The sequence below is a fragment of the Sinohyriopsis cumingii genome, chromosome 18 (assembly GCF_028554795.1).
Source record: "Sinohyriopsis cumingii isolate HCF-2022 chromosome 18, ASM2855479v2, whole genome shotgun sequence".
In the NCBI taxonomy this organism is placed as follows: domain Eukaryota; kingdom Metazoa; phylum Mollusca; class Bivalvia; order Unionida; family Unionidae; genus Sinohyriopsis; species Sinohyriopsis cumingii.
In genome coordinates, this window is record NC_142978.1 from 33,430,153 (window position 1) to 33,502,241 (window position 72,089).

A 72,089-nucleotide genomic window follows, 5' to 3' on the forward strand; every position below is an offset into this window, starting at 1 on the left:
AACGGTAGGTCACCCATCACAGGACTATGCAACTCTTATTAAATGGCGATACTGGTATATAGTATATACTATTCTATCTTGACCTTACCATGTGAGATAATTTTGATACATCTGATACAGTGAGCCTCATAATAAAGAAAATTACAAAACATGATCAAAGTTATATCATTAGTAGCTAACATATGTATCTACTCTTCCCTAAGCCATTACCTTTGTTTATGAGATTAGCTATGAAACACTTGTATTCTAGTGTTATCAATAATATATTTGTAGCATCAAACTACTCTCTCTGTATTCCTAGGATAAAAGTAATTGCATGTTCTATGTTGTGTGTGTGTGTGTGTGTGTGTGTGTGTGTGTGTGTTTTGGACTTTTAACATTACTTCCACAATGTTTCAGTCATATCGCTACGATATCTGCAATGTGGCAGTTTATAGTGATGTCCAGTACTGTGGTATCACGCCGCAGACATGTGACACCCAGTCACCTTATCCGGACAGCAGTCCCACCAGTTCTAACACTAACCTCTTAATGCTAAGCGCCAAGAGGTTCGGCCGTGAGTACCATTTTAAACGTATTTGTTATGACCTCCCTCATCCGAGGCTGACGCTCTAACCACTAGGCCACCTGAGTGGTCTTCTCAATTGTCATCGTCCATAAAAAAATCAACGCATTTCTTCGAACAAACAAAGGTGCAAGCTAAAGTAGAGGGACTTACTGAGGTATCGAATTTGTTTAGTATATCTGACAAGCAACTTGTACTTAAAGGTAGACGTATCACAAACAGCAACTACAATTTTGATTGTGATGCCAATTTAGAAGAATAACATCTTATTACAATGCTTTTGAGGCATTTTCAACATGGAGACTCATACAGGGAAATGTGTGTTTTTATTTCAAATTTTTGCAACTGTACAAGAATAAAATAAAGAGAAAGAAACAAAAATAGAACAATATTGCAAAATTGTTTCCAGTTATCATGCTAAACTAAAGCCAAATGAATATTATAAATCTAGTCCTCATGTCAGAAAGAGGCCGAATCTTTTGATTTCTTAAACAATGTATGCTTAAATTATGACTTTAAGTTAGATGCAATAATAATTGATTGTATTAAATCATAAAAACAGAGAGTTTGAATGTACTGTAAATAAATGAAATTTATGAATAAATTTGAACGTAATTGATAAATGTTAGCCTGTGAAATTTAACCTAAAATTTGCTTGGAAGCTGAGTTTCTACTCAGTAACTAGAGGGTAAGAAAACGTTTCACCTAATGGTTTAAACCTATGTTCCACTTTAGAAGTCAGGCAAACGATCCACTTTCCCTTGGCTACAGGTCAAATTCTTTGATATGTCAATTATAACAGTTTCAATACTTCAAAGCTAAAGAGAGTATACATATATATATATATATATATATATATATATATATATATATATATATATATATATATATAATATAATATATATATATATATATATATATATATATATATATATATATATATATATATATATATATATATCCCTCAGTAAAAGAATTGGTATATATAAAGGGGATATGTAACTCTTAGAAACCACATAAGGGTTTTGTTCCGATTCCGGGGAAATAACTCGTTTGATACGACTTTCGAACATACGTCTCAACCGGACGGCCTCGACATTTCTTAGCCTGAAACTGATTGATTTCCCCGCCCACTTGGAACAATTTATATGGTATTATTATTATTATTATTATTATTATTAAGGAGTACGTGTTAGTAATTCACATTTTCCCCATGATGACATTGGTACGATAAAAAAAAAACATTTATAAGAACTCACGATGGATGAATGATAGGTTAACACTTAAAAAATCGTTCTTTAGAAATTGAACTTGTTTCTATCACATATGACAGAAAGTATTCACATACGCGTAAATGAGCTGAACTGCAGTTGTGACTATCCTTTGAACTGCACGTGAAACATCAGTCGAGAAGACTCATTAAAAAATTATATTTTATTTTATCTCATGACGATTTCGTTTTATTTTTCATATTCCTCGTTTTGATAAACCAATGTGTCACTTTGCTGATATGACCTGTCCCAATTAACCTGACTAAACCTATTATACATGATGTGACAAAATGTATGTATAGACCAAAGAATTGTCGTTCACACGTACTAGACAGCGTTCTTTTATTCAGACCTATCCAAAATTTAGTCTTATTTAGTCCTTGAATGAATGGATTAGAAGCACACATTTATTGTTCTTTTTTATTTATGCTTTATGCTTGCCAGTCTATTTGATCCATCTTTCTTCCTTTAGTGGTATTTGTTATTATTTACATGCTCTTAAATATAGTTTCTTGTAGTATGTCACGGATTGCTGAATCGTTGCAATTGAAACTTATTCTATTGCTTTCAACTAATCTGTCTCCTTTGCGACCATAAATGTTTTATTTATTGATTTATGTATACAGTGACAACACTTGTGGATAGGGATAGGAGTTTGAGGTGACGTGTTTTAAACATACTGGGCAAAAGTTTGACAAATCACATTAACTGTAGACGTTTGCACATTTTTCCATAGTCAACTGGGTATTTCCCAGTAATGTCTGGAGATTCATTTAAAAAAGATCAAGGTTATATAAGGTAACATTCAATGTTTTTTGTCCAGTCTCTCTTACGGTCAAAATTAGTACATGCAGGAAAATACATTTTTACATAAAATGAGACTACATCTATATTTTATTTGATATGTGTTAGCCAACCATGAAAAGAATATTGTTTCAGTAAGTTTCTTATTTTGTCCGGAACGGTTGTTTTAACTGTATCTTCTAATATCATTTCAGTTGTTCCATTTTTACACTCGGTCCTCTTTTCAACTGTGATGTTCCTACACTTTAGATTTTGAAGGATGCTTTTTAGCATAGTAACCGAGAAAACTCTCCGTGGCCGTTCGTCCTTGCTGAAATGTGCAAACAAAGTAAAATTGGTCAGGATGGGAGTGTCTGATATCATTGGATGTTCAGAAAAATAATAAAATCTCTCTTCTTTCGATGAAGTTTTTGATAACAATAACCGAAAACTGTTGTGATTAGATGAATTAGGTTCGTCAAACAAATGAATAATATAAAAATAAAGAAATGATTGATTTTTATTCGCCATAATTAATGTTACGCAAACATTACACTAAGGCTGGATGGCGTCATATTTCTTGCTTAGCTACAATACCAATGCCAAATCCGACAATGATCCTGATGCTTTTCCTGTTCTTACTGGCAGACAAATACTTTCGTATCTATATATACTCTGAAACTTACTTCTTGCAAATTCAATGGCTTATAAATTGAATGAATTACCTGAACGACAAATTCACGATCTTCACTTTCAAGGACAAAGTCAGTCGTATCCACATGACCTGTGTTGATCCCCACAGTTCTATCAACATCCTTATCCTGGTGAAAGACAGTTTTAAATTGCTGTTACAGAAGAAGCAATATTATCTATTTGCTATCATTTCAAGCAGTGCAATCATAGTAGTATCACCCCAGTTTGATATTCCCAAAGTCTCTTGTTCGCTCCATGTCTGTATGCCATGTGCCCAGATCGGTAGTCTTCTCTCTGTGTTCAATCGTTTGTACAACCTCCAATTACTATGCTAATATGGCAAACTATATTTGTAAACAACCAGATGAACAACAGTTATATAGTTAACAAGTTCACATATATTGTTTGATACAGTTGTAGTAAGATGTAGTGGTGTAGGGAACGTTAACAATTGGAAGAAAATGGAAATAACACGAAGCCTTCATTTTGAACTGTGATTTCCTGGTGACAAGAGTAACTTAAAATTAAAGCCTTTTTCTTGACCATTTAACTTGGGGGACAATTGGAAAAACGTTGCGATATCCATTTTGAAATATGTATCGGGATAATGGAAGATGCAATGGTAAAGTTAGAAGCAATTACTAACGCGTATTGTTACACAAAAGCACATATATCTACTGACCTACACCCACTGACCAAAACACATACTGAGATGATAAGGACAAGGATGTATAATAAGGAGGTGAAATAAAAACCAATCCTGTTATTAACAAAACTAAAATATCATCATACTAACCCCATAACCTTATAACTAAAACTTTCCCTACAAATCTATGAGTGGCGTCTAAGGAGAGAAAATGGTAGGACTTTTCACACTCAAGCATACCCTTATAAGATATAGTATCGCACAAAGGTAAAGGGTAGCGGGTTGGGAGGTTTAAATTGTAGTTGCAGAAGAGTAAACACAGACCAGAAATATTTGGAAATACATTTAATACTATCTATGATTATGTGACATCCGTATTGTCACGAAGCGGGTCATTTAGAAGATGCGGGTGTTAACAATGTTCTTCAACACAAGTGGCATTCATAACACCGTTTCGCATTTCTTTGCAGGCAACTTATCCGCGCTTCAGATCTATAAAGCCATTCTCCCCAGGGTCACCTATATCTTTTAGTGTACACTCTTGTTTTCCATTCCATTCCTCAGTGTCTGTGGTAATGGTGTGCGTTCACTTCACATACACGAGGTAGGCAACATTACTATCACGTTGAAATGATAAGTGATGACTCCATGTTGACTTGTCTTGATAACAGATGACACAAAGGGCGAATATATATATATATATATATATATATATATATATATATATATATATATATATATATATATATATATATATATATATATATATATGTATGTATGTATGTATATATAAAGTCTAGAACCGTATAGTAACTTATTTAGTTCCAAAATCAAACAAATAAATAACAAATAAAATCCCTTAACACCAATGTCTGTAAATATATATTCAATAGAAAAATAAATTAAGACGTTTATTTTCATACATTCTCATGAATTCGAATCACTATGAGATCTCAGACAAATTGCAAGTTTCCATTTCTTTCTTACTGTCTTGTTTGAACACCCTTCCTAGATGGGCTATTAGATTGTTCCTTCTGCTAGCCTTGCTTTCAATGTCTTCAGTGTAATGTGTCGTCTGCTTTTGGAAGCTCTTCCTTTTCTTCTCTTGTTTCACTTGTTGGTCCACTCTGAAGACCAATATCCTAAACCTTGATAATGATAACAGGCATCTTTCACGTTTGTCTCTAGATTTTGTTTCCACGGTATTTGAGGTTCCTTTTCATTGATGTTGCTGAAATCATGTAGGTCAATATTCTTTCTCTTGACAAAAAGGAGTAGTCTGGCATCTCTTCGGAAGTCTTGTTGGAAGTGTATTTTAGAATGGCTCTCTATAAATTTCTCACCAGAAGTGTGAACTGCTGTCGGGCCTCCATCTTCAGAAGTTGTATGGAGAAGTAAATGATAATGTTCTCTTATGTTCTGGGACTGTTTTTGTAGAGAAACAGAGATGTGCACCTGTTCCAATCAAATGTGAATCGCTCACCGTCTTGAAACGACCATTTCATGTCAAGGAGAAGCCAGACACGAAATGATGACAATGTTTCTGTGCCATCTCATACCATCTTCTCAGACGTTAATCATAGCGATTTTGAAGATTTTAAAAATCAAATGATTGATCCATATTCAACACCCTCCAACTCCTTTTCCTCCCAAGGACCTAGAAAATCAACATCGGTACAGAAAGGAAGTCGTTCAGAATCACCCGAAGCTTATTGTTACATTGAACTTACAAAATGATGGCATATACTTATAATGTCAAATTTAAATAGTATATGACTAACGCCCCGGCAGAAATAAAAGCTGTCTTTATTACCGACGTATTGGTGCTTATGTTAGGGGACTGAAATAGTGCTTGCTGAGAACATAAACATTGCGTCAAAGTATTTTTTCCGTAAGTACGGAGCTGTCCAGTACATTTCCTCTCAGTTTGGCTGCTCTTATATTAGACATCGTCCTCATTGCTACCGTAGAAACTAACGAAAACAGCAGATTTTTCAAGCATATTTGATACACCATTGAACCGTACAACAGATATAATTTGATGGTCGTGTACTCTAATATAGCGGAATACAGTATGGCGAGCGACAGATCCACATCGTTGGTGAGAGCTATTCCTAACAAAGTGAATTTGGCCACTTCTAGTGGCAATGACCAGAAATAAGGAACACCTATCACGTTTACAGACAATGTGTGCATGTAAATCATGGTTTGTTAGTAAGGCGTATTTTGACAGTGTCAAGATAACAGAGAAGGAGAGCTTTGACCAATACTATATTCTCCATAGGAAAAGGTACCTTGAAAATATCCCCTACGACCAAAGGAATTAAAAGGTTTCACCACTGCGTCCGGACTACTATCAAAAATAGTAGATTATGTCTTCTAGTATCAACTTTCATCAACACTGACGATATTTGTCACCTAAATACTGCATGCATTTTCTTCGTCAAAGAAGTCGTGGATACCATTTCGAATATTCACTCATTTGTTTCTGAATGAGATATCTCTAGAAATAACACACACACACACACACACACACACACACACACACAGTGTTCATAAATGTCAAACTGACACTGTCTTATTCACGAAAGTCTTGTGTTACTCCTGAACAATGACAACCTTGTAAACACATTCAAGTTTAACATTATGCATTTGTTAGTTTTGCACGAAGATGATAGACTACCAGAATCTTCACGAGTCATTTTCTTGTTCGTGATCGACTGTTATTTATAACTAGTTCAAGTTAGAATGACATCAGGTATCAAATATTCTAGTCGTCTACAACCTATACATATATTATACGTTGTAGCTATACAAAATAGGTACGCAAAACAGGGATTGATCACATTTGACAAAAGGTATACCACTGGTATAAATATTTAACTTGTTGCTTTTGTACAACAGACAATTACACTAAACTGTGACTTACAGATGAACAATTTATTACAATTTTGCTGCATGCAAGATTGAGACACAGCAATAAATAGTTCTGAAGAGTTATGTGACTCCCCCTTCACCGCTTTCCACATTCAGCAAACAAAAAACAAATGCGAACGTCTTAAGGCCAAAGTTTCAAAGAAATATGATCTTTTAATTTCAAATGTATCAATGTTCTTGATTCTTCGAAACATGACATTTGATAGTCACTTGAATTCTGAGACATGTTAAGGATTCCTGTTTTGTTTTCAATGAAGAAATTGTATTCGTTGGGGTTTTCAAACGGTAGTTTGTAGCAGCCACGAACTCATCGGAAACAGAGAATTAACAGTATTTTCTGTTTTTCACTAATGCTACAAAATTAAATGAAATATGACAGTATTGAAACCGTCACACCATGCGTGAACTTGTAGTGATCCTAGTAGTCATTATACAATCTGTCAGACAAGGTGTGAACTTGTAGTGATCCTATTGATCATTTTCCAATCCCTCGCTCCATGCGTCAAATTGTAGTGATCCTATTGATCATTTTCCAATCCCTCGCTCCAGGCGTCAAATTGTAGTGATCCTAGTAGTCATTATACAATCTGTCAGACAAGGTGTGAACTTGTAGTGATCCTATTGATCGTTTTCCAATCCCTCGCTCCAGGCGTCAAATTGTAGTGATTCTAAAAGACATTATTCAATCCCTCACACCGGGCCTCAAATTGTAGTCATAACTGTAAAAAATGCAGTTAAGTAAACATTGAAACGTGCCTATAATTGGGCAATGGTTCAATGTAATGTGTGTTATGTGATTGTTGATTTTCATGCCCTACGCCTATCAGAGGTGAATCAATTGATCAGAAATTATTCTCGATTTTTCAATTCTTACCTCCACTATGCTTCTTTTAACATTGAGCACTAGAGTCGATTGTATTGTGTCGAAGAAAGAGAAGACACCATCAATCTCCTTCCTCTGATATCCGACGAAACGTCTTTGTAGAGATATTCCCGTTCTCTCGACAAATTGGATCAGCTCTTGGTAGTTGATCTGGTACAAAAAGACAAATGTTAAACATCTCTTCGTATCGCTTAGGGAGATGTGACAAAGTTTCCATTCACGTGTCTATATGTAAATATAATTACATCCATATAAAGATTTCATTACCGTATACACATAATATAGTATATTCTAACCATTGTATATTCTAACAAACATATAATAATATCAATGCCGTACAGCCCACTCAATGCAATAGTGTGGTTGTTATGTTCAATAATAATCTAGAGACAGTCTGTTTCATGATTATTATTATTATTATTATTATTATTATTATTATTATGTTGTTGTTGTTGTTGTTGTTTTTGTTATCATTAATTGTGTTCTCTATAATTCGCTTCACTATTACTGTCGTCGAGGATGTCATTATTATCAGCATTATGGTCCTCAGCTCTGTCAACGTCTTCGTCATTACATATATATAGGCTTATAGCTTTACCTTTCCGTCCTTGTTTTCATCCAGGATATCAAATACATCTTTCACTGTGATCTCACTTCCGAAAAGTCTTTCCATGTGTTCTTTAGGAAACGATTCCTCCTTTAAGAAAAATGGTCTTTATTTGGCCTCAAACATACAAACATGGACATCTGTATTATATTTTTAATTAATATTAGGACTAATTTCGCACACCCGTTTGTAGAATATATTTTTCCCTCAATAAATGGTCTAAATTGGAATGAAATTACTTAGGTCCAAAAACATAATTACTGATCTGCGAGTTAAATTGTGATGTTTCAGTTAGACAAGTCATCCAACTTGTTGTACGAAACAGCTTTTGTTGAATATGACACTGGTAAAATGAAATTGTGTACAGTTGTGCGTTGGTTCGGTTCTGATGTTGAACAGTACGGATCGTCCTACGAATATCTCTATCGAGTTCATACGGAAAACGTTCCAGGAAGCATCACGGAAAACTTTGTTCCCTCTTTACCGCTTATTCAACCGAAATGCTACAATACAAGCTCTGAAGTAATGAAATAATCTGTTAGATCTTAGTTCAGATTTATTTTGACACAACATAACTAAACACATGTAACTATGCCGAATATTGAACTTTACTGGAACAACAGATGGGGAAGTCATTACTAAACACAACGTGCCGTTATCAAATATATAAAGTGATAATGATCCATGTGTACAACGCTTTCTTTGCAGCATCATCAGGTCAAGAGATTAAACTGTTACAGCACTTCCTCGATCACTGGAGCAAGCTCTGGCATTATTCGAGTCTTGCTGAAGACCCCAAAATACATGGCAAATTGATAACAGCCGTCATTGTCTTTGCTCAAAAGACACGGAAAGGAAAATACCAGCAAAAATAAAACTATAAGGATTATCTTCAACTTGCCCTCATCTTTCTCAGAGAAATTTCCCATGGATGAGTTCCGTGAGCACTCAGTCTAGCTCACCTGATGGTAAAGGTTATCTATGTAATACATTTCTCCATCGTTCACAAACAATTTGAAATGACCCCATGTGAACAAAAGAACCTGTCATGTTTGCAGTCTTTGCAGTTCTAATTAACATGGAACGATGGTTCATGTCACCACGGTCTTCGTGATCGAGAAATTTTAATATTTCAGTTGGATCATTCACAAATCGCATAAGAAACACTGGGAGTGTAGAAGAATAAATAAATACAAAATTAAGACTAACTATTACAAGAACCTTCTAAAAAAATGTTCAACTATTACACTTGATTACTTACATCTCCTAAGGCTTCTTGTAGTTCGTTTCTGTTAATAAACTCATCCATATCTTTATTGTGTTTCTGCAAAACCTAGAAAAGCGATAATTGTAATAGATAAGAGAATATGTTGACTCATTGACTGTAATGTTTTTCGCTAGATGCGTTGTCACGATTTGACCAAACATATACATTCTAGTCTGCGTGTCATGATTGAAAATACATTATTCTTTCTTCGAGCAAAAACAAATTTACTTTCATAATGATAAAATTTTATACAAGCAAAAACATCTGTAATTTTACTTCAAAATCAAACAAACAACCCGTTGAAGAATTTATTGTATTATTTATTAGAGAATTTTCCTGTCTGCGACATGTTTCTGACACTTTTGTCAGAGCGATTTGGGTAGTACCAGCAAACATCATCTGATATATGCATATGGGATAGAAAAATATCACTTAAAGAACATAATAACAATGCCACGTTACTGAGTTGCAAAACTTTCAAAGAAAAGTGGAGATACAAAATGTATTCGGAAGAATGCATTTGTACAAAAAAAGAGGGAGAGTTTTATTTTGCATATTAAATGCAATAGATAATGACAGAGAGACAGCATTGACTGACGGTATTTTAATTGTCTTATTGACAGCGAGACAGCATTGACTGATGGTATTTTAATTGTCGTATTGACTGCCAAATAAACATAAGGCAGTGATTATTACATTTTTCATACTCATGAGGTCTTTTGTACACCACATTTTGAAAAACCCGGGTAACATATTATGGATGTGACATCTTGGTCTCCTTCATTGAACTAAAGAAACTGTAAAAGAGGACTAGACAGAATTATATGGTACACTTGCCATGGTTGCTATGTAAACTTTCAAATGAAGACCAGTCCCAAATTTAAAACTTACACAACTGCTGACATTATTACACAAGTTGTGTAGTGAAGTATGTCAAATGTGGTTGAGTATTAAAAATTGAATGAACTTTTCGGCTCTTTTACAATTCCAGGTATCGATGAACAATTTTTTTCTCAACTTGAATGCAACTGGGATATTGCGGGAGTCTTGCAGCTCCTGTGATCGGTGAAATTTTTATTAAAAAAAATTATGCACAAAATTGGGACATAATGAGAGCCTATCCTGGAAGAGAAAATGGTGAGATCTTGGAAAGAAGAAATATCAGTGTGTCATAGAATGGGGGAGGGGGGACTCTTATGAGGGTGTATAATTATCACTGTAGCTGTGATGAAGAGTGGAGTAAAAAAAACACGACTACATTAAATGCTCTGGGAGAATGATGTGTAATATTTTGTACAAAAACAAAATCTTCCTGTATTTAGGAGTACACAAGACATATTGCTAAATATGCATTCAAGCTGAACGAAAACATTGGCTACAATCAGAAAACACGCCTGCTTTGTAAACGTGTATCATTCATATTGGAATGATTCCAAAATGGCCGAGTCAGTTTATGTCTTGAAATGCTGGAAGATCATTCCTCCGTCTACACCCAAATAAGAGAGAGAGAGAGAGAGAGAGAGAGAGAGAGAGAGCTTTTGTCAGATCCACATGCGATAAACTAGAATGTGCCAACAATGCACGTAGAACCAACTTTGAGAGCCTGGTAAAGGACATACCGTAGTATAAAGGGATGCAAAGATATGTAAGGTGAACTTTGTACTAGTGGGAGAAACTGTTCGATTACAGTACAAATGATAAGCAATGATAAAAGCACCCGTCCCCAGTTATAATGTAGTCATTTCCGGAGGGAGAAACCAGACCAAGCGAAGTATAATGCGTGTTTATTCGTGCCGGTACCCACAATCGAACCCAAGATTATAAAGGTGTGAAGTGATTGTGTTTTCACTAAATTTTTCAGGTAAAGAAATATAGGTTCTTATGAATGAACAAGGTTTCCTGTTATTTCAAAATGAATTCCAAAACTGCCGTACTCTATCAGACCACATGATAGTGCTCTTCTATGAACACTTTTTGCATTCTAGTCCCGTTGAAGTTATTTAAAGTTCAAACACGGTTAAACATCATAACAAATGACACCATTGTCCACCTTACCTGAAATTTACTTTGTATGTCTGAGTCTTTCAACCTATCGCACGTGCTTATTGCTACATTTACTTTTAAGACCAAAACATGCAAGGTGAACGATTTTAGTCCCATTTTGGCTTCGTGTTTAGATATGGTGAATAGAAACGTATAATAGTATGCATTATCACTCTGCCTAGATGCCTGCCCAAGGCAAAACTCTTAAATGGGGACAGTAGGTATTTATTTTAAAAAGATGATCTGGCACAATATGAGGGGAAAATCCGTGTTTGTGAAACACGTGACTTCATGCTCACCTGACTTTATTCTTGTCTTCAAGATTCAAACTCTTGCCAAAGTACCAGATGTTAACATTAGTGCCAATGATAACCATGCGTTGTGTATATAAATCGTCTTTAATGCTTAGTCAATGCATATATGATTATAGAACAAGTCACATATATTATGTATGCGCATTTACTCATTTTAAATTAAATATAAATTGTTTTATCAAACTTTAACACTGATTTTCTGTAACCAAAGGCTATTCAATCCTGATTTTTGAATGCTTTGCACCTTAACCGTCACCAAGAAACATCCAGACAAAAATTATATATCACTATGGACTTTCACAAATGTGACCATGTACTAAAGTTCGGTCAACATAAGAACGCGTCTAGTAGAATCGTCGCAATCGATGGTATTACGAATTTGTTTATCAACATGCCTAGCTTTCATTGTGATATCACAGCGAGCGACATTCAATCCGGATTGTACTGGACCACACCGTTAGGTTCGTTTCGTCCAAAAATGTCTTCATACCTTAACATTGATTTTACCGTATGCACCTATCGTGGCGTCTAAATTATGACCTTCCAAAGGAATATGGATGTATACGAATCCAAATGAAGTAAATACTTGCCACTTAAAGGTATGTACGTTAAGGGTAGAGTATATCGACTTACCGCAAAGACAATTGTTATTTGCATGTTGCAATTCTACTTTTCGTGCAGGATCCTAACGTACAATTTTTAACGTCTCCGCCCACTAATCATATACTAACAGAGCATAAGGACGATGAATTATGATGCGAAACTAAGTTGTCCCCTTTGTTAAATCGTATTAAACGGACACAAACGTTTCATCCATTTGTTCAGTACAAGAATACTATCGACACCTACCTGTACTGAATTCATCACTAAAATAGCCCGTAAGTGTCTATTAAGGACAAATCAAAACACGTTTTCAATCACTCTTGCCAAAAGGGAAACACACACTTTATAAATCTAGATTATTTTTTTATATACAGAAAAGACACGTTGAATATAAATATATACATGTATGATTATTGAAATGCAGGGTTCTTAAATGAAACAAGTAAAATATACCAGTCTTGGGAAAATAATTAATATTTAAATCAATGTAGTTACCATTAGTAAAGCAAAGTCTACGCCCATGATTCAATATCAAGTAAGTTTACGTTTAATTTTTACCTTAAAGAACGCACTGACGGCATCCAAGGTGCAGTGATGCTGGAACTTGGCTTTTTCCATCATCTTTTTCTTCTTCAACTTCTCTCTAGACAAAATATTTTAATGTAAAGACACAAATGGAGGTTTTGAAAATCGGATTATTTTCTAAGTTCATGTGGAGTAAACAATATTTGAGTTAGACAAACGGAGCCCAAAAAGTAAACCTAATCAAAAATAAATTGAAAGGTTTATTGTAACAGTATTTCATTGCAGTAAAGGACATATAATAAAATGAAAATATAGAATTACCAAAGTTGGGGTAGGTGAAAGAAAGAAAGAAAGAAAGAAAGAAAGAAAGAAACAAGAGCATGTGATGATCCAAATCATGAAAGAAAATGGCGTTGGAATAGTGCATGCTTTGTGGAAACTATCGATCAACATCTAAAGAACCATAAAGGAATATGAAAAGTAACATCAGTGTCTGCATTTCAGAAACTGTTTGAACAAGAAAAGAAAGCTTGATTTTATAATCCACAATATAACTTTGTCTTTGCGATTGACTTTGCTGCATTACGAGTAAAATGAGCTCTCCAAAGTCTTCATGTCTCACAACAATGATAATCCAAACGTCATACACTTTTTGACACAAATGTGACACCACCAATACTTACATAAATAGGTCTATCAAGAAAGTACAATAACTTGTAAGTTTGGTTAAAAAGCAAGAACGTTGAACATTCGGGTTTCCTTTAGCTACTCTATTTGCAAAATGGATTTCAATGATTTGCTGATACTAGACGTATTTCAGTTTGAATTTCGTGGTCAAGAAAGAATTATAGAATATGGGACCAGAACTGATGGTGGAAAATGTGTTTGTGGTGATCATCATATAGTTTAATGGATGAGAGTGGAAATTTCACATGCTCTGCTTATATATTGTTAGAAGTTAAGTTCCATTAGAATATGATCAGTATTTGCTAATATTTCGCATACTATTCTGATTTATACCTCTACTTACCTGCAGCGAGGTTGCAGATGGCATGAGACAACTACAAATGAATCCAATTAGTCCAATGAATGAATGAATGAATTTATTTATTTTTAATCTTTGTCTAATGAATGAATTAATTAACCTGATTAGTCTAATTGTTATGGGGAACCAGTGTTAGTAGCTACATATTTATGTTGGCTTGATTAGTTAAAATAGATAGTTTGTAAGTTTGAATTTGGTTCAAATATCAATTTCTCCTCTCCATGGAATGACACACTTATTGTAACTCTCCTCTCCATGGAATGACACACTTATTGTAATTCTCCTCTCCATGCAATGACACACTGTAATTCTCCTCTCCATGGAATGACACACTTATTGTAACTCTCCTCTCCATGGAATGACACACTTATTGTAATTCTCCTCTCCATGCAATGACACACTGTAATTCTCCTCTCCATGGAATGACACACTTATTGTAACTCTCCTCTCCATGGAATGACACACTTATTGTAATTCTCCTCTCCATGGAATGACACACTGTAATTCTCCTCTCCATGGAATGACACACTGTAATTCTCCTCTCCATGGAATGACACACTTACTGCAATTCTCCTCTCCATGGAAAGACACTCTTAGTGTAATGTGCAAAGTGCTAATTGTAGAGTGTAAGCTAAAAGGTCTGACATTATTCCGAATGTTCTATGGCTATTTATTGCTAAATTACTGATAGTCTGAATCAGATATATTGTACTGAATTTAAGTGCCTATTGACCTTGCATTTGTTATTTTTCAAAATAATGGTACCTTATAAAGCTTATGTTTGGAAAAGGGAAAATGACACCTTGTGCTTTATCTACACTGTTTACATGAGAAGCGACTTTGTAAAAAGCAAATGAGATAAGGTAAAGTATGTTTGTTGTTTGCACGCCAGGGTAACACTCATTTATCTCACTGGATAATTAGCCGTTAATTACCCTCGCTGTCAGAATGCATCATCAAAATGGTCAAGGAGTTGTTTCGTATTCAATTAATTTTTGTCATGTGACTTAAGAAAACCAATCAAACGACTATAGCAAAATATGAGATAACAATGTTAAATATTACACAAATCAAAAGATATCGCTGTAAACAGGATTTCAACTGAAAAGCTAATTCTAACCAGTGAATGTGATTACATTTAATAAAGTCGGATTATTGATTATTGACTGAATGCTTAAGCATGCGAAATTCTGTCGCGCTTAAAAATATTTACCTGTACACCAACATTTGCACAATCCTACAAAAAGTATCGGATCTATAACAGGTTTAAAAAGTATATTTATTTCAAATAAAATTATTTATGACACACCTTCCTAGTTTTGTTTGTGGAAATGGTGGCGTTTTATTCCCTTGTCGCTGTTCAAGTCTATCTCTCAATACGTCTCGCTCTGAGTCAGCATACTGAAATAGAAAATGAACCTATATGTGTAATGGTGTCCGAAAAGGACAGTACATGATATTGCAAGCTTTTGACAATCTGGTCAAATGATAAAAGGTGCGTCTATCGTAATCAAAATGTGGTCCCAATACCACAATAGTTTTAGCTACAAATGATATGTGAATACACTGTTTTGAGGTAAAGTAAAATGATGTGTTTCTGCCCTTGATTACATGGACTTTATACTCAACATACATATCTAAATTTGTCTTAACTATGTTCACAAATCTTGTATGACCAAGTGGTTTCAGTATAACAAAAGGTTAGTTTTTTATGGACACATTGAAATAAACGAGATTTCGCCGTCAAATGGTTTCCTTTTACCTTACATGAATGATTAGCCAAACGTGATATCTGAAGATTATGGTCTAAAAGTATCTTTTTAAGAGAGTTTTGTCCTTCTGAAAAGCTCCATATATACGTTAAAGAGTAATCACGTGATTTTAACACATTTGCTGATTGACTAATTCATTATATATTTCTTCCTAGCTAGTCACACGATATCATCTTGCTTTAATCAAACTGTCTTACGACTAAGGAAACAATTTATATATTTCTGTCGTCTCCTTTTTACCTAAAGGAGCTTAAAAAAGGCATTAAAGGATGGAAAACATAGTGTCTGTCAGCCTCTTACCAACAGGAATCCAAGAGTTTTTTCATTGAATGTCCCAAAACGAACCTTTCTGTCAAACATCTCTGGGTAGTTCTCTAATGGGTACAGCTTGTTTAGAAAGCTGTCATTCCTGTCCATAGACAACCACCAACCTTGTAAAATAATTGAATTAGCTTAATCTAGTATCAATACGCATACATGGTCACACATTTCTGAGGTGTAGACTAAATGAGATTGCTCAAATAAGCCCCAGTAGGCATGGGTTCACAACATTTGCTGATCCAGATTTTCCAGCACATTTCCATAATAATTTGAAAAAGGCATAGTAGAACGTAGTGAACTAATATCAGTACCCTTATATCCTTCGTAGGTTGATAAGAAGGACGGCCATCTATTTCGTCATCTATTTTAAATAATAATTCAACTAGCATAATGGTTAACCGGGCTGCTTGGCAAAGATACACCTTCTGTATAAAAGATCGGAATGTATATCATTTTGTTTTTGTTTTATATCGCTGAGTTTTATTTTTGCTGGATGCATGGTTTAATTTGGTCACATCAATATATAAAGGTTATATCATCACCTGCAATGAGTGATTTACACCACATCAAGACATATAGTTCATATCATGACATGCAATTAGTGTTTTACAACACAGAAAACCATATAGGTCATATCATAAGAGTCGATTCGTGTTTTAAAGCAGATAATGGTCATATCATGAGTGTTTTACAGCAAGTCAATACATATAGGTCATTTCATGACAGACAGTTAGTGTTTTACAGCACATCAGTACATATTTGTCATGCCATGATAGGCAATTAATGTTTAAAAAGCACATAAATATATAACGGTTATATGATGACAGGCAGCTAGTGTTGTAATGCACATCATTACATATAGGCCAAATCATGACCGGCAATTAGTGTTTTACAACACAGCAAACCGAATAAGTCATATCATGACAGTCAATTAGTGTTTTACAACACAGCAAACCGAATAAGTCATATCACGACAGTCAATTAGTGTTTTACAACACAGCAAACCGTATAAGTCATATCATGACAGTCAATTCGTGTTTTACAGCACATGAGTACATAAAGGTCATATCATGAATATGCATTTAGTGTTTTACAGACATAAACCAAGTTTTCCTACTCGGATTGATTGGATCCTAGGTTTCGAACCTGTAGTTGCTGTTCCCAAATATCCTTCAAGCGAACGGCTTGACCACCACGACTCTATGTTAGGGTTCAGATATATAATTTTACAGACTGCGAGAGAAATATGAACAGGGAATAGCTGCAAGTAATAATGCCTTTAGGCTTACAAACTGTACAGCCTCAATGTGGTTCGATTATTTAGTGGGAAAAAAACAATGCATAAGTTAAGAGATCTTAAGCCAGACTTGTGCTATGTTATGTGTACTGTAACGCTGGGTGCTTGAATCGCGACGCGTTTAATAGCGAAGGGCAATTGGATCTCATTTTCAAACGAGACGTGACACATGGATCCGGATTATGTCACTCCCCTGATTAAGGGTGTGTGTGTGTGTGTTTGCACTGACCAATTGTTTTTATGGTAAATTTACCAGTTCTTGTTTTATAGGGTTGTTGTTGCTGTTCTTTTACTCCGACTCAATCCATACACATACATCTGGACTCCGTTTTTAGGTGACGTCATCCCTGGAATCTAACTCTGTATCACATATACATCTTAGGCAAGGTCTAAGATCAGCCTTGTGACAAGCGGCCTTTACCATGAGTTGCATAATGATGAATGCATAATTCGACATAAAGGTATAAATAACTCGAATTCGTAAATACATAACACCAACATACAAGTATCAAAGATAAAGCTACAATCATAGAACACAACGATACAAGTATATAAAACACAAAGATACATATATCTAACATAAAGATACACGTATCTAAGATAAAGATATAAGTATAAAACTGTGATACTAATATTTAACACAAAGAGACAAGTTTAAAACACATATATACAGGTGTAAAATACACAAGTACAAGTATATAACACCATGATTCAAGTATAGAACACAAAGATACAATTATATAACAGGAACATGCAGGTATATTACATAAAGATACAAGGTACCAAACACAAAGATACAAGTATGGAAAGCCAAGATACAAGTATAGAACACCAATATACAAATATAACACAGAAAATTACAATACCAAGATACAAGGTAACAAATAAAGTAATGAGAAACGTCTATAGCAAACATTTACTCGTTACACAATTATAACTTTAGATCGATCTCATGTTTACCATCGAAACAATTGATTGGATAATTGTTCAACACTCCTCCGTCGACATACCAGTTGCTTTGACCAAACGCCTTAAAGTTTATGGCTTGGAAAAGACCTGAAAAATATAAAAATTAATATTTGACATAACTCCTTTCAGAAAAAATCGTTCTCAAACACAGATTCAAAGTTTCGAGTTATTAATCTTTGATTATTTTACTACCATCTTGGCATAAAAACGTTCGCTTAAAAGTTGGTCTATGCAGGCTGTACCATTTCCAATAATGCTTAAAATCACTGATTTATTTAAAAGAGGCGATTGAATGAAATATCTTTCCGTGAAAGAAGGACTAAATATGACAGTAAATGAAACCTGAAATGTTGATAGAAAATGTTTAACCCCAACTGCTGATAAAAATGTTCAATTAAGAAAAATCAAAACTGTGTAGAAGACAGAAAAACGGATATGACGGCATGAATTAAATTATTTGCTGATCCATTCAAAGCTGTCTATTATATTTAAATTCCATACTTCTGGCGGATGCTGCCAAATTATTATATTACATAGTCACGCAAAAGAGGAACAACAAAACAACTTTTCAATGTTGAAGTCTTGAGAAAATATGCTCATGTTATTAACATATGAAAACATAATATAACTTCTATATTTGAATTGTGTATCTCCCGGTGTTTTTCCTTGAGAAATTGGCATAATGACCTAAATATCTTTAAAAGGATGCTATACATTGAAATAAATGTAAGTTCCAAATAATAATCGTGTTTCTCTCGTGGCATTTAATTAATCGTACTACTAGGTTTGTGTCAAAACATCGTAAATGTTCAAAAACTCGTTTCAAAGCAGAGTTATATAAATTGTTGCAACAGCCTACAAATCCAGCCACTTCATTAACTGATGACTGTAATAAATTGCTTAAATTAACAGGGCTATAATTTTAAAACGTTTACTTCTGTCGCATTCAAGCTGACTCGGTATACATGTACGGACTTTCAGACATGCCAAAGTCAGGAATGACATTAGGAAATCAATATGCTATTTCTACCGCTGTAGGGGTGATCGGCATGCACAATATCCTTTTAGGTACTCGCCAAATTCTGATATTTCATACCCATTTCAAATAATTTCGGATTTTTTTTAAAAATTTGCTATCATAAATACATAACATTGAAAAATTATAGTTCCAGAAAAGAGATTAATTTTTTAAAATTTCCCCAACATTTCTTAAGTGTCAATTAATCATTTTGTTTTCATATCTACAAATTATGCTAAAATATTATAACAGGTAACACGTCTGCTTAGGAAAAAGCTTGATATTAAATCATCATTGATTCTTAAGATTAGCCATTATAATCTTTAAGCATCGTGTGTTTTAACTGAGAAATGTGGTACCTGGTATTGCCATGGACATTCTGACAGCTATTCGGATCGGCAAGTCCGGTGAGGTTTTCGGATGGCAATATTCCGCATCCATCATATTCAAGTTCGTTACTACAATGCACAGCTCTTTCCCTGTGGTCTTGTACAGCTATTAGAAGAGAAAACAAGTCGATGACAAATTAGTTTTTTAAAACAAATAAGTAATTGGAAAAATTGTTCTTTGACACAAATAACTCAAAATACCTATTTAGTTAATTTCATTCATTTCTAATGACGATTTAGCAAGAATAAAAATGATCATTTAACCAAAACTCTGAGACAATATTGAAGACATACTAGCTATATATAATTAGGGACAGACCATTTAATTTTATGGATTTGGAGGGAAGGCCTGAGATTTTCTTTCGAGTCGGGTTTTTTAATAAGAATGTTAAAATTATTTACCTATCATAGTAGATATAATAGAATTTATTTCAACATATATTGGAGTAAAACTATCTGTTTTTATTTTGTTTGTTTATTATTACTTGTTTTAAGCTATTGTCAGGCCAAAGTATTTAAAATCCCTGGCTGTCCGTCCCCAACATGAAAATTCAATGGTCAGTTTCTTATATACTGACACAAATTCGATCATAAAAATCTCGTTTTCTTGACTTTTGAAAAAATATTCTGTTCTAAACTAAATTTATTGCCAAATGTGTAGCTTCTAGTATCATTATTATATGCCCTACAGTGCTGTGGATTCGAAAGTCTGATAGAGTTTGTTGAGCCTTTCAACGCCCAATTACTCGTGGAAGATAACGCTGTGCCATCAATTCAGCTATATGCCTTCTTCAATTTTTCATGCCTGAAAATGTTTAACAGACAGCCATTCCATCGTCATGGAAATATCATGTTACAATACTGCTGAATGCAAATGTTAAATTAGCAGAGCTGAGTTAATATATATGAAGATGGAATATTTCAAAACCTGAAACAGCCGGTAAAGTTTGAGGCAACTAAACTGCCTTTTTTCATATGATTGTATTACTAGCAAGCGTAAATCCACACAATAAAATGAAGATCAGCTTGCATTCTTCTGGGAGCTATTTATTTTCAAATGATTCGGTAAGCATTTACCAAGACATTTATTTTACGATAAATCTCTATGCTTTTATGAAAACGTCACATTGATCTAACATGTAAGTATTACAAGTTAAAGTTAAAACAGGTCTATATGTCCATTATCCCAGAGTGTTTACTTCAAGGCTTATGTATCTAAATTAACAATAACAGAACTGGATATAGACTAAAGATATAAAACGACTTAGGCATTGATAACTCTTGAAATAAAATTACGATGTCAATAGTCGGAACCGCTCCGGTGGCCTAGTGGTTAGAGAGTCCGCCTCGGATGCGGGAGGTCTTGGGTTTTATCACGGGCCGAGATATATAATTAGATATATAATTCTTCACTTAATTTATTTGGTTTATTTATATTCAAATGCTCTATCTTATTAAAATGAGTTTTGTTGCTAACTGTTTTGTTATTTGCAGTTCATGAACCCGTTTAGGATATTTTGTGATAAATCAAACGAAATATTTCGAGTAAAACGAAATAGAATAAATCAACATTGGAGTAAGGTTGTTAAAAAAATACAAAAACAAATATGATATGAAAGGAAAATAAATATTGACGTATAAATAATAAGTGACCAGAAAATAATAGGAATTATTTCCTACCTCGTAAAATGTGATGTCCGGATTTCCGGTCTTTTTGGCAAGATTTTCCCCAAACCACTGAAATATTCTTGTTCCAGGATTCCAACCATATCCGGATAATAAATTCGGAAGTAAACTGAGGAAGCCATAAGAGTGATCTATAATAATAATAATAATAATAATAATAATAATCATAATAAGAATGTGTGGGACCAGCATCGTGGTCATCAACATTGCACCAACATTTAGTATCTACATTAGTCTCACAAATGGAAACAAACTTGCTTTTGGCCAAATAATATACAAATAAAAACTATCTAGCTTCTGTCCAAACCATGTATATTTCTTATGTACGGAAACTTCAGGCTATTCTAAATATGCTGACTCCGCATTCTGAAAAATCATTAGGAATCGAGGGGTGATAAATCAATACGTAAGGTATTTCATTAAAAATATTTACATAAGATGGTCGGGGTATATTTCACGTAATGTTTCACCAGAGCGTGGAAATTCATAATATGGAATCTTCTCGTCATGCAAGATATGTTGTGTTCTTATAAACTGATAACAGGTGATGTATTTTGGGGAGTACTTTTGGTAGGTTACGGCCTTCTATTCCTATCATTTTGCCTTAGATAACAATAAATCACACGCGCATGTATGTGAAGTCGCGAATGCAAATGCATGAAAGGAACGAGATGTCATCATTCAATGAAGAAGATGAAAACATTGGGTATATAATGCGGTGACTTATATTAGAAGCCAACAAAACCCCATTTCACCATTTCACCAGTACTAGATGATACACGTTTATGAGATTATGACTTGACAAACACAAGGCTTGTTGTCTTTTTTTTTATAAAGGAAATTACTCGACCTTTACTGTTTGTATATCCGCTACTCCATTTTCTTATCTGTGCCAGGAATTATTGGTAATTTTCTATTTCCATCACAAGTGCAAAATTCGACCTTGCCACTCATTTTATCTTCGATAGTCACAGAGTACAGTTTCCTATAGTTTTAGGATAAATTCCCGTTTGTTTGTACCCCCTACCGATTTCAGTAAAGAAAATCTTTAATGTCATAAACTGGCACCGAACATTGCTTTTGATCCATTTATTTATAATTTTAATCCTGACTGTGACCATGATGGCCCTAACAGGGTCATCGTCTACACATTTCAAGCTTAATGAAGTTTTCATACTAACAAGACGCCATATTGCGTACACAATAGAAGAGTCTATTTTCCTCATACGATAGAGTGACGTAGTTCATCTTATTTGGTAACTGCCAGATACCTCCATAAATTACCATACGTTTGAGAGTTGAAAGTTATATCCGGTTGTACGCATGTACAAAGAAAGTACAATGCTTGTTAAATCGACGAGAATGGCAAATTTGTAGTTGTCATTCATTTCGTTTGCTTGATTAGACATTGTAAATATTGGAAGCATTCGACGTAGTATTTACTTTCTGTGTATATACATCTGTGGTCGAGCATCAACCCCTTCGCTAAAAATGTATTTGTCCAGGAACTGGAAATGACCGGCGAGCAGGGTCGTCTTTTACAATCAAAACTTCCGTTTGATATTAAACGTACAGACAATAACAGTACCAATGCCCACCTGCTCATAATCAGGTTTGAAATCATAAATCAATGCATAAACTAAGTTCCATGAGTTATTTTTTAATCTCATTTATGCTTTTTGGTTTGTTTTGGGGGGGGAATTTTTTTAAAAATCGGTAAGGGTGTACAAAGAAACGGGGAGGCATATTCTGACTATAATAGCATTGATTCTACCTTGAGCTGCCTCGAAAATGACTGAATCAGCATGTATTTCTAAATGTAACCGTATCGGAATTAGTTAGCTAGCACTACTAGAGACACCAGTTACTATTGATATAGCCACAACAATAATCCTGATTGGCACACAAATAATGGTTGTCGTTGTTATAAATAAACGCACACCCAGATCAATTGATGTTGCCGCGGCAAGCCAACAAAATCACATCTAAGAACACACACACAAATTTGTATTTCACGATAGACACGGTTCTCTTGGTAATTTCATTTTACAGCTGTTGCTCGCTTCGAATATTTTTCTTCTAGTCGTTTACATTGAGGATCCATCATAGCTCTTTAATAATGTAATCACTTAATTCAGTTGCTCAATGAACCGACCTTGATCAGGTGCAACACGCGCAACAACTGCTAACCAATTACCCTTTTCTACTGGGATAACTGTCATATCATCATAGAAAATATATATTTGGGGAATATTTAAATTTCCAGCAACTATGCTTTCTGGGTCATATTACCATCTTTAATTAGAAATATAATGTCTACACTATTTATTGAACAATGTTTTGAAATGTTTGTTCTCATAATCGTCCATGACCTGTTTCACTTACAAGTCCATCCCTGCTGACGAACAGACGAGATCTTTTCTTGCTTAGTTGAGGGATTGCTGATGTACCATATTCACTGGTGGATTCAACGGTGAATTCCATTTCTTTCTCGTATAAACAATGCCTGAATGTTTCTTCATCTGGTGGTACAGTAACGATTAGGCTTTAGCACGTACGATGATATCAAGCTAGCCTCGAGTTGGTTGTGGTGCATCACGATGGTTGCAACGGTCTATTTCTATTTGGTTCTTGACAATATTAAAGTTGCGTTTCTACGAGAGTTTGTTACCACCATTTTGAAGCAGATATTCGTGGACAAGTGAACAGAAATTAATATCAATCTTTGGCATTCTTTGTTGGTTTGTCAATAACCTCTTTTTATGTTACGCAACATCGTCACCGAGATCAGAATCCATTAATTCTATGTAATGATAAATCTAATCTCAATCTCAAACACCAAAGACTGCTAAGAACTTGTCCCGATACATTCTGAATCCTTCAAACTGAATTTCATCTCCATTGACCAATGACACCGATATTATATATGTGGGGGCCCCGAGTGGCAGAGTGGTCTAAAGCGCTCACCGTTACGGATCACTGCCATCTCACCTCTGTCTGCGTGGGTTCGAGTCCGATGCTCGGCTAGCATGGATACGTGGGAAAGCCTGCCAGTAGCTTCTCGTGGGTCGGTGGTTCTTCCCTGTGTTTTCCAGGGTCCTTCCTCCACCAGTTATACTGGCCATCATGTATAGCCTATCTTGTGCTGAAAAATGGCGTTCAACCCTCGAACGACAACAACAACAACAATTATATATGTGAACAATTCTTGAACGGTATTGTCTTTAGCGCTACACGTTACTGATAGCCCAACACTATGGACATTATTTATCATTATTATCATTCGACTCCATTGCCACTAAAATAGGCAACGATGAATAAATATGAATCCGGACTTGTGCTCATTTAAGATATGTAGTTTGGTTGTATGAAATCATCTCTGAGAGTACGAAAGAGTCAATTACACTGGTCAACAGTGAAATCATTACTGACTTGAAAAGGCCCTAATCTGTAGTATTTTGGTGTGCCGAACACGAATATAACCGTGACAAATTTGTATTGGCTCTCGTTTTGAAGATATTCATATACCTCATTTTCTATGTTTCACTGTGTAAATTTCTCCAGTAGGACTGCAGCAACATCCGGAATAATAATGTAACATTGCATAATACCATCATGCTCACATCATCCACAGTTGATTGCATCATTTTCTGATGCAATGCAATACTAATGCCATGCGGCTGCTGAAGTAAGTTGACGTCAGCAGTGTACTATACATGTGTAGGCCTATTATACTAATGCCAGGCGGCTGCTGAAGCTGACGTAAGCAGTGTACTATATAAAGCCCAATCAGATAGGTTCAGCATTTAAAATATTTTAGACGTTGTGCGAGACAGTTCAAGCTACTGTTACATAAAACTTATTATTTTATCCATTTACGTACAATAAAGAACAGTAATGCCTCGAAAGTGTGTTAATACCGCGGACAATTTTTGCTATATTTGTGGGGAAGTGACATTTGCCAACCAGAAGAAAAGTATCAATTCTCAAGTGAAGAAGGCATATCATCTTTACTTCGGATGCAAGGTTGGTGACCAAGACAAGCCTTGGGCTCCGCATATATGCTGTGCTACATGTACAACACAGCTTTCACAGTGGTTGAATTGCAAAAGGTCATCAATGCCGTTTGCAGTCCCAATGGTGTGGAGAGAGCCAAGCAACCACCTAAATGACTGTTACTTCTGCTTGGTTCCTCCTCTTTCCGGCGGAATAACGAAGCGAAAGAAGTCGAGAATAGTCTACCCAAACATTCCGTCTGCATTGAGACCAGTTCCACATGGTGAGGGACTTCCTATTCCAGAACCTCCAGCAGAATATTCTCTTGATTCATCTGACGAAGACAAAGGTGAGTCGACCTGTTCTTCTCCTGGTCCATCAGCATGCAGTGATCCAGATTTTCACTGTGGTGCATCATCAACCCCACACAGAATAACACAGGAAGAACTAAATGACCTGATTCGTGATTTGGACTTATCAAAGAACAAGGCAGAATTGCTAGGATCAAGACTCCAACAATGGAATCTTCTAGAAGAAGATGTCACAATTACTGCATATCGAAAGCGCCACCAGCAATTGGAGCCTTTCTTCAGAAAGGAAAGTAATCTGATATTCTGTTCCGATTTTGAGGGCCTCATGAATGCTTTAAAAATCACTCATGACCCACAAGAATGGAGACTATTTGTGGACTCTTCGAAACTGAGTCTCAAGGCTGTGCTTTTGCACAATGGAAACATTCTTCCATCTATTCCAGTAGCGTATGCTGTCCACATGAAAGAGACATACGATAACTTAAGGCAGCTACTGAATTCCATTGAGTATAACAAGTACAGCTGGCACCTCTGTGGTGATTTGAAGGTAGTTCTCCTTTTAATGGGACTGCAGCAAGGATATACAAAATACATGTGTTTCTTATGCGAGTGGGATAGCCGAGCAAGGGAAATGCACTACATGAGGAAGGAATGGACTCACAGGCAGAATGTAGCCATTGGAGAGAAGAATATCCAACACCCAGCTCTGGTTGAGGCTCAGAAAATCTTGCTACCACCCCTTCACATCAAACTAGGTTTGACCGGACTTTGCCAGCATTCCGATACCTGCATGAAAAATTCCCTCGACTCAGCGAAGCAAAGATTAAAGAGGGAGTTTTTGTGGGTCCTCAGATTCGAGAGCTTTTCAAAGATGACCGGTTCAACAACTTGCTGGAAGGTGACGCGAAACAAGCATGGAATGCTTTTCGCCTAGTTTCTACAAACTTCCTCGGAAATGTTAGGGCAGAAAACTATAAGGAACTAGTAGAAGACATGTTGATGAAGTATAAGAAACTTGGCTGCAATATGTCTCTAAAGATTCACTTCCTTCATTCCCATTTGGATTTCTTTCCTAGCAACTGTGGTATTGTTAGTGATGAACACGGCGAACGTTTTCATCAAGATATCGCAACAATGGAACAAAGATACCAGGGAAAATGGTCCACTACAATGCTGGCTGACTACTGCTGGACACTCCTCAGAGATGCTCCCGAACAGCTGTACAAGAGACAGGCGAAGAAATCTAAGATGTAGTCAATGACTTGATTTTTTATAGGTAGGCTATTTACAGTTGACCTTTTCTATTGGAATGCATTTCGTTATGTAAACATTAATTTCTTGCAGATTACAAAAAAACTAGAGCCAATTTTGCAATTTGACTGTCATATTCGTGTTCAGCACATAAAAATTGATAAGAATTGACTAATTTTATTTCAGTAACATGACTTTTGTAAAAATTTGTTGTCCAGCGTTATTTAAAATGTTAATATTTTCTTCCTTACCTTCACTGATTATTTTGTTAATGAATATGCCCCCTTAAATTAGTAATTTTGGTGGTTCGCGATATATTAATCAGTCTAATGTTGTGTTGCAACATTATCATTATCAACATAATATTTGATAAACGCATCGGAGACAACAGTGACTTTGTTTCCTCGGACATCACTGATCACGGCCCGATTCTTTGCAACATCACCTCTCGGCCTGACAACAATATATTAAATATTTACGTTAGATTTTCGTAATTTTGCAACTTCGATCTTTAAAAATTACAATCCCACCCGGCCGACGTCAGTAACAACCCCAATGTTAACTCATATAAATCCACTTCAGTGGCACACCTGCTCAGATCCATGTTAACTCCGCGTCGGGCTGAGTAACGTCCGTAAATTTTAATAGACATTTTGTATCATTTTAAGTATACTTTATTATATAATGAACACATGTTTGCAGGGTTGATGAACGCTTGTGTGCACGCAAGGCTTTAACAACAAGATGACATCATATTGACCCGTCCAACCGAGTTTCCACTGATAGAGTTTAATATAATAACGGTAGATGACTTTTTACGCCATGAGACACACTGCCCCTTGTTCAATAATCAACAACTTCACGGGTTATGATCATCTTGGTGGTTGCATAGAACTGTTGTCATATCTATATGGCTGTAACGTCAAACGCTTTAAGACAAACTTCAAACGAATCCGTGCAACGATACAACGCTGGTGCCTTAATTCGTTCTTCGCATCTGACAACAGTATAAAGGACTTGTTCAGCAACTTATATTGCATTTAATGAATCTATTTGGTCCTGGTCACTCAAAAGCGCGTTTGAAAAATAGGTATGACGCATTCAAATGAAACAGTACTTTAATATCCTCTCTAACAGTATACACTCCACTGATCTGATAAACTAGTACCAACATTAGATATAAAAAATTCAAAATAATATACTTATTTCTCAGCAAATTTTCGCCGTTACCATGGGAATTGTTTTAAATATTCTCTACCAGCATCACGTATTATCCTCTTACTTTAAATATTTCACTGTAATGGCGATCAACAGTCCTATTTCTGTGGCTTTACAGAACTTTGTAGTATGGCTACAATCAATTAAACAGGTTAATACAGGTCTGGCTGAAAACTTTACCAGACAGATCATTATCTTAATCACCAGTCGTGTTTACCATGAGTAGTGTATTGAGATGGGATTTGTCTGTTATTAATATAGGTTACTACATTCCATATCCCATGATTTTATCGCCTTGTATGGTCGCATACAGGTAATCTTTGTATATTACAATGCACGAGTTCACATGCATGTTCACGTTTATTATAATAAATATGTCAGAGAAATAGAAGATAGAAGGCTGTAACCTATATTAGGATCACAGATATAAAACGCTCATTACCACTGTACTGTTCTGGATATATACATTGGCCAACCAACACGTGTGTTTCTTTCGGAGTGTGCAGAAAGGATGAGCTTGAAACGGTGTAGCAATTGGTCGATTCTGAACAAAATACTTTTGCTGTTTTGTATTTATTGTCTATTTTTATTCTTTTCACTCATTCTTTTCGATTTAAAAAAAAATGAGTTCGGCATCTGGCTTTTTGTCAAAGATATTGTAAAACTCTCGGGAAAATCCTCATTTTTATAACCGGGGCTATGCTTAGATATATAATGTATGACACTGTATTGGTCTGTCTGCATTACAGATATGTATTTCCGCTTCAGCTTTGAAGTTTTAAAAAATGAAGTATGGGACATATAAAACGGATTGAATCTGCAGTCACCAGAAAATTGAGTTTTCCCCTTACTTCTCAAGAGGAACACAGGTTTTGGACCAGTAAGTGGCTTTTCGTCTTACACTCTGCATAATGAATAGACATTACTTCCAAACAAATATCAGGTCAAATCTTACAGCCTAACAGTTATTAACTATATTCAATGTTATACATAAATTTCGTTAATTTATAGTACTTTCAAACTCTTTTTTTATTTTCATTTAATATAATCAATTATTGATATATTGAACCTAAAATGACAATTTAAGCATATATTGTTTAAGAAATCAAAGATTGCGCCACATCCTACATGTAATTGAAAGCTGATGGGGTTTAAATTAATTAGATTATGTCTATAAACTTCGGTACCAGAAGGTTGTTGGTGCAACTTTTGACACACTAGTTTAATTTGATACTATTTTCTAACAATGTCACTAAAAATATCACCCGGAGCCAAGTATCTACTGAAATTTAAGAATGGCAACTATAAATTGTCTGAAAAAAGAGGTGCTGGGAAAATATACCACTTGTGGATATAATATGTACACTCCACTCAACAAATCTCTCTCTCTCTCTCTCTCTCTCTCTCTCTCTCTCTCTCTGTCTTACTGATCTTCATACTAAGTAATCCTGATCTCCTTAGCACAAATATTCTGTGCCATCTTATATTTAATTTGGGTTTTTTTTTCTCATATGCGAGTGACTTGAGAAATATTACACAAATAAAGCTGCACTGTGTTCTCTTGTTCTCTGTTCTCTCACACATACCACTGTCATTTTGGTTTATTTACGAATACTGACTGTTTAACAAACATGTCACGACGTAAAGACTATGTGGCGAATGGATGACCTTGAAACCATTGTCAGAACTACGTCAATAGTGCGTTGAATAATTAAAAGCAAATGTTTGAACCGATTAAAATTACACTTTTAATGCAAAAAATAATAAACCATGATGAAATAAAATAAAAGCTAATGGTAACTGTAAACGTAACACGTGTTGTTTGTATAATACAACATTCATGCCAATCATCGAGGCGTTGAATGACAGTAAATGAACAAAAGCAAAATGTACTCGATGTAGAAGAGATTAAACCTGAACTATATACTTTAAATGGCCATGGTAAACAACCACACTAATTTAAAACGGAAAATAAACATCATTTTTGTAGCTATGGAGAAAAAAACTTCAAACGACTTCTCATTAGATTTTAAGAGGGATATCAGAAGCAGGTGACATACATACATGAGTAGTAAAATGGGGCGATAGGGAGACAATGGGAATTAACATTACAAAACTTCCTGGGCCTGTATATCGACAAGATTTATAGCGACAAGGGGAATTAGCATTACAAGACCCCCTTTGGCCTGTATAGCGACAAGACATTGAAGTACACCCTGGGCCTGTATAGCGACAAGGAACTGGAAATGACCGGAGAGCAGGGTCGTCTTTTACAATCAAAACTTCCGTTTGATATTAAACGTGCAGACAATAACAGTACCAATGCCCACTTGCTCATAATCAGGTTTGAAATTATAAATCAATGCATGAACTAAGTTCCGTGAGTTATTTTTTAATCTCATTTATGCTTTTTGGTTTGTTTTTTTTTGGGGGGGGGTTTAAAAATCGGTAAGGGTGTACAAACAAACGGGGAGACATATTCTGACTATAATCGCATTGATTCTACCTTGAGCTGCCTCGAAAATGACTGAATCAGCATGTATTTCTAAATGTAACCGTATCGGAATTAGTTAGCTAGCACTACTAGAGACACCAGTTACTATTGATATAGCCAAAACAATAATCCTGATTGGCACACAAATAATGGTTGTCGTTGTTATAAATAAACGCACACCCAGATCAATTGATGTTGCCGCGGCAAGCCAACAAAATCACATCTAAGAACACACACACAAATTTGTATTTCACGATAGACACGGTTCTCTTGGTAATTTCATTTTACAGCTGTTGCTCGCTTCGAATATTTTTCTTCTAGTCGTTTACATTGAGGATCCATCATAGCTCTTTAATAATGTAATCACTTAATTCAGTTGCTCAATGAACCGACCTTGATCAGGTGCAACACGCGCAACAACTGCTAACCAATTACCCTTTTCTACTGGGATAACTGTCATATCATCATAGAAAATATATATTTGGGGAATATTTAAATTTCCAGCAACTATGCTTTCTGGGTCATATTACCATCTTTAATTAGAAATATAATGTCTACACTATTTATTGAACAATGTTTTGAAATGTTTGTTCTCATAATCGTCCATGACCTGTTTCACTTACAAGTCCATCCCTGCTGACGAACAGACGAGATCTTTTCTTGCTTAGTTGAGGGATTGCTGATGTACCATATTCACTGGTGGATTCAACGGTGAATTCCATTTCTTTCTCGTATAAACAATGCCTGAATGTTTCTTCATCTGGTGGTACAGTAACGATTAGGCTTTAGCAAGTACGATGATATCAAGCTAGCCTCGATTTGGTAGTGGTGCATCACGGTGGTTGCAACAGTCTATTTCTATTTGGTTCTTGACAATATTAAAGTTGCGTTTCTACGAGAGTTTGTTACCACCATTTTGAAGCAGATATTCGTGGACAAGTGAACAGAAATTAATATCAATCTTTGGCATTCTTTGCTGGTTTGTCAATAACCTCTTTTTATGTTAAGCAACATCGTCACCGAGATCAGAATCCATTACTTCTATATAATGATAAATCTAATCTCAATCTCAAACACCAAAGACTGCTAAGAACTTGTCCCGATACATTCTGAATCCTTCAAACTGAATTTCATCTCCATTGACCAATGACACCGATATTATATATGTGGGGGCCCCGAGTGGCAGAGTGGTCTAAAGCGCTCACCGTTCCGGATCACTGCCATCTCACCTCTGTCTGCGTGGGTTCGAGTCCGATGCTCGGCTAGCATGGATACGTGGGAAAGCCTGCCAGTAGCTTCTCGTGGGTCGGTGGTTCTTCCCTGTGTTTTCCAGGGTCCTTCCTCTACCAGTTATATTGGCCGCCATGTATAGCCTATCTTGTGCTGAAAAATGGCGTTCAACCCTCGAACAACAACAACAACAATTATATATGTGAACGATTCTTGAACGGTATTGTCTTTAGCGCTACACGTTACTGATAGCCCAACACTATGGACATTATTTATCATTATTATCATTCGACTCCATTGCCACTAAAATAGGCAACGATGAATAAATATGAATCCGGACTTTTGTTCATTTAAGATATGTAGTTTGGTTGTATGAAATCATCTCTGAGAGTACGAAAGAGTCAATTATTTAATATGTTAATATTTTCTTCCTTATCTTCACTGATTATTTTGTTAATGAATATACCCCCCTTAAATTAGTAATTTTGGTGGTTCGCGATATATTAATCAGTCTAATGTTGTGTTGCAACATTATCATTATCAACATAATATTTGATAAACACATCGGAGACAACAGTGACTTTGTTTCCTCGGACATCACTGATCACGGCCCGATTCTTTGCAACATCACCTCTTGGCCTGACAACAATATATTAAATATTTACGTTAGATTTTCGTAATTTTGCAACTTCGATCTTTAAAAATTACAATCCCACCCGGCCGACGTCAGTAACAACCCCAATGTTAACTCATATAAATCCACTTCAGTGGCACACCTGCTCAGATCCATGTTAACTCCGCGTCGGGCTGAGTAACGTCCGTAAATTTCAACAGACATTTTGTATCATTTTAAGTATACTTTATTATATAATCAATACATGTTTGCAGGGTTGATGAACGCTTGTGTGCACGCAAGGCTTTAACAACAAGATGACATCATATTGACCCGTCCAACCGAGTTTCCACTGATAGAGTTTAATATAATAACGGTAGATGACTTTTTACGCCATGAGACACACTGCCCCTTGTTCAATAATCAACAACTTCACGGGTTATGATCATCTTGGTGGTTGCATAGAACTGTTGTCATATCTATATGGCTGTAACGTCAAACGCTTTAAGACAAACTTCAAACGAATCCGTGCAACGATACAACGCTGGTGCCTTAATTCGTTCTTCGCATCTGACAACAGTATAAAGGACTTGTTCAGCAACTTATATTGCATTTAATTAATTTGTTTGGTCCTGGTCACTCAAAAGCGCGTTTGAAAAATAGGTATGACGCATTCAAATGAAACAGTACTTTAATATCCTCTCTAACAGTATACACTCCACTGATCTGATAAACTAGTACCAACATTAGATATAAAAAATTCAAAATAATATACTTATTTCTCAGCAAATCTTCGCCGTTACCATGGGAATTGTTTTAAATATTCTCTACCAGCATCACGTATTATCCTCTTACTTTAAATATTTCACTGTAATGGCGATCAACAGTCCTATTTCTGTGGCTTTACAGAACTTTGTAGTATGGCTACAATCAATTAAACAGGTTAATACAGGTCTGGCTGAAAACTTTACCAGACAGATCATTATCTTAATCACCAGTCGTGTTTACCATGAGTAGTGTATTGAGATGGGATTTGTCTGTTATTAATATAGGTTACTACATTCCATATCCCATGATTTTATCGCCTTGTATGGTCGCATACAGATAATCTTTGCGTATTACAATGCACGAGTTCACATGCATGTCCACGTTTATTATAATAAATATGTCAGAGAAATAAAAGATAGAAGGTTGTAATCTATATTAGTATCACAAATATAAAACGCTCATTACCACTGTACTGTTCTGGATATATACATTGGCCAACCAACACGTGTGTTTCTTTCGGAGTGTGCAGAAAGGATGAGCTTGAAACGGTGTAGCAATTGGTCGATTCTGAACAAAATACTTTTGCTGTTTTGTATTTATTGTCTATCTTTATGCTTTTCACTCATTCTTTTCGATTTAAAAAAAATGAGTTCGGCATCTGGCTTTTTGTCAAAGATATTGTAAAACTCTCGGGAAAATCCTCATTTTTATAACCGGGGCTATGCTTAGATATATAATGTATGACACTGTATTGGTCTGTCTGCATTACAGATATGTATTTCCGTTTTAGCTTTGAAGTTTTAAAAATGAAGTATGGGACATATAAAACGGATTGAATCTGCAGTCACCAGAAAATTGAGTTTTCCCCTTACTTCTCAAGAGGAACACAGGTTTTGGACCAGTAAGTGGCTTTTCGTCTTACACTCTGCATAATGAATAGACATTACTTCCAAACAAATATCAGGTCAAATTTTACAGCCTAACAGTTATTAACTATATTCGATGTTATACATAAATTTCGTTAATTTATAGTACTTTCAAACTCTTTTTTTTAATTTTCATTTAATATAATCAATTATTGATATATTGAACCTAAAATGACAATTTAAGCATACATTGTTTAAGAAATCAAAGATTGCGCCACATCCTACATGTAATTGAAAGCTGATGGGGTTTAAATTAATTAGATTATGTCTATAAACTTCGGTACCAGAAGGTTGTTGGTGCAACTTTTGACACACTAGTTTAATTTGATACTATTTTCTAACAATGTCACTAAAAATATCACCCGGAGCCAAGTATCTACTGAAATTTAAGAATGGCAACTATAAATTGTCTGAAAAAAGAGGTGCTGGGAAAATATACCACTTGTGGATATAATATGTACACTCCACTCAACAAATCTCTCTCTCTCTCTCTCTCGCTCTCTCTCTCTCTCTCTCTGTCTCTCTCTCTCTCTCTCTCTCTCTCTCTGTCTTACTGATCTTCATACTAAGTAATCCTGATCTCCTTAGCACAAATATTCTGTGCCATCTTATATTTAATTTGGGGTATTTTCTCATATGCGAGTGACTTGAGAAATATTACACGAATAAAGCTGCATTGTGTTCTCTTGTTCTCTGTTCTCTCACACATACCACTGTCGTTTTGGTTGATTTACGAATACGGACTGTTTAACGAACATGTCACGACGTAAACACTATGCGGCGAATGGATGACCTTGAAACCATTGTCAGAACTACGTCAATAGTGCGTTGAATAATTAAAAGCAAATGTTTGAACCGATTAAAATTACACTTTTAATGCAAAAAATAATAAACCATGATGAAATAAAATAAAAGCTAATGGTAACTGTAAACGTAACACGTGTTGTTTGTATAATACAACATTCATGCCAATGATCGAGGCGTTGAATGACGGTAAATGAACAAAAGCAAAATGTACTCGATGTAGAAGAGATTAAACCTGAACTATGTACTTTAAATGGTCATGGTAAACAACCACACTAATTTAAAACGGAAAATAAACATCATTTTTGTAGCTATGGAGAAAAAAACTTCAAACGACTTCTCATTAGATTTTAAGAGGGATATCAGAAGCAGGTGACATACATACATGAGTAGTAAAGTGGGGCGATTTGGCGACAATGGGAATTAACATTACAAAACTTCCTGGGCCTGTATATCGACAAGATTTATAGCGACAAGGGGAATTAGCATTACAAGACCCCTTTGGGCCTGTATAGCGACAAGACATTGAAGTACACCCTGGGCCTGTATAGCGACAAGGGAAATGGAACATGGGACTATGGGGTTTGCATAGCGACAAGGGAAAGATAGCGTCTGACGTCACGGTAGGGGAGATTGGTAACACTGTAGCAACTAGGGCAAGGTGACGTCACAGGACTGAGCAAAGAGCGAGGCTGTACAGAGAGAACACAGACAAGAAACAAACACTGATACAACAATGAATAAAAATTTTAGTCAAGAAATTCAATTTCTTTTCGAGGCAAATGAGGGGCCCTGAAAAGGGCCTTTGGGTTCTTCTGCTTCTTATAATTTCTTCTATTATTCCACCAACTTTTTATTTTCTGTCCTACACTTTTTCTCTTCTCGTTTTTCTTCCTCCTTTTTCTCTTTTTTCTGCTTCTCCTCCTCCTCTTTCTTTATCTTCTCATTTTCTTCTTCCTTTTCAATTTTTTCATTCCATGCCCTCATCCTTATTCTTTCCTCTTCATCCTCCTTCTCCTCCTTTCCTTCTTTAAGCAGATCACTTATTATTTATTTTAACTTTCTTAAGTTGTTTATCTTCACTCGATGGGGTCTATAAGAATAGTGATCCTCGTCCAGTTTAACTAACATCTCCTCTATCATCCCGAAATTGTCAAGTACGTCTTGCAATTTCTTCATATTGTCAAGGTGCTTTGAAGCCATCTTCTTTTTTATTCTTTGTACAATGGCGCGAATGACGAACCCTGTGACTTTTTATATGGAAAGCACGGACGTGAAGAAAAACAATCCCTATTATTTCTCTTCTCATATTATATACTATACATAATCTACTATCCACCCACGTGAAGAAGCTACCAACTAATCATAATATGCTATCCACACACGCGGAGAAGCGAAAATCAACCACAATATACTATCCACACACGCGAAGAAGCAAACTATAACCCAAAATATACTATCCACACTGAAGGAAAGTTAAAAACCACACACTCTACTATCTACACAAACGTACTTGATCGCTTTAAAACTCTAATAACCTACTATCCACACACGGAATGGTACCATAACTAACCATATTATCTACTATCCACACACGCAAAGAAGCCAAAGCATAACCAAAATATACTATCCACACACGCGAAGAAGCATAAACATAACCATAATATACTATCCACACACGCGAGGAAGCAAAACCAAACACACATTTACTATCCACACACGTGAAGAAGCAAAAACACTAACCACAAATTACTATCCACACAGAGGAAAGAAGAAAAAACTATTATATACTGTCCAAAAACCCTAATATCTACTATCCACACACAGGAAGGAGAAAAAAAAACAAGCCCCAAATATACTATCCACATAGAGGGAAGAAAGAAACCAATTATTATATAATATCCACAAACCCCAATATCTACTATCCACACACGGGAAGGAGAAAAACAAAACCCAATATAACTATCCACACACGGAAAGGAGGAAAACCAAACTACTTTATATACTATCTACACATGGGAAAAAGAAAAAAACTAGTATCTACTAAAAAAATCCCAAACTATACTATCCACACACGGAAGGAGAGAAAATAAACATCAAACATACTATCAACACAGAGGGGAGGGAAAACAAGCCCCATATATACTATCTACACAGAAAGTAGGGAAGAAAACCAAATACCATATCTACTATCCACACAGAGGTGATAATTAAACAAACAAGCCCCATATATAATATCCACACAGAGGAAAGAAGACAAAATAACCCAATATAACTATCCACACAGAGGGAAGAATAAAAAACATATTACACTAACCACACACAGGGATGAGAAATCCATTATATACTATCAACACAGACTGAAGAAAATAAACCATTATATACATTATATACTATCAACACAGTGAATAATAAACCGTTTGTTTGAAAGCACATAAGCCCTCACCTACAATGACCAACGCTACCAATCACCCACACCCATCCACCCACAAACACACACACACACACTCCAAAATCCATTTAACCCAATATTCTATAGCGTCAGTGTGTCGTTTCAGGAACAATCAAGACACAAAATGATGGATGAAAAGAGAAGAAACAGAAATAAGAGGAAAAAGAGGCTCAGAAGAAGAAGAAAATGAAGATGACGAAGAACTTGTGCCAATGAAGAGATGGAAAAGGAAAAATTGACAATTTTAGCCGATGCGTTGGCCCTGATGTGAAATTTCATACTAACTTTTAAAAGATAATGGACCAGAAAGAAAACGTAAGTTTCTCTTGGTTTTTAGCTTTTATAGTAAAGATGTTATGTTTTGTTTTTATTGACACTGCATGAATATGTGTTCTTTCACCTCTCTCTATCCCTCTGGGTCATTGTTTAGTTGTAATTGAAATGGAAGGGGTGTTTTCCTTTACGTACGCACTTTAGGCATGCAAATGGGTCAAATAGTTGTTGTTGTTGTTGTTGTTGTTGTAGGGTTTAGCGTCATTTTTCAACACACGATAGGCTATACATGGCGGCCAGTATTAATGGTGGAGGAAGAACCCGGAAAAACCCCGGAAAGAACCACCGACCCACGAGAAGCTACTGGCAAGCTTTCTCACATACCCACTTTGGCTGAATCCGAGACTCGAAAGCACGCAGACAGAGGTGAGATGGCAGTGATCCGTAACGGACAGCGCTTTAGACCACTCGGGACCCCCGGTAACATAGTCAGTCTGCTCATCCATCATTTTGTGTCTTGATTGTTCCTAAACGACACACTGACGCTATATAATAATGGGTTAAATCGATTTTGGAGTGTGTGGGGTGGGTGGGTGTGGGTGATTGGTAGAGTTGGTCATTGTAGTTTAGGGCTTATGTGCTTTCAAACAAAGGAGGAAGAAATAAAAAAGAAGAAGAGAAAAAGTGTAGGAGAGAAAATAAGTAGTCGGTGGAGAAATAGAAGAAATTAGAAGAAGCAGAAGTACCCAAATGATATTTTCAGGGTCCCTCATTTGCCTGGAAAATAAACTGAATTTCTTGACTAATTTTTTTAAAAATTGTTGTATCAGTGTTTGTATCTTGTCTGTGTTCTCTCTGTACAGCCCGCTCTTTGTTCAGTCCTGTGACGTCACCTTCCCCTAGTTGCTACACTGTTACCATTCTCCCCTACCCTGACATCAGACACTATCTTTCCCTTGTCGCTATACAAACCCTATAGTCCCATGTTCCATTTCCCTTGTCGCTATACAGGCCCAGGGTGTACTTCAATATCTTGTCGCTATACAGGCCCAAGGGGGTCTTGCAATGCTAATTCCCCATGTCGCTATAAATATCGTCGCTATACAGGCCCAGGGGGTTCTGTAATGTTAATTCCGATTGTCGCTATATCGCCCCACTTTACTACTTACATGTATTCACTTAACTACATACATGCATATTGTTGTTGTTGTAGGGTTTGACGCCATTGTTCACCTTATATAGGCTTTACATGACGGCAAGTATCAATGGTGGAGGAAGAACTCTGGAAAATCCCAAAAGAAACACCGAGGTACTGGGAAGTTTTCTGATACCAACATTGGCCGAACCTGAGACTAGAGATGGCAATGATCCGTTACGGTGAGCGCTTTAGAGCACTCGGCCCCCCCCCCCCCATACACGTAAATAGAAATATGCATATATGCTTACATAATTGTGGGAATCTTCATTATGACGGAAAACTATGAGAGCAAATATCTTGGCTGTTTTGGCTTGAAATAAGAGTGGATATTTGGGGTGGACCCTCTGCTGATCCGAAAGTATTTCTAGGAATCCGCGACAAATCCCTTTCTTGTGTCCTCTTACTTTTTTTAACTGTAAGTATAAGCCATCCTATATTTGTTTCAGAAACTCCAGTACTTCAGAGTTGGTTGCAAATATTATTATCCTATATGTCTTTTTTATTTTGAAGCAGGTACGTATTTTTATGTAGTGGTTTAGGCAGCACTTCGTGGCGCTCCTATTAACCCTTTAGGAGACTTAGGAGACTTAGCAATATAACGAAGATTGAGCTGGAGGCTAAAACAACCATTTTGTGATTCGATCATGATAAGTTAAAAATTAGGAGCAACTGCATATTCGAAGAAAAGGTGTGTTTCTTTTCGAAATAATATCGCTATCACAATCCGTTCAGAAACGTAACTGTAACGTCAGCATGGTAGCTGTAAAACAATTGTGCAGGTCAAATCGGCATCATTTTAAGTAAATCCTAACTATATATAATGAAAACATCATTTCAACACAACTACCTAAAGTACAGGAGGAGCCATGACAATTTGGTAGAGATCGTTGACTGGCAAGATGGTAGAGATCGTTGACTGACACGATGGTAGAGATCGTTGACTGACAAGATGGTAGAGGTCGTTGACCGACAAGATGGTAGAGATCGCTGACTGACAAGATGGTAGAGGTCGTTGACATACCCGCAGTATTAGATATATAATTAACGCCAATTTCACTTCGCACAAATGTAGCCATAACAACACTTTTAAGCCGCACTGACTGTCATGTTAGGGATCGTCACCAATTTCATATAAGACTAACTAAAATTGATAAGGTATCATTTATTGAAACCCTCTTTTCGATACGATATTCGTTCAGGAAATTTACATAAACACGATTTTACAAGATGGCCACCAAGGCCGCCATTTTGGATGTAAGAGGGGCACCATTTCCATTTAGGACTAACTAGAATATAGCATGAAAGCGTATAGCACGTTTCATATCAATCCTTTTAGTAGGTGTTGTAACGATTATAAATAAGTACATTAACAAATAGCAGGTCATCGCATAAGAACTTCTAGTCTTTTATCAGAATATATAGAATTTTCTAAGGCTAAATGACAGACACCTGAACGCACCTTCAATACAGAGTTTTTCTATTCCATCAACTGTCAGACTGGAGAGTTTAATCTAATATTACTTACCAATGAAGATCTGCGATAAATCTTGACTGAGAAATTCTCTTATCTCGTCCGCGCTATATCCCACTGCCAACAAGGCGGCGGTCATTGCGCCTGCGCTGGCACCTGCGTATTTCTTGATCTGTTTCATCATATCTAATTCTTCCAAGACCTAAATATAGGAATGGAGACACATCATACGTTACATAAATCTTGTAAGTCTATAAAAAATATTTTTCTTTTTCTTTCACTGATATCTAATATCAATATATTTATACATCGGCGTATATTCAAAACGGTTTCCCAATGTTTCGGGCTAAGCAAGAGCTTCATCAAGGAAAGAACACAAAGCTACTAAAATAATGAGCAGATTTAAGGAAATATTTAACGAGTGAAGTGTAAACATTATATTGTCACAAGTGGCGATGTCAAGAATGACAATAAAAAAATTGTTTGCAGTTCATTCGTGAAATGTTTCCTTTTATGTACTTGAAAAAACGTATCTTGTCTTTCCATCCTGTGTCTATGCGGTAAATGCCTGCACTACTACACAGCAGAAAAGAAAGCTCCAAAATTTTAGATTAATTTTAGGACATGGATTGTGAACAAATCAATGTGTACACATACAGCTACCAATTGATTATTTGGTCATATTAATTACTGTTTTCACAGGAAAAGAATTTGATTTTTTAGGTTCATCAGAACATTGATACGGGAACATTGTAGAATTTACAGTAGAAACATCGTTTGCAGACAGAGCGGTTAGATCCGACAGACTTCAGAGTGTGACATCTTTAAGCAAAATAACTTAAAGATTGTTAGATTGTTAGATTTAGGTTCTTTTAGATTGTTAATTTCTGCATTCCAACGCAAATACAAGTTTGCCCTTGACAAGTTAACAGAAACTACACCCAAATTTTGATTTCCACAGAAATTCAGACTGCAATCAGTGTTCATCAGTGCCCGATTTCTGCATCGCTTTCAAACGTGATTATGATTGTTATGAGGGTTAACGTATGTACTTTAACAATTGTATTACTCATATGGATCAAGAGCCTGTCATAAACATACGTACTCCGGTCATAGAGTATAACAGGTGTACGACGCTGTATGTGTACGGAATAGCTAGACAGGTCATGTAAGTTCAGTCGCCCATAGTTTACATGATTCATGTGGAAGACAGATCATTAAAGGTTCATACCTGAAGTCTACTTTTTATTGTTCGCAATTAGCTCAAGGCATTTCTTCGTGTCGCCTCATCGATCATATAAATCCATACTAAACGGTCTACAGTCTACACACTTTTTAAGATATGTCTGTCCTGAGAGAGAGAGAGAGAGAGAGAGAGAGAGAGAGAGACTGAAATAGGTCCAAACATGGAAAAACAGTTTCAATCTTTCGTTTTTTTTTCTTCTTCTGATTTTGAACATCTGAAACGGGTCATCATTCCGCTCACTCTCAACGACGATTGACCTTAAAAACAGTGGTCGACAGAAAAAGTATGTGTATTCATAACGTAAACTAATAAAAGTAGATGATATGACAGTTGGTTTATGGACATGACCACTTTGATATAAAGAATGACTTTGTGCATATATGTACTTATATATGTTTGTCAAAGCGAGAAATATAGGAGAAAGATAAATAATTCCTGTCCATATCTATATGGCTTAAGGGGGGGGGGGGTGAGTGACGGTGTCTGCGTTTGTCTGACCTTAATAACATAACATCTGTTTTTCATAATTTAAGACATTAAGCCATAACACAGCTGATGAAGTCAAAATGGCGTGCGCTTGTAATTGTTCATGCGCGTATGGAAAAACTGAATATCTGTTTTCCATAGCACCAAATTTAGGTCCAAACGACATTCGACTGTCCTGCTAATGTTACACTTAAAATTAATTCCATCAGATTGTCAGATCCTTTAATACTGTCAGATCCTTTACTTACGTTTAGGTCAGGACTCAGGTTATATGCTTATGCCATGTTTATTATATGAATAAGGATTAAATGTTCAACAATAATATAATTGTCGAAGAGCCAGAAGCTAGTCTAAGGCTTATTTGCATGTGTTCACAGTTCTACAAGCATGAATGTATTTGCATGAAAACAGAGAGACGGACTCACCTTTATTGCTCCACAGAAGGCTAGTCCCTTGTTGCCGCCTCCTTCAAAGACCAGATTTTCGAAAGGAAACGGGTACCTCCGTATTTCAACTAACATATCATTGTCTACAACATCACCGCAAGATAATTCTCTTGATGCCCCGTTTTTCATGTTGGAGTCATCATAATCATCCAGCTCTGCCATTAGTACAATATATATATATATATATATATATATATATATATATATATATATATATATATATATATATATATACAGTTTTTATGTCCTGATCTAGTACTTATGAAAATCAATCTAAAATAATAATGTTAACCATACATCCATATATTTATCTCAATACACAGGCGGCAGAGGATAGTTTCGTAACAATGACCCCCGTCAAATTTCTTTACTTACGGCTATGGTGTAACTTTTTCAGCTGTTATTTACTAGTTAAAGGTATAGATATATTTGTGCCTAGGTGTTTTGGGCTATTGTTCTTGAAACTTACGTCAGGCATGTAGACCTCCCATAGTTACTCTGCAGTATGTAGATAGTGAAATACCCATGGTCTGCTAGGAAAAAGAGCTAGCTCGATTCAGGGCAAGTAGAATATCTCAAAAGCGGCTTGGATGACAACTATTTTAAATTGAATCAGCCCGTTTAGTACACATATTTTTGCAGAATTATCATCTATGAAAAGGGCTTGTGTTTGACTGTGAGCATCACATGGTGTCAAAATGATATTCGGACGTAAAAATGCAGGTATAAATTTGGGGTTAGGGTGCAAAGACTTATTTTGCTTTGAACTGCCAGTGACTTCTCTGGTCACGTGAATAATATTATTATGCTTTGTTTTAATATAGCTATTTAAATATATGAACCTCTTTGACCTCGTTCGAGTATTTTATTTTTTGAGATTTTACTTATACTAGACCGGTGAATGTGGCATTAAATTTGTGCATAAATACCATCCCTTGTAGCCTCAAGATATTTTTCTTTACTGATTGTCAATGTAAGCATGTGACATGTCTGCTGACTATGGAAATGGAGCCTGTTTCTACCTGAGTATGAAAGAAAGATTGTGATAATGGGTGGCACCTTTAATAGGTATACATACATATATGCAGTCTCGCCACCATTTGCTTAAACTATGTTGAAACGTTTCGCACTAATGAAGCGGTCAAACCGTCGAATAAAGAGTATAGAACAGCACTCCTTATAAACAACATGGAGGAAAGAACAATTACATACGGTACATTAAATGTACATGTAAGCCAACAAATGGCTTGTCTAGACAGGTTATAACTGGGGTATAATGTACTTAAAATTGGGTGATATGTTTCTTCTAACCCACAACTTAGTATATAAATAAATATGAGATGGTACTTGTAACGAAAATTAAATTAAACAAAGTATTAATATAGTCTGGTTTACATTTTTGGATGCATCTAAGTTTTCCAGATTTAGCACGACAAATCCCGAACAATTTAAAGTGTCCTATCGCACTTATCGCACCTCCTCATATTAAGATCGACGTCACATTACAACGATAATCTGATATTTTTAATTCGTGGTTAATGGGAGTATCACTTAATTAAAGTATACTGTTTGCAATATTTATACCAAACAACCGCGTTAACAACAGTACATTGCACCATTAATAAAGGCATCCCAGTTAAAGAACAAGTGCATTGCAGTATCGTATGATATAAATTCGTTTAAGGTCAGCATTAGCAAAAACAGAATGACAATTTATTGAAAAGCGTACACTGATCGAGTTTTTAGTTACTGGTTTCATATTTTCGCTGCACAGCGACATTATAAAGGTTATATCGTGACAAGACAAGTAAAGTGACACACCACGGCAGTAAATCCGGGCTAATCTGATGGTGAGAGCTGAACCATCACTCTTCTGGTCACGAATCTTGTGCATTAATCACGGAAACACTGAGACCTCACCTAGACAGGTCTTTTGTCACGATGAGACCTCTTTTTCATTTCTTCGAAAGAGACTGTATGGAGGAATCAAACTTCATTTACTGAAAACATGGAGACAGAACCCAAGAATGGCTCAATGTAATACCTCTTTTACAATCTCTCCTTTAAAAACAGGATGTGCCTTATTATGCAGATTATGAGAATGCATAATTCTCCCGACGCGGAAAGAAAGACAACTCGCTACACTAATCACCTCGTGCCACTAAATTGAAATCTACGACAAAACGTATTCGGCAAACACTGCAACATTACCTGAGCATGGCATTCTTCATAAAGGTTTATCTGACAATATTTTATTTTGATACGTCACCCGTCGAGAGATCCACATATTAAAAGTTTAAAGTAAAGATAGAAATGCAAGGTCTGCTAACCGTGTTTTCATGTGTATTTATTTACCGAATGATTGACTGATTCTTCCTTCCTAGATGGAACAGTACCTCCAGCATGTTTGTAAATTATAATGTGTTCAGTTTTGATGAAGTAATGAGAAAGTATGTGTTCTCAACGATGACAAGAATATCTAATAATAAGACCTGTATATTGAAATCTCTTTGGAACTATGACATTCATTTGAATTCTCAAATTATTAGCAGATGGAATAGATTACTCTTTAAATGTGACACTTAATTTCATCATTAGCAATGCAGGGCGCAGTTAATTGTATATATGTATCTGATACGTATGATATATACGTTCTTTTATGTTTACAATGTTTTACTTATCTATATTTTAATTGAGATGTATGGACTATGTAGCATGAAATACAGAATTCGTATCGTATCTTATTGATTGAACTCTTCATACTGAATTATTTGTTTTACTATTGAAAAGGTAGATTAAATAATTGTCAAGTATACGACACACCAATCAACTGAAACGTCACTTGCTTATGAATAATGTTGAGTGATATATGAAGACGTATCATGTGCAAAATGCCTCGTACAGTCCAGATCGTTTACCAATATGTTTCCATGTACAAGGCAATGGACTAAAATAGCAACGGCACAATACATTTTTATGTGCTGATATGTCGTTTTGTTATTAAACACACAACAGCCTAATAAGTAAAAATAGCTCTAGCTGATCAGGTTAAACTGCATGTGTAAAATATGATATACGTATATTTCTCTATCCTGTTTTGATATACGAATATTTCTTTTATCTGTCGTACACACAAACATTTGGTAATTTACTCGCCTATGCTGAGATTCAGCTGACCCTAACCACCACAGGTGTCGCTCCACTTCAGGCATTTCTGCAAACTGTGATGAGCCTATTGTGAACTAAGCAAACTGCAATGAGCTTATTGTGAACTAAGCAAACTTTGATGAGCTTATTGTGAACTAAGCAGTGATGAGCCTATTGCGAACTAAGACCACAGTGATGAGCCTAATGTAAACTAAACAAACGGTGATGAGCCTATTGTGAACTAAGCAAACTGTGAAGAGCCTATTGTGAACTAAGCAAACTGTGATGAGCTTATTGTGAACTAAGCAGTGATGAGCCTATTGTGAACTAAGACCACAGTGATGAGCCTAATGTAAACTAAGCAAACGGTGATGAGCCTATTGTGAAATAAGAAAACTGTGATGATCCTATTGTGAACTAAGCAAATTGTGATGAGCCTATTGTGAACTAAGAAAACTGTGATGAGCTTATTGTGAACTAAGCAGTGATGAGCCTATTGCGAACTAAGACCACAGTGATGAGCCTAATGTAAACTAAACAAACGATGATGAGCCTATTGTGAACTAAGAAAACTGTGATGAGCCTATTGTGAACTAAGCAAACTGTGATGAGCCTATTGTGAACTAAGCAAACTGTGAAGAGCCTATTGTGAACTAAACAAAATCTGATGAGCCTAATGTAAACTAAGCAAACGGTGATTAGCCTATTGTGAACTAAGAAAACTGTGATGATCCTATTGTGAACTAAGCAAATTGTGATGACCCTATTGTGAACTAAGAAAACTGTGATGAGCTTATTGTGAACTAAGCAGTGATGAGCCTATTGCGAACTAAGACCACAGTGATGAGCCTAATGTAAACTAAGCAAACGGTGATGAGCCTATTGTGAACTAAGAAAACTGTGATAAGCCTGTTGTAAACTAAGCAAACTGTGATGAGCCTGTTGTGAACTAAGCAAACTCTGATGAACCTATTGCAAACTAAGCAAACTGTGATGAGCCTGTTCTGAACTAGGCAAACTTTGATGAGCCTGTTGTAAACTAATCAAACTGTGATGAGCCTGTTATAAACTAAGCAAACTGTGATGAGCCTGTTGTGAATTAAGCAAACTTTGATGAGCCTATTGTGAACTAAACAAACTCTGATGAGCTTGTTGTAAACTAAGCAAACTGTGATGAGCCTATTGTGAACTAAGCAAACAGTGATGAGGCTGTTGTAAACTAAGCAAACTGTGATGAGCCTGTTGTAAACTAAGCAAACTGTGATGAGCCTGTTGTAAACTAATCAAACTGTGATGAGCCTGTTGTAAATTAATTAAACTGTGATGAGCCTATTGTGAACTAAGCAAACTTTGATGAGCCTATTGCAAACTAAGCAAACTGTGATGAGCCTGTTGTGAATTAAGCAAACTGTGATGGGCTTATTGTGAACTAAGCAAACTGTGGCGAGCCTATTGTGAATTATGCAAACTATGATGAGCCTATTGTGAACTAAGCAAACTGTGATGAGCCTGTTGTGAATTAAGCAAACTGTGATGGGCTTATTGTGAACTAAGCAAACTGTGGCGAGCCTATTGTGAATTATGCAAACTATGATGAGCCTATTGCGAACTAAGCAAACAGTGATGAGCCTGTTGTAAACGAAGCAAACTGTGATGAGCCTATTGTGAACTAAGCAAACTGTGATGAGCCTGTTGTAAACTAAGCAAACTGTGATGAGCCTGTTGTGAACAAAGCAAACTTTGATGAGCCTGTTGTAAACTAATCAAACTGTGATGAGCCTGTTGTAAATTAATTAAACTGTGATGAGCCTATTGTGAACTAAGCAAACTTTGATGAGCCTATTGCAAACTAAGCAAACTGTGATGAGCCTGTTGTGAACTAAACAAACTGTGAGGAACCTATTGTGAACTAAGCAAACTGTGGCGAGCCTATTGTGAATTATGCAAACTGTGATGAGCCTATTGTGAACTAAGCAAACTGTGATGAGCCTGTTGTAAACTAAGCAAACAGTGATGAGCCTGTTGTGAATTAAGCAAACTGTGGCGAGCCTATTGTGAATTATGCAAACTGTGATGAGCCTATTGTGAACTAAGCAAACTGTGATGAGCCTATTGCAAACTAAGCAAACTGTGATGAGCCTGTTGTGAATTAAGCAAACTGTGATGGGCTTATTGTGAACTAAGCAAACTGTGGCGAGCCTATTGTGAATTATGGAAACTATGATGAGCCTATTGCGAACTAAGCAAACAGTGATGAGCCTGTTGTAAACGAAGCAAACTGTGATGAGCCTATTGTGAACTAAGCAAACTGTGATGAGCCTGTTGTAAACTAAGAAAACTGTGATGAGCCTGTTGTGAACTAAACAAACTGTGAGGAACCTATTGTGAACTACGCAAACTGTGATGAGCCTTTTGTAAACTAAGCAAAATGTGACGAGCCTATTGCGAACTAAGCAAACTGTGATGAGCCTATTGTGAACTAAGCAAACAGTGATGAGCCTGTTGTAAACTAAGAAAACTGTGATGATCTTGTAAACTAAGCAAACTGTGATGAGCCTATTGTAAACTAAGCAAACTATGATGAGCCTATTGTAAACTAAGCAAACTGTGATGAGCCTATTGTGAACTAAGCAAACTGTGAGGAACCTATTGTGAACTATGCAAACTCTAATGAGTCTGTTGTAAACTAAGCAAACTGTGATGAGCCTATTGTGAACTATGCAAACTCTAATGAGTCTGTTGTAAACTAAGCAAACTGTGAGGAACCTATTGTGAACTATGCAAACTCTAATGAGTCTGTTGTAAACTAAGCAAACTGTGAGGAACCTATTGTGAACTATGCAAACTCTAATGAGTCTGTTGTAAACTAAGCAAACTGTGAGGAACCTATTGTGAACTATGCAAACTCTAATGAGTCTGTTGTAAACTAAGCAAACTGTGATGAGCCTATTGTAAACTAAGCAAACTGTGATGAGCCTATTGTGAACTAAGCAAACTGTGATGAGCCTATTGTAAACTAAGCAAACTGTGATGAGCCTATTGTGAACTAAGCAAACTGTGATGAGCCTATTGTGAACTATGCAAACTCTAATGAGTCTGTTGTAAACTAAGCAAACTGTGATGAGCCTATTGTAAACTAAGCAAACTGTGATGAGCCTATTGTGAACTAAGCAAACTGTGATGAGCCTATTGTAAACTAAGCAAACTGTGATGAACCTATTGTAAACTAAGCAAACTGTAATGAACCTATTGTGAACTAAGCAAACTGTGATGAGCCTATTGTGAACTATGCAAACTCTAATGAGCCTATTGTAAACTAAGCAAACTGTAATGAACCTATTGTGAACTAAGCAAACTGTGATGAGCCTATTGTGAACTATGCAAACTCTAATGAGTCTCTTGTAAACTAAACAAACTGTGATGAGCCTATTGTAAACTAAGCAAACTGTGATGAGCCTATTGTGAACTAAGCAAACTGTGATGAGCCTATTGTGAACTATGCAAACTCTAATGAGTCTGTTGTAAACTAAGCGAACTTTGCATCACATACAAATCGGTCTGGACAACTACTGACCCAGTTACAAAGGCTCCATGCAAATGTTTCTGCAACTGTCACAGTTTAAAATGTAAATATGATTCATCGTCAAACTTAGTATCTAAATCCAGTACTGCTGCCATATTGTTGGACCTCTTTATTTTAATTGTTGTGTACCTTTGCGTTATTTCTTATTTCTTTTACGTGATACATTGAAGTGAATCTCTCACGTTTCGTATTGAATTCTGACTGTGTTAAGGTGTATGCGCCGTCAGAAAAGAAAACAAAAAAAAAACACATATCTTCATATATCTTTAGATGTTAAGTTACGAATAAAACGTACGAGGAATAGAAGTCGAAATACCAACGAGGCCTAATCGACAGATACCTCGAGAACCTTGAAAAAAAAAAAAGATGAAGGCGAAATGAATCTATTTTTCATTATTAATTTTATTACTCGTGCATGGTGTCATCTGTATGCAAATTGGGTTGCAAACTGTTTTGTCATGGTACTGTTTACTGAGCAAACATATGCGATTACCAGTGACAGTGTGGCTGATGGTGATATTACCCATGCTATGGTGCACACCGTCTACCTGGGTAAGGCGACGAGGGTTATGTTAATTCTGACTGCGAAACTGTCACACCTTTGACTGATCTGGTAACGAAGATTATCTAATTCTGACATCGATTCTGTTATTACTGTGATACCAACAATTGCTTGTGAAGTTAGCGATTCCATGGAAGCAACCGTACATGTATACACTTTTTTACTTCAAGAATGCACAACGTCTTCTAAATGGACAAGCACGCACACATATTAAAACTAACACGAACGATGAGTAGTCTGAGTTCACTGTGAAATGTTATAAACAATATTTGTTCTCTCTCTCTCTCTCTCTCTCTCTCTCTCTCTCGTGCAAATATGTTTAGTAGCTTAGAATATATCCTGTACAAAATAGCACACGTCTACTAACTCTGACACAATGTGATTAGCACACACAATTAATAACCCATGCTTGTTTTAGTCCGTATGGTTCATACGGTATCCTTGCACTCGAATCCAGCAAACATCTTTGAAACGGAACCGGGTGCGATTTTGCAGTACCTTTTGCATGCTAGAATTTTCAGAATCACTGGTATATGAATGAGACTCATTTTGCAACGTGGTTGCTACATCTTTATCCAAAACACTATGGAAGCAGCGGTGGCTATGTGGTTATCCTACCGGACTGACGTTTATTGTATTTGGTTTTATTTATCTTTTTGTTCCTTCTTTTATTAATTTTTGTTGCTATTTTCTTTTACATGATTAATTATTCAGTGCATCCGTTATATACCAATTGATTAAAAAGCTCACAAAAGCAACAGAAAACGTGTATGTCAGAAATCTGAAAACTGCTGGCATTACAAAGTCGTACGCATCAAACAAGCAAGAACAGACCTAACCATGTTTGAAATTTCATTTATATTTTTCAGAAATGGCATTACTGTCATTGTGAGAAGTACAGACAAGAGATCTATTTTTTTCTTTGATAATAAACAAAGAAGTGGCAAGAGTGAAACAGAATCTGATATTTAGACAAGCAGATCAAAATTTGTAATATTTGTAGAAATAATGCTGAAGGTATATTTAATTATCTTTGTAATTTAAGTGCCACAAATATGAAAGAATATAATGACTGGTTGGCCATAGTGTACAGGTAATTGTCCATTATCTAGAGGTAATTGTCCAACGTAATATTCTAACCGAACGCTTGCTGAACGATACAATTTAATTGATTTGCATGTAGACAAATTAAACACAAATATTAAATAAAACATATTGAAAAAGATGAAGGCATATTTAAAAACCAGATAAAGATGTCAAACAACGATAAAAACAAACCTAAACTTCATCAATTGTGCATAAATGTGCATTATACTTAATTTTCGAAAGACATTTACTTGTAAAGTCAACTCAATTGTGGTTCTCACCTTCTTGTTCCACCTTTCTTCGCACGAAGGAATCTTGTGCATTGTGTACATGATTTCGCATTTCATCTTTCCGGCTTTTTGTGGCTTGGTCAGAGCCCGTACCTATCATGTTACCCATCTTTAATTTGGTCTGGGAAAACAAACAGAGTCAAAGTTAAATAATTGAAGTTAATGATGTCAACGATTATTTGGTAAACAGGGTGACCACATGAACTTACATATAATAAGCACATACCACTAAGAAATCGACAAATATGTACAACTAAAAGAAATTAGTTTCATACTTGACTCCGTACAAATACTTTCTTTTGGATTTCAAGAACATGCGCTATGGTTTAGTTCTTCTGTAAATAACACACTTCAATAAACAAGCTGCCTATTTTCCTTTGCTTAGTTGTCAGTGGTATCCGTTATAAAAATCTTTTCGTCTATTTAGTGACTCATAAACGCACACATCTATCCTTAAAAGTACATTTGGTGTAAAAAAAAAAAAAAGAATAATCTTTACAACTTCAGATCTCACCATAAATCCGCTAAGTGAAAATTTCTCAATTGATGGATGCGTCCGCAGGTGGGAACACAAAAACCGCTTGGGTCGTTAATCGTTATGACACTGCTGACGTATATATGCCCATCTTATGAAATGTGGGAGAGGTCAGCTGAAAAGCACTGTTGTATTTTGAAATATGTCAACAACAATTGTATTTCAATAAATGACTTAGGATACACAAATGTCTTCGAAAGTTTTATGGTTAACTTTTCACAACCGAATTAAAGAAACGTAAATAAAAGTCATATATCTCCGTACCGTGAAAAGCTTTTCATGATAAAATGCACTTAAGACCCAACATCATAATCTACGAGGAGTACTTGAACAGTTTTGAATAATTATTATACAGCTTTTGCCGGTTTCAACCTGTCAATAAATGTAATGCCGATTGATAAACACAAACACGTTCTATACAGTAATATGCAGCTGCACGTGCTTCACACCAGACATGTGAACATATAGCTACATGATAGTGGCCTACAAAATGTCGGTGATGAGCAACTCTGCCGCTATGCAAGGAGCATATTATAAAATCCGTCCGATTTTAGGATGCTTTTCATTTGATATCTTGGCCGACTCGGATAAAGTTTACGGTTGGAATTCTCAATATCCTACCATTCTGATGTGATTTTGTTCCTTACACGATGGTTACGAATCGATAGAAGATGGCCATCGTCATGGAAGAACGTTAACTGCGATTTTTGAGCGGGAAGTGGTTGCTGTGATGAAGGCAAATCATGACGATCCACGATACACAGTGGTGGATATTTCTAGTATCAGGGGCTTTAAGATGTCTGCTGTTAGTTATACAATGAAGAATCAATTGAAGCTCGAGAATGTTAGTGCAAGGTGGAGCCCATATTGGTTGACCGCTGACCAAAAATAAACTCTGGTTGGAATTGTCCAACAGCTGCTGGCCAAATATGAAACGTGTGACCAGGGAGTTTTATGAGAATTAGGTTTTAATGCAAAGAGCCTAATCGTCCGGACATGTGAAAATAAATGAGTGTGTCACAACAAAGCTAAATAACAGTGGCCTACAAAATGTCGGTGAAGAACAACTCTGCCGCTATACAAGGAGCATAGTATAAAATCCGTCCGATTTTAGGATGCTTTTCATTTGATATCTTGGCCGACTCGGATAAAGTTTACGGTTGGAATTCTCAATATCCTACCATTCTGATGTGATTTTGTTCCTTACACGATGGTTGCGAATCGATAGAAGATGGCCATCGTCATGGAAGAACGTTATCTGCGATTTTTGAGCGGGAAGTGGTTGTTGTGATGAAGGCAAATCATCCATTGACTCCATGACAACGCCCCAACGAACAAATCGGTTGTTATGACAGGCTTCCTGAAGAAGCACAGGAACGAAGCTCTGACACATCCTCCATACTGCCTTGGTTTTGCTTTAATTGGTGTGCTGGTTGCATGCCATTATCAAAGAAACGCTGATGGGCAGACAATTAATAAGTTGTCATGCGGGTGGAAGTTTATTTTTCGAGTCCATGAACAAGTTACCAAAATGTGAATACAAGACAGAATTTAAAAATTAGATAATCAGACTGAGATAGTGTGCATATGTACATTGGGAGCACTTTTAGAGGACGGACGGTTCAAAAGTAAAGAACTTCGTTACACAGAGTACTAATATTAAGAGCTTTGTCTGGTTTGCACCTGATGCCATAACTTCGCACCAGTGATATTTTATTAGTAGGATATTCAATAGGGATATCAAAAGAGCAACAAAGAGGAAAAACAAAAGTTATTTAATTGGAGACATTTTCTTTTGAAAGCAGGGATAATTTCTCATCGCTAGGTGTAACAAGTTAAATAAATCGTAAATATGGATGTAACTTCAACCCAATATAAATGACTGGAGGGAAAATGCAATATTGTTGTAAAGAAACAGGTTCAAACCCTGGTACTGACAAAGGAAGTTTTGGTCCAACAAAAGTTCCTAAAGGTAATTACACTAAACTTGTATAGGTTGATCGAATGACATGTAAACCGGGGACTCGAAACAAAGTATATAAATAAAAATTCATCGTTCTTTTCAATTTTACAATGGACATTAGCATTCTTGTCTGTATGTTTCGTGGAGATAGGTAAAAGAAGCCAGATTAACAAGAACACATACTGGTGAAAAGAGAAATAAAAATATGAATAATTAGAAAATTCATCCAACATTGACTGATAAAATATTACACAAGCGATCATTTATTATAAGAGACAGATCCCCTCACACAGTTCAAATTTATAATTTTAAAAACGCAAAATAATGGATGTACCATCTTAAAGTTCATACAGATGATCTAGATCGTAGATGTATTTATTCTAGGGGTTATCTGTCAGCTCTAACTAATAACATGGCTCCCAGTGTTGTAAACTAGATAGAACTCAAGCCATTTAAAATGCACTTATTTTGAACATAACATATGATAAATGTTAGATTATGTGGGACATAAAAGGTAGTGCTTTCATGCATTTCATATCTGGTCCAACGAGAAGAGCACACGCATAAATTATTCGAGATGAAATGGCGAAAGCGAATATGTTGCGCGATAATACAAATTCTGTTTTCAATGTGATGATGTATATAATAATGCAGTGAATGGAGGAGCCTGGAAACACTAGGTCCTGTTAAATTCAGGTACAAACTGGTGACTCAAATATCAAAGCGATTACTGTTGTGATCAAAACCATTTTACCTATGTCGGGATTTTGTTAATTGTGTTGTGCCTAGTGTGCAACTATAACCTTTCAAACGAATATTGGTGATGAAAATGTATTGTCGGCAGAGGGTCTATTAGAACTTAAAAGTCAATCTCACGCGGGTGTAGACCTAACAATCGTGACCATTGATGAAGATGGTAGTAGATGCTGGGCATTTGTAAAGCTTTTGTGAGGCTTACATTCTATACTTATACACATTTTTAACTGTAAATATTCCAATTCATTCTATAAACGATTCATTCTTTTGTAATTTCTCATTAATCAACTAACGGCATTGAATGAAATGCAAAACATACAGTTGTCATGGATATACATATTTTCCCCGTCAAAAGTGATTTATTTCGCATAGAATTTAATGTTGATATATTTTTAAAAAATCTTCATTAGATTGGCAAACAAACCACACATACTGCCGTTTGTGAATGTTTTCATCTTGTACAGCATTGCAAAATAGGTGTTTCGCATCATTTTCTAGCTTTCTCTGGCTGTAATATAGTCAGCGGTAAGATACAACTGTGTTCCCGTCATAGACGTATGTGTACAAAGATGCAGATGCAATTATATATGAACGAATATGCTTTATATTTTATAATCCAAAATTCTACTAATCAATCATGCACCAAACTAAAGAAATTAAAAGATTATTTTAACACTATATAAGATATGGGGTGTCTTATTATCGATCACAAGTATAACCAATAGGAAAAAGCTGGGAATTTTCTTTTCTTTCAAAATTAATCCCTTGCACAGTGCAAAACTGTAGAGGTAAAAACTGCATGAATATACGAGAAAACAATTTCTTTCATATCCTAATGTATAATTTCCCAATACATTAACTTGTGATGTTTGAAAATTCGCAAACTATACCTACTTGGCTCTTGATTGTACGATATATGTATGTAAAGTGACCTTAATGAAGGAAAATCAGAAGCCTTAAAACACAAAAAATGTCAACTTAAACTTTTAAAGCTGTTGCATTAAGTGAAATAAATATATATCAGAAACATTTATTTTAATTCATTTGTAACACAATTAGGAAACGAGATGCAAATGCAGATTTGCTTTCTTCTATATTCTAGTCCATAACATTGGTTGCTATGTTGAGAAAATCCCACTAGCATTATCAACAAAGCTCACTTTCCATCGGGAGAGGGGGCTTGTCTGTGACTTTACCACGAGTCAATAATGATATGTGGAGTTAAATATACGCGAATAACCAAGAGGGACTGTTTATTTGCTTGCGACTAAAATGTTTTAGCTGTCCAGCCAAAATTAAATAATACAATAATAATACCTATTTTGCGCTTGGGCCATTGATTTTTAAATAGTATATACTTCTGAAGAGTTGGACTCGTATAATGTGAGGTTCTTTGCATTAGCAATATGCACTGCTGAAACAAAGTTACTATATATCTATCATGTTTTCATGCACTTTGGCAGAAAATGAAATAATAGGTGGCAATTATGGGATAGTACGTACTACCAAAAGCAGAAAACTATCCAAATGGCCGCTCCCACGGGCTCCCAAAAAGGTTCCTGAACTAGTCCGATGTACACTATATTTAGCAATTATTACAATAGGGAAAATTAAATTTGCTAGGGTAGACAGTACCAGCTTCTGAAAGTACAATAGCTGGATGATAAAATATATCAAATGATTGTGTCTGTTATATATATATATATATATATATATATATATATATATATATATATATATATATATATATATATATATATATATATAAACGTTTTGGACTCGTTTTTTTCCAAAAAGCATCACGTGGAGATAGCTGAGTTTAGAGGGAAGCACATCTGAAGAAAGATGAAGCTATCTACTCTATAACCCAAACTGTACCTATCAATCATACACAGAAAAAGAATCAAAAGTTATTTTAACAATATGTAAGATATACAATGTCTATATATAATAGCCGGGATAACTAGCAAGGAAAACCTCGAAAAATCATTTTCTTTAAAAATTGAATCCTATCCAAAGTGCAAAACTGTAGAGCGGAACCATCAACATTTGTTGGGAGATGTGGAATCGAATTCGTGTTCATCATCCTGGTGCCATAAGGTTTGAATGTAAAATTCAACATTACTATAAGTGTGACAATCAATCATACGTCTTTGAAATTTGTTGATTAAGAAATACACTGATTACTCTTGTTGATAACTCTATACATCGGTCATATTTGTTGATAATTTCATATATCAATCATATAGATTGAAAAATTCCATAAAGTGATTAAATATGTTGATATATTCATATAGCAGTGATATGTGTTGATTTACGTGTATTAACTCGAAATGTATCGATGAGAAATTGGCATCCATCTTAGATTCAATGTATTCTATTTTGCGGGCATATGTCAAGTCAAGTGGAGCTTTAAACAGATACTATGACTGTATAAGCGGGACTAGACAAGGTTATATTTAAGTCCACTATTATTGTCTTAGTGTAATAATGAGATTCGAATGGTTACTGAAAGAAAAATGGTGACACAGGTATCTTGTTCTTCTTCAGATAATATCGCAGATCTTTTTTAGTACTCTTATTAGTTGACGATGCAGCTAATTGCGCCGATACAGTGACATCATTGCAGTTACAGATTCACATAATACACTGTAACAATACTGGAATGGTAGTTAACATCGAAAATACAAAAAAAAAAAAAAAAAAAAAACCCAGCTGTTTCAGTGAAGGATATTTAAGGAGTTAAGAAACGTGGTTTCTTAATGGGGCACCAATTGGCAGTTTCATTTTACAAATATATGGGTCTTGTGTTTATACTCAAATTATCCGGGACGAAAGCTAAATAAACAAAAAGTAGATCAGAATATCAAATATATCATACGACCATCCTTTATTATCAAGGATATCTGTGTAATTTATTTGTGTAGATGCCTTTACAATATTTGATACTATGGCAAGAAACCTATAGTATACTATGGTTCTGAACTTTAAGGCCATAACGTATTCATAATGTATTGACATAGTTCAGAACCACTTCTACAAATAGTAAATATCTATCTCTTTATATATCTATCTATCTCTCTATCTTTCTCACGGAACGTGGATAATTACATTGGCATTCTAGAATGTGGCAGACTACTGTTTTATGTTGCATATTACTCTAAGTATGCTAAATATTTGTGTAAATTGTTAATTATGGATAGAAGCAGATTCCCAGCAGAATGCTTCAAACTGCATAAGTAATTAAATAATAACGGACGTGTTACATTGGCATCACATGTAGAACATTTCGCATTTAGCTGTGGTTTTTAGTTTTTTATCGATATCGGAATAAGTTACTAATGTTTATCCAGAACTTTAATCCTCAGGACTTGTGTAATTATTTCTTGGACTATTTGGGCTTTTATTTACAATACAGTTAAGTTCTTTCACATTTTTCACGTCGCATATTTTATTTTAAAAAATTATTTGTTTAATTTTACTAAACTATTTGGATTTATCTCCTTTCTGTTACTTTTTTTAAGACCAGGCTCTAAAGCGAATTTTAGAGATAGACGCCGAGAGAGAGAGAGAGAGAGAGTCTAGCAAAGGTCTCGAGAACTAGTTGTTTCTGATGAGTGTCGGTAATATCTTGTTTCCTTCTTTCATGAGAGAGAGAGAGAGAGAGAGAGAGAGAGAGAGCGAGAGATAGATAGATAGATAGATATTGACTAACTATTTACGAACCTGCGAGTGGATAGCAGTCCAGTTACACTCCTTCTGCAATGAATAAGTTAACTGACGCGTTAATAGTTTGAGCGGAGTTTTTATTAATGTAGGATGATCCATGAACCATCTGTGTCACAGTCCTTTATGCTTGACTAAAACTAATTGTTTCGTTCCAGTTTCAACTGGTATATTTTTTTTTGGACGGGGCAGGATTGGGGAGGTACAGGTTAGTAAATGAAGCTTAATCGTTATTGGTGATTTTATTGTTGAATCAACTTCAAAGGGAGCGATAATAAAGAAATGGAATCTACTCCTTCAGTGATGACTCTCTGTTCAGTACGAACATAACATCACTTTTAAGGCGTTTTATAATGTTTCGTGTGTGTGTGTGTGTGTGTGTGTGTGCGTTCGTGTCTGTGCGCGCGTGCTTTGGCGTGAAACTACGTCTTCATTACAGGAGAACCTGTTGCGTGGATATCAATTTCTGTACAAAATATACCTTTTCGTGTACATATGTTCTGTATCCACTTTAGCTTACTTTTGTGACTGAGTAATTACACGAATCAATGAACATAGCCAAACAGTTCACCGTTTTGACTCCTGTGCACATGAGCGTGACGTTGGATATAATTAAATTTTGTTTTACCTGATCTGAATTCTACATGTCTATATAATAAAGCCAAGACAGGCACTGTCATGTACATATAAGAAGGTAACTCTTATGCATGTAAATCTTAACGGAAATAAAAGTCTGACTCAAGTAAAAAGTAAATTATTGCTTGTCATTCTGTAGAACACGCCTATAATGTAATAATATAACTCCATACTATAGTAATATTAGGTCAAGAAAAGACGGGGAAAAGCTATCCAATAAGATAAACCTTTCAATCTTAGAATACGGCTAAAACGAAGACGGTTATACTAACACTGTTATTGGCAACCGATTGTTTAAGGTATATATTCTTTTTCTCTTACCCCCCCCCCATTCTTTCTTTAAAAAGTAATTTGGGCGGAATACATTGTTTTGACCCATTATTCAAAATAAATCAAGAAAGAACGTAATGCAGCATGTATGAACAGATACAGTCTCCACTGATGATGCAAATACTACTACTACTACTACTAATAATAATAATAATAACAATAATGATAACAATAATAATAATAATAATGATCTAATAATAACATCTATAGCGTAAGAACTTGGATTGGTTACAATTATTTGTATTTCTATAGTAACAAATGTCATATATGATATTTCATACTATTCCAAAACTGTATGTTGTATATTTAACTCTTATTTATTTTCAACATAACAGTCGATGACTTTACTACATGCACAAATATCCATTTTGTTTGCTATCATTAAAGGCGGTTACATAGTCTCGATTGAGAGGTTTACAACTTTCAACCATAACATGAAATGCAATCCCAGACCCAAGCCAACCTAAACCTAATTTAAAAACACAACTTATTTCAATTCGTTTCATTTACCAGAATGTTTGGAGTATGCACATTATTTATTGTATTTTCACACATAAATTCAAATTATGTGCAGAACATAACTAAAGGTCCATCTGTTAATTAGAAAGCCAATTCTACAGACAAAAATATTGTTGGAATCAAATTACAAAATTCGTCAAACTGGAAAACAATCATGTAAAATAAATGATTTATCCACATTTTGTTCTCAGATGAGATTCAGTGTAGACTTATGTCTGACAACCAGAAAGTACTGAATTAACTATTTAAGGATGGCAGAATACTCCATTAGTGGGCATAGTTGAAGGGTGGACGATATGGTGGAGTACTGTATTGCCCATTTAAGGATGGCAGAATACTCCATTAGTGGGCATAGTTGAAGGGTGGATGATAAGATGAAGTTAGACATGTCAAGGATGTTGAAGTGTGATACAAATGCGTATGACATAATACAGATATCCTGATAATTTACGAGATACGTATGATTAGCCGCAACCTATCTGAATATGCTACTTTTGTACGTCAATTTAAACTACTATCCTGTGTGATTCAAATTACAAATAGACTGGAATTTACTGTCCAGCGTAACACCATTGCTACTAGTACTGTTACTACTATTTCTATCTTCGTTCACGCATTAACAAGACTCATCAAAGTGACTTCATTAGCGAAACGACATTTTATCTTCTTGACAATCATGTTCGCAGACACTGGGGTCATAAGGAAATTTAACATTATTTAACCTCGACTCAGGACAAATTGGGGCTCAATTAATTAACGATGATTTGTAATTAATATTTTTGGATCGCCTCTATGTCGGTGAGGACTTGAATATAGTGAACAGCATTTGTTTGTCCCATGCGAATATTACCAAGAGCTACGCGCTGAATTAATTTTAATATGGTGTTTACCGCATACATTTCTTCGAATATGCACACTACACTACACACACACACACACACACACACACACACACATACACACACACACACACACACACAAACACACACACACACACACACACGAGCGCGTGCACGCGAGTACGTTTCCTTAACATTGCCATGAAAATGATTCATAACTACAGCACCAGAGAGGGTAAAGAGACCTTTTGCTATAACGTCATTTTTGGAAAAATACAGCTTTATCCGAAAACGAGAAAAAGAAGGTTAATAACGTCAAAACAAAGCCTCTAACTATATCTAACTATATGTGCAAATCATGGATAATTCTGTTTATGAGACTCGCTCCAGGAAGAAATATACTGAACTGGAAACAGAAAATGAAGGTGATTGTACTGTACATGGGAATTGTGGTTTAAATGCTTTTTATGACGCAGATTTGGTGAGTGATGAGCCTGACAATGCAAACAAGGCAGATCTATGCTCGCAACCTCAGTACACGAGTACACAGAATGTTGATAATACATGTTTTGACAGAGATGCCCAAGATTCGAGTCACCGTTGTAACAGCCCAACATATCAAGATGTCATATCTCAGGTTCCCAATCAGGACTATATTAGAAGACTTGATCAGGAACTAGATAATCTACCCAGAGACATGTATATTGAGAAATTGCTAGAGGTTTCACACGACAGTGAAGATATTGTAACCTGGTACAGGTCAGTTTTATTTAGTAGAGCACGAGGTTTTCCTGGCTGTCCATCTGGATATTTGGTTGTTAGAAAAAACAGAAATGGTGTAAGTAGTTTAATAAAATATGCAAGGGATTGTTATTCTTTAGCTATATTTATAAAAGGGGATCCTTGCGAGATCGATTCTATTTTTAGCAAGAAGAAATCAAACCCTAATGTACAAGCTGAACATTGTGAACATGACGATGAACATAGCTCAGGGCAAGCAGAACAAGTGATTAATTCAGCAAGACTCTCGCTAGCGGAAATCAAGAGTGATTGCGGTCATCTACAACAAACTGTTGTTTCGCTCAGAGAAGAGATTATATCTCTGAAGGCAACCCAAATCACATTGGTGAATATGAATGACCTTAATGCATTCCGTGCTGATGTAAACAATAAGGTACAGGCACAATCTCAAACAATAGAACTGCTCCATAATGAGATTAAGTCACTGAAAACTACTCAAAGCGTGTTGATGAAAGAAAATGAAACTCTCCACACCATCACCGAGCAACTTAGAGTTAAGCTGATGAAATCTTTGAGTAAACCCATGTCTTATGCGGATGTCGTTCACACGAACAGTCCAGCTGTAAGTAACCTATCATGTAGTCCCAATGGATGTGGTGATAGCTCTCCATCAGTTGCTGCTCAGAACAAGATTCATGTGTCTAACTGTTCATCTTCCGTCTTGATCGACTCTAACAAAACTGGTTGCGATACACACTGCCGCCTATCAAGTGAATCTCAGAACAGAACTGCAGTGTCCAACTGTTTGTCTCCCGTGTTGGTTGAGGCTGACGACTCTACACCAGGTACAACGGCAGTGGAGTCACGAACCGGTGTAACGGCCCAACCAACTATGGAAAAGAGTGGGGTCAGTGCTCTGCAAACTCTGGTTTCAAAAAGTTCGGATATAATTTCACAGACTTTCGTTAGAAGACATATCGCCCCCTTCGATGGAAATATCCCACAGATTTATAAAGCCAGTGTTCATCCTGATGTGACAAATGTTGTACGCACACCCATTCGGAATCAAAATAAACTGTTAACTTCGACTTCGACCAGGATAGAGAACGTTAGGCATCCGATTACTAGCAACAGTAATGTGAAAGGTATAGACTTGAAAACCCCTCCTAGCAAGATACATACCGTTATTGGGGGTCAGGTAGAAAGACCTAGATCATTTGGTAAATCAGGTTTAGAAATAGGTTCAGAGAGTATCGTTGGACATGAGGATGTTGATGACAAAAATGAGAATGTTGCATTTGAAGGTGTAGTTAGACGTAGAACAAGGCGCTTTTATGTGGGTGGCATTGGCGTCAAATCTACTGCTGAAGGCCTCGGTAAATTCTTGAAAGAATACGATATAGATCCGTTATCCATAAAGTTTATCCACAGTAGACGTAATTGTCTATCGGCCAAGCTGACTGTATATAATTCAGACTGCGACACTGTTGAAAATGATGTAACATGGCCAAAATGTGTTTATGTAAGAAGGTGGTATGGGAATCAATCTTGGCGAGACAGGTTTAGCAATCGCGATCAGGAGGCAAATGAAGGTGCAGGATGCGATATTCTGTGACTAGGGTGACAGTTAATTGTTCATAAATTTGCCATTATGTTCTGTCGTAAGTTAATGTGTTTTGTCATCTTTGTCATTTTAGTCCTGCTTTCACGATGCATAAGTATTAATATGCCTATATTGCAAGTTAATATGAATCTTAATATACTGACCTGGAATGTTAGAGGAATTATGTCCTCTGCTCTTAGCTTTAGTGCAATGCTAGATAGATATAATGTTGACGTAGCTTGCGTAACTGAACATAAACTATTACAGCACATACTTCCATTTTGCGATACTATTCGTTCTGATTATAAATGCACTGCTAAGGCAGAGGATATTTCCTCTAATTGTATGTTAATAAAATGTGGTAAAGGAGGAGTTGCAATCTTCTGCAAAACTTCTCTCATGAGATATGCTAACTTTATAGATGAAGTTAATAGTGACAGAGTTGTTGGCATAGAATTCAAATTTCCCGATATGCAAAATGTATATATTTTTTGTGTATATATGCCGACCCTATTATATGGCATAGATTGTTACAAAGCGCAAATTAAGTTGATTCAAAATCTCTATGATCAGTACTCACAGCTGGGGGACGTGTATTTTACTGGTGATTTCAATGCAGTAGCTGAACCAGCCACTTTCAGAGATTACAAAGATAGAGTATTTCATGAGTTCTTGCGATATAATAATCTAGTGAGTGCTGGACATTTAATAATATGCACTGGTTCCCACTATACGTTCACCCCAGCAAGAACGATGATTGATCATTTTGTACTGTCGGATCAATGCATAGGTAGATTACGAAGTGTGCACATTGTTTCAGATCACGAAGAGCACGCGATATCTGACCACCTCCCTATCCTTACTTCCCTTCGTACAGTGACCTGTGGGAGAGACCTCAAACAGTCTATGAAGAGAAACAACATAGCCTGGAATAAATTAAACGCTGATATCTTGAAAAACTATCAATCTGAGCTGGACCTTCGTCTGAAAACTTTAGATATAGATACTATTTCGGACAATGTTGATAGCTTTTACCAGCACATTGTTAATGCAATACAGCAGTCAAGCGACATCGCGCTTCCAAAGTCTAAATTCAATTATCATGCCAAACCATATTGGTCAAATGAACTCAAAGAAGCACATAAACTTCAAAGACAAGCTAGGTATACTTGGATAAATGAGGGAAGACCGAGGGGTAGTCAATTTAATTCTTACAGAGAATATAAAGATAAGAAGAGAGACTTTAGAAACGTTCAAAAACTGGCTGTGGAAAAATATATGGGGGAGGTGTATGAAGAAATTGAAAAAGCACATGAATGCGATGTAAGACACTTTTGGAAAATGATCAACATTAAGAGAGGGAACAATACAAATTTTTGTCAGGAACTATCAACTGATGGAGTTTGTGTCCGTGATGATGATTCCATCGCAAATGGCTTTGCTAGATACTATGAGGACATTCACACGCCGAATTTAAACCATAGTTTTGACGGAAACTTTTATGAATTTATAGAGAGAGAATTAAATCGGGGTCTACAGGACGAAGTAAGCCATATCGAGGCCTTACAGACCAGTATCAGTTCAAATGAAGTAAGAGAAATCATTAAAGGTCTAAAGAAATCAAAAGCATCGGGCCATGATCAAATTTGTAATGAACATTTGATCTATGGCAGCGACTACCTCATCGAGTGTATGACAATTTTATTTACTCGGATGATTGATCAATCTTACATACCTGTAGATTGCAAAAAAGGGTTAGTAATACCACTGTACAAAGGTAACAGAAAATCAAAGAACTCCCTCGAAAGTTACAGGCCTGTTACTTTACTGCCTGTTATCTACAAAACCTTTGAGAAAATTATTCATGAACGTTTGGTAACTTGGCTCAAAGATACTAATTCTAGTATACCCAGTTCACAACAACATGGTTACCAAAAAGGTTTAGGCTGCACAACAGCGAGTTTTGTGCTGTTGCAATCAGTACAATATAATGTAAACATGGGTTCACGGGTTTTTGCTGCTTTTCTTGATACAAAAAAGGCATTTGATACCGTGTGGCACGAAGGACTGCTTTTTAAATTATTCACGTTAGGAATTACGGGTAAATCCCTTTTGATATTTTTTAACATGTATACAAATTTACAGAGTAAAGTTCTTGTAAATGGGCAATTTTCAGATTGGTTCTCAATTGGCCAAGGAGTGAGACAAGGGGGTGTTTTGTCAACCTTGATGTACACAATATTTATAAATGACTTGCTGCTACAGTTAGAAAATAGTGGATTTGGAGCAAAGATTGGATCCTTAGCTGTGGGAAATCCAACCCTAGCTGATGATATTTCACTTTTGGCTATATATCCTAGCAATCTACAAAAGCTGTTAGATATAGCATACGACTGCAGTAATAAGTGGCGATTCGAGCTTAGTGTTACAAAGTCATACATTATCATTTTCGGACCCCAATACAAGAATTTTATCAATATGAAATGGTATCTTGGCCCGTCATGTTTGCCGGTTACCGATTCGGCAACACACCTGGGTCACCGGATTAACTCAAAGCTGACGTCGCATGACGCAATACTCGATGCATGCAAGAAAGGGAAAAAATCTTTTCACGGTCTGTTTGGTATTGGCATTAAACCGAATGGTTTAAATCCTTTGGTTGCTGCAAATGTAATTAAAAAGGTAATTTTCCCTTCAATGTTTTATGGAAGTGAATTATGGTGTAACATTTCAAAAAGTGACCTCGCTTTATTGGATAAAACTCTGAGGTATTTTGCCAAACATTTACAAGGTTTTCCAATACATACAAGATCAGACATTGCCCTGGGAATGCTAGGATGGACATAAGCGCAGTCCGAAATTGATAGAAGAAAATTGATGTTTTTACACAGATTGTGTTTGATGCCTAACAATGTACATACTAAACGTGTGTTTAACGTTGCGTTATTTCACTTCATTCTGAGCGGATGCATGTCAAGCTGCGGGTTAATTTCAAATTTATATTATACCTCAAAGAAGTTTGACTTGCTTGGGTATCTAACTGATTATTTACATCATTCTGAAATTCCAGATAAACATAATTGGAAAGAAATTGTAAGGTCAAAAATTGTTGGTCTTGAAAATAGCCTCTGGAGAGTTCGTATGTCTAATCAAGCAGATTTTGATAGATTCTCTTCGATACACGAATACTTACGACCTGCCTCAGTGTGGCAGCCGGCTAAAACCAGACAACACACTAAGGTATTTACATATGTAGCTAAACTATGGGCTGCTGTTCCACAAACACAGCTTGATATGTGTATTAGATGTGGGAATGTTTATACAGACTTGATACTTCATTGTTGTGTTAGTTGTCCTTATATGTCGAACTTTCGAAATTCTTTCTGGGATTTCCTTACTGATAAATTGCCCCTGAGCCTGCACAGTACGTTATTTAATGCAGAAGATGAGCTGCAACTACAATATCTTTTAGGTAAAAGGTTACCATCAGGAGTAATCGACAAAGAAAACTCCAAGCTATTCGTCCTGTATGCAGCATACTTTGTCATGCAGTGTGCAGCTATCTTCTGTAAATAAGGTACTGAAACTTGCAACTTATGAGTTGACGAACACTTTGTTGATTGATATTGTGTAAGAATTTGTATTCCAATATAGAACATTTTTTTTTTTTTTTTTTTTTTTTTTTAATATTTATTGATTGTACTCAGATGATTTATTCTTATATCATGTAATCTTCCATGGAAGGAAATAAAGATGATGATGATGATGATGAAGCCATGTTGAAGAGTTCATATCCGTTTCGTGTACATATGTTCTGTATCCACTTTAGCTTACTTTTGTGACTGAGTAATTACACGAATCAATGAACATAGCCAAACAGTTCACCGTTTTGACTCCTGTGCACATGAGCGTGACGTTGGATATAATTAAATTTTGTTTTACCTGATCTGAATTCTACATGTCTATATAATAAAGCCAAGACAGGCACTGTCATGTACATATAAGAAGGTAACTCTTATGCATGTAAATCTTAACGGAAATAAAAGTCTGACTCAAGTAAAAAGTAAATTATTGCTTGTCATTCTGTAGAACACGCCTATAATGTAATAATATAACTCCATACTATAGTAATATTAGGTCAAGAAAAGACGGGGAAAAGCTATCCAATAAGATAAACCTTTCAATCTTAGAATACGGCTAAAACGAAGACGGTTATACTAACACTGTTATTGGCAACCGATTGTTTAAGGTATATATTCTTTTTCTCTTCCACCCCACCCCCATTCTTTCTTTAAAAAGTAATTTGGGCGGAATACATTGTTTTGACCCATTATTCAAAATAAATCAAGAAAGAACGTAATGCAGCATGTATGAACAGATACAGTCTCCACTGATGATGCAAATACTACTACTACTACTACTACTAATAATAATAATAATAACAATAATGATAACAATAATAATAATAATAATGATCTAATAATAACATCTATAGCGTAAGAACTTGGATTGGTTACAATTATTTGTATTTCTATAGTAATAAATGTCATATATGATATTTCATACTATTCCAAAACTGTATGTTGTATATTTAACTCTTATTTATTTTCAACATAACAGTCGATGACTTTACTACATGCACAAATATCCATTTTGTTTGCTATCATTAAAGGCGGTTACATAGTCTCGATTGAGAGGTTTACAACTTTCAACCATAACATGAAATGCAATCCCAGACCCAAGCCAACCTAAACCTAATTTAAAAACACAACTTATTTCAATTCGTTTCATTTACCAGAATGTTTGGAGTATGCACATTATTTATTGCATTTTCACACATAAATTCAAATTATGTGCAGAACATAACTAAAGGTCCATCTGTTAATTAGAAAGCCAATTCTACAGACAAAAATATTGTTGGAATCAAATTACAAAATTCGTCAAACTGGAAAACAATCATGTAAAATAAATGATTTATCCACATTTTGTTCTCAGATGAGATTCAGTGTAGACTTATGTCTGACAACCAGAAAGTACTGAATTAACTATTTAAGGATGGCAGAATACTCCATTAGTGGGCATAGTTGAAGGGTGGACGATATGGTGGAGTACTGTATTACCCATTTAAGGATGGCAGAATACTCCATTAGTGGGCATAGTTGAAGGGTGGATGATAAGATGAAGTTAGACATGTCAAGGATGTTGAAGTGTGATACAAATGCGTATGACATAATACAGATATCCTGATAATTTACGAGATACGTATGATTAGCCGCAACCTATCTGAATATGCTACTTTTGTACGTCAATTTAAACTACTATCCTGTGTGATTCAAATTACAAATAGACTGGAATTTACTGTCCAGCGTAACACCATTGCTACTAGTACTGTTACTACTATTTCTATCTTCGTTCACGCATTAACAAGACTCATCAAAGTGACTTCATTAGCGAAATGACATTTTATCTTCTTGACAATCATGTTCGCAGACACTGGGGTCATAAGGAAATTTAACATTATTTAACCTCGACTCAGGACAAATTGGGGCTCAATTAATTAACGATGATTTGTAATTAATATTTTTGGATCGCCTCTATGTCGGTGAGGACTTGAATAAAGTGAACAGCATTTGTTTGTCCCATGCGAATATTACCAAGAGCTACGCGCTGAATTAATTTTAATATGGTGTTTACCGCATACATTTCTTCGAATATGCACACTACACTACACACACACACACACACACACATATACACACACACACACACACACAAACACACACACACACACACACACACACACACACACACACACACACACGAGCGCGTGCACGCGAGTACGTTTCCTTAACATTGCCATGGAAATGATTCATAACTACAGCACCAGAGAGGGTAAAGAGACCTTTTGCTATAACGTCATTTTTGGAAAAATACAGCTTTATCCGAAAACGAGAAAAAGAAGGTTAATAACGTCAAACCAAAGCCTCTAACTATATCTAACTATATGTGCAAATCATGGATAATTCTGTTTATGAGACTCGCTCCAGGAAGAAATATACTGAACTGGAAACAGAAAATGAAGGTGATTGTACTGTACATGGGAATTGTGGTTTAAATGCTTTTTATGACGCAGATTTGGTGAGTGATGAGCCTGACAATGCAAACAAGGCAGATCTATGCTCGCAACCTCAGTACACGAGTACACAGAATGTTGATAATACATGTTTTGACAGAGATGCCCAAGATTCGAGTCACCGTTGTAACAGCCCAACATATCAAGATGTCATATCTCAGGTTCCCAATCAGGACTATATTAGAAGACTTGATCAGGAACTAGATAATCTACCCAGAGACATGTATATTGAGAAATTGCTAGAGGTTTCACACGACAGTGAAGATATTGTAACCTGGTACAGGTCAGTTTTATTTAGTAGAGCACGAGGTTTTCCTGGCTGTCCATCTGGATATTTGGTTGTTAGAAAAAACAGAAATGGTGTAAGTAGTTTAATAAAATATGCAAGGGATTGTTATTCTTTAGCTATATTTATAAAAGGGGATCCTTGCGAGATCGATTCTATTTTTAGCAAGAAGAAATCAAACCCTAATGTACAAGCTGAACATTGTGAACATGACGATGAACATAGCTCAGGGCAAGCAGAACAAGTGATTAATTCAGCAAGACTCTCGCTAGCGGAAATCAAGAGTGATTGCGGTCATCTACAACAAACTGTTGTTTCGCTCAGAGAAGAGATTATATCTCTGAAGGCAACCCAAATCACATTGGTGAATATGAATGACCTTAATGCATTCCGTGCTGATGTAAACAATAAGGTACAGGCACAATCTCAAACAATAGAACTGCTCCGTAATGAGATTAAGTCACTGAAAACTACTCAAAGCGTGTTGATGAAAGAAAATGAAACTCTCCACACCATCACCGAGCAACTTAGAGTTAAGCTGATGAAATCTTTGAGTAAACCCATGTCTTATGCGGATGTCGTTCACACGAACAGTCCAGCTGTAAGTAACCTATCATGTAGTCCCAATGGATGTGGTGATAGCTCTCCATCAGTTGCTGCTCAGAACAAGATTCATGTGTCTAACTGTTCATCTTCCGTCTTGATCGACTCTAACAAAACTGGTTGCGATACACACTGCCGCCTATCAAGTGAATCTCAGAACAGAACTGCAGTGTCCAACTGTTTGTCTCCCGTGTTGGTTGAGGCTGACGACTCTACACCAGGTACAACGGCAGTGGAGTCACGAACCGGTGTAACGGCCCAACCAACTATGGAAAAGAGTGGGGTCAGTGCTCTGCAAACTCTGGTTTCAAAAAGTTCGGATATAATTTCACAGACTTTCGTTAGAAGACATATCGCCCCCTTCGATGGAAATATCCCACAGATTTATAAAGCCAGTGTTCATCCTGATGTGACAAATGTTGTACGCACACCCATTCGGAATCAAAATAAACTGTTAACTTCGACTTCGACCAGGATAGAGAACGTTAGGCATCCGATTACTAGCAACAGTAATGTGAAAGGTATAGACTTGAAAACCCCTCCTAGCAAGATACCTACCGTTATTGGGGGTCAGGTAGAAAGACTAGATCATTTGGTAAATCAGGTTTAGAAATAGGTTCAGAGAGTATTGTTGGACATGAGGATGTTGATGACAAAAATGAGAATGTTGTATTTGAAGGTGTAGTTAGACGTAGAACAAGGCGCTTTTATGTGGGTGGCATTTGCGTCAAATCTACTGCTGAAGGCCTCGGTAAATTCTTGAAAGAATACGATATAGATCCGTTATCCATAAAGTTTATCCACAGTAGACGTAATTGTCTATCGGCCAAGCTGACTGTATATAATTCAGACTGCGACACTGTTGAAAATGATGTAGCATGGCCAAAAGGTGTTTATGTAAGAAGGTGGTATGGGAATCAATCTTGGCGAGACAGGTTTAGCAATCGCGATCAGGAGGCAAATGAAGGTGCAGGATGCGATATTCTGTGACTAGGGTGACAGTTAATTGTTCATAAATTTGCCATTATGTTCTGTCGTAAGTTAATGTGTTTTGTGATCTTTGTCATTTTAGTCCTGCTTTCACGATGCATAAGTATTAATATGCCTATATTGCAAGTTAATATGAATCTTAATATACTGACCTGGAATGTTAGAGGAATTATGTCCTCTGCTCTTAGCTTTAGTGCAATGCTAGATAGATATAATGTTGACGTAGCTTGCGTAACTGAACATAAACTATTACAGCACATACTTCCATTTTGCGATACTATTCGTTCTGATTATAAATGCACTGCTAAGGCAGAGGATATTTCCTCTAATTGTATGTTAATAAAATGTGGTAAAGGAGGAGTTGCAATCTTCTGCAAAACTTCTCTCATGAGATATGCTAACTTTATAGATGAAGTTAATAGTGACAGAGTTGTTGGCATAGAATTCAAATTTCCCGATATGCAAAATGTATATATTTTTTGTGTATATATGCCGACCCTATTATATGGCGTAGATTGTTACAAAGCGCAAATTGAGTTGATTCAAAATCTCTATGATCAGTACTCACAGCTGGGGGACGTGTATTTTACTGGTGATTTCAATGCAGTAGCTGAACCAGCCACTTTCAGAGATTACAAAGATAGAGTATTTCATGAGTTCTTGCGATATAATAATCTAGTGAGTGCTGGACATTTAATAATATGCACTGGTTCCCACTATACGTTCACCCCAGCAAGAACGATGATTGATCATTTTGTACTGTCGGATCAATGCATAGGTAGATTACGAAGTGTGCACATTGTTTCAGATCACGAAGAGCACGCGATATCTGACCACCTCCCTATCCTTACTTCCCTTCGTACAGTGACCTGTGGGAGAGACTTCAGACAGTCTATTAAGAGAAACAACATAGCCTGGAATAAATTAAACGCTGATATCTTGAA

The 72,089-nt window shown here is 35.9% G+C and overlaps 1 protein-coding gene across 3 annotated transcripts; it reads right to left on the bottom strand.

Annotated features, from left to right (window-relative positions):
* Window positions 1-1,473: 1,473 nt before the first annotated feature.
* LOC149776348 (uncharacterized) lies at window positions 1,474-58,582 on the bottom strand. 3 transcript variants are annotated; one of them, XM_089942866.1, is made up of 15 exons: window positions 58,466-58,582; window positions 51,477-51,606; window positions 42,797-42,972; window positions 40,694-40,841; window positions 21,629-21,765; window positions 19,919-20,054; window positions 18,533-18,628; window positions 16,255-16,385; window positions 15,492-15,583; window positions 13,171-13,255; window positions 9,647-9,718; window positions 8,377-8,475; window positions 7,770-7,928; window positions 3,345-3,440; window positions 1,474-2,950 (listed from the first exon to the last, which is right to left on the bottom strand). In XM_089942866.1, the coding sequence occupies exons 1-15, from the start codon at window positions 58,565-58,567 to the stop codon at window positions 2,879-2,881; spliced, it is 1,731 nt and encodes a 576-aa protein (XP_089798992.1). In that variant the 5' UTR covers window positions 58,568-58,582; the 3' UTR covers window positions 1,474-2,878. The 3 variants fall into 3 exon arrangements, with proteins under 3 accessions (XP_089798992.1, XP_089798993.1, XP_089798994.1); XM_089942867.1 differs by lacking the exon at window positions 58,466-58,582 and adding an exon at window positions 52,000-52,084; XM_089942868.1 differs by lacking the exon at window positions 58,466-58,582 and adding an exon at window positions 51,761-51,916.
* Between the last annotated feature and the right edge of the window lie 13,507 nt (window positions 58,583-72,089).

What these genes read in the sequence shown, in the direction of transcription:
- LOC149776348 (XM_089942866.1), bottom strand. Translation starts at nt 58,567, where the DNA reads ATGGATCATCCTACATTAATAAAAACTCCGCTCAAACTATTAACGCGT. An exon ending in AAGAAAGGTGGAACAAGAAG is followed by an intron (nt 42,973 to 51,476) that starts GTGAGAACCACA and finishes TACTAATGGCAG; the next exon opens with AGCTGGATGATTATGATGAC. An exon ending in ATCGTGAATTTGTCGTTCAG is followed by an intron (nt 2,951 to 3,344) that starts GTAATTCATTCA and finishes TGCACATTTCAG; the next exon opens with CAAGGACGAACGGCCACGGA.